The following is a 56809-nucleotide window of genomic DNA, read 5'->3' as shown; positions in this document are numbered from 1 at the left end:
TCTTTTTTAAGTTCAACTGTACCAAATTGCGTTTATTTTAATAATAATAAAAATTTCAATGGCTGTTTTTGACATTCTACATTAGAGGAGTTGGGATAAGAAATACAATAATAGTCTTATATGGCGTTTACATTGGCCGAAAATGGCTCATTTTGAATGAGCCATTTGAAAGTATTTACATTCGTTGTAATTGGTTTGTTCTCATTTAATACAGCTGATTTTGCAACTTGCCTGTTGATTTGATTTTTGGCCTGTGTACAAAAATATGTTGCATGAAGGTTAAATATACCTTCAAACCTTAAAATATATATTGAAAACATATTTTTAACTTTGATTAAATACTTTTTGGGAAGTAGAAGTTCTAAAAAGAGGTTCATCGTTTTCAAGAAAATGCAACCACCAAACATTTGTTTACCTTTTTTTGTAAATATGTCAAATAAAGCTTTCTCAAACTGTCAAAATGTCATGAAGAGCTTTTATTTAGGGTATGTTCAATGTATTCCTTTTTATTTGGAACATATGTGGAATTCATACAGAATGTGATGAAATGGATTGCATTCGTGCTTTAAATTTTGTATGTAAGAATAAGCTATGCGCTCTCATTTTTGATTTTTGACCAAATGAGCTATTTTCGGCCAGTGTAAATGCCGTATTATAGTATACGCACACTATCTCATTTAGACGATTTTTGCATATTAAGGAAGACTCGTCATACAAAGAGCTTTTATATAAATGAGCTCATTTACAATAAATCAGCTCATTTTAGACCAAAAATGTCAAATGCAACCCTTGAAAATAAATTTCCCAAAAGGAAAATAACCGAAATTTAAAGTATGTGTCATATGTTTTATTTGTAAATAAAAATTTGAGCTGTAAACAAACGCACTGAGAAAGTAAGTATGTAAAGTATGCAATTGATATAAAAAATATATATAAATGATTTAAAATATCAGTTATATATATAATTCTTGAGTGTGATGTATTATTAAGTGAAATTTGTTTATTTCAGATGGATTCAAGTCAATGCCAAAAAAAAATAAATACTATGTACTCGTAAAATATTTAATAAAGTTTTTTGTTTTCACAAATTAAACATACAGTAGTTATTTAATTAATTGATTTTGGATTTAATTAAGTCAAATATTATTTTCAAGCACAAAAAAAAATGAAAAGAAGGAGAAATACGTGGTCAGAAAGTCTACAGCTTCACACAAAGGTTTAGATAAGTATTTCATAAGTGAAATTAGAAATTACAATAATAATTTGTGCATTGAAACTGTTTTGTTTTTTGACGTAACTTTCATAATAAAAAAAGATTTGAATATAATTATCAAAGGCTTTTTTAAAGTTTGAAATCTTCAAAGTCTGCACAAACAGAAGACCTAAATTCGTTGCATTGTTTAAACACGATGCGGACAGTATTGATCAGGTTGATACAAGATCGATTTCGCTAAAACCATATTGTTTCTCACGTAGAAATTCTTCTGTGGTTGTCAAGGTACGAGATAGTAAAACCGAAGTGAGCATTTTGTTGAGCACGGAAGCAGCGTGATATCTTGGTAGTTGTTACAATCGGAGCCATCATCCTTCTTCGAAATCTTAAGGACATTAAGACATGTGTAGCAACAATAATGCTCTTAAAATCTTCAAAGTTAGGTTTCACCCGTAAAAATTTCTATGTCTTAAGTTTTAGTGCAGTCAAATTTAAAAATAAGTCTATTGTGATTGTTCACTGGAAATATGTTGCAAAATTCCATTCATTCGTTAAAATTATACGACCATTCTATTTACTAAATAAATAATTAAAATAAATAGATAAAATAGTTAATTTAAATATTTAGGATAAAAATGCTTACCATTGTGTTTTAATATTCATTTTGTTTTCTTTTATTTAAATTAAATTAATTTAAAGAGTTTAAAATTTTTATATTTTATATTGTACACAACACAACAAAAAACATATGTCAGAAAAAGCATTGAACATATTTTAAAAGTGATGCCAATTTGTTTCATCCAGACTTCATGATGTTTTTTTATAACTCTGAAAGAAATAATTACGATTATTCTTATAAATTTAATTTTATATATTAAATATAATAAAAATTCAGATACCCTTGAAAAGGTTGGCAGAAACCAACGATGCGTTGATAAAATAAATAAAAAAAAATTTTGTATCCAATGAAAAAAACCGGAGTAGTGTCATATAAAAATATTAACTAAATTTTTTATGTTAATTTTAATAATTAATGCATCATAGAAAGATACTATGATGCCCGAAAGTTAAAACAATGTCCGAAACAAAACAAATTCTTTTTATTACTCATTTTGGGTGTTGAAAAATAAATAAGTAAAATAGTATTGTTTACTCGATTTTAATTATGGATATTACTGATACGCAAATATTTTGCAATGAACTGAAGCAACACAGGTTTCGTGCTTTTAAGTGTAAATAGGGTATGATTTGATTGTAATGCAACGAATGCAAAAGTATTTGTTCCATTATTTCAAAGTTGTTAGTAACAATGTTATTCATATAAAAATTCTCAATACCGGAGTTCAATCAGACTAATATGACGTTAATAATTAGAATGATAAGGAAAAAATATATGTATTCGTAAAAGGCCAAAACATTTATGTTTTAATATTTATTATAAATTTAAATTTATATTTTTTACAACTTCTGGAATGGAGCAATCCGGCATATCAATACATAACCCATTGGAGGACTATAAGGCGTTAGTGGAACGGCATATGCTCAGTATAAACGGATTAAATATAGACTATTGCATTAATATATTCAAATCTATTGGCAAAGAAATTCAATGTGCAATATGGAGAATATTGTTTGATACTGGGAAATTCGAAAACAAAGATGTGCTCATGGCCTGTGAACTCATAGAAGCGTATCGATGTGACGCGGCTACATATGGACTCCAGGAATATAACAAATGGTTAGAAAATTTGCGTAATGAATTGGTGAACAGACAAATGATTACAATATGGGAAGAACATATAGTAAGAAAATCTTTAGGTCCAATTGAGTTTGGAACTGGTATACATAATTTTCACAATTCTGAACAAGACTGTGTGGAAAAATTTGAATCGGTTATGTCTGAGGAGGTAAGTTTGTAAATGTACTAAATATTAAAAGTGATGAATATTAAAATGTCTACTTATAGGAAATTACTGATTTTGAAGCTATTATTGGAACTAGGACCCCTTTACTAGATTACCAAAAGCTGATGGAGGAGAGGGTAAATGTTGATTTCATCATTTCGGAGGATATCGCACTAGCTAATTACAAAAAAATTTCGACTGCTGTTCGCAATACCGTGTGGACACTACTATTTTTAGAAAAGACTGATAGACTTAATAACGAAATTAAGGCAGCTGATTTGATGGCAGCTAATAAATTGGATGCGGCACTTTTTGAGCCATGGGAGTATAATGAGTGGGTTTTTCGTTTACGAAATAAATTATTAGATGAGCGGAAACTGCGCTTTTGGCGTACGCAAATGGTTAGACGGCAACTGGGCCCATGCTCTGGCAAAGATTGCACGCTTTTCCTAAACAAGGAATATCCTCCTGTGAAAGAATTCTACAATGTTTTGTTGGTTGATGAAAGTAATGAGGAGCCAATAGTCATAGATTAGGAAACTTAAAACTATTTATTACGTACCTTACGCACTTACAAAGTGCAATTTTAGATTTTTAAAATTTTTTTTGTGGATTAAAGTGTACATTTACGCATTAGTTTAAAATTTATTTACTTTAAACTATGCAACTGATATCTTTTATAATTTTCTTGAATGTTGTGTATGTAGTCCCTGGAAACGCTTAAATATTTAAAATAAAACATTAATTTTAAAAAATGTAAATTAAGTTACTATTGTTATCGAATGAATTGAAATATGTTGAATACGTAAAGTTTTTGGGAATACAATATTAAATGTGTATGATGCAATTGAATTAAGAAGACTCTTTTATTTAATTATATATATTTGAAATTTTGATTAGTCAATATTGTTACTCAGTTAAGTAGTAATGAATATAATTATCATACTATAATGTATAAATAATACTTATGAATTTGGGTTATTTGCATATAGTATCCAATGAAGTGTTAAGAATTACTTCATTATTCTGCGGTGCTTTTAGAAATGCGATTTTAAGTTATTTCTGTGACGAAGAATCAACAATTAAAGCTATACTACTGTAACAGTGAATAATAAGTATTTTTTTATTATCAATTCTGTTTGCGCAGTCCCCGCCCCATTTGATGCCACTAAAGATATTGCTGAACTTTAAAAAATTTGGTTGATTTAAATATCTATTGTATATTTAAACTGCGATGGTATGCATAATTAAGTTTCAATTGATGTAGTAGCCAAACTATTATAGTTAATTGAATTTGTTATATGCATATTTTTTTTTTTTTGTTATGAGACTTCTCAAAGACATGCGATTTTCATGAGTGCTATAATCTTATGAACGTCTTGCTTGTTAGACTATGAAGGACTTCCTAGTGGGTGATATGGCATTACAGTAAGCAGAGAGTGAAATATAAGAAGCTTAGTATTTACATTTCCAAATTTCACAGTGATATAATCGTAGTGTTGGTATTAAATATAATTAAAACTTAATATTTAATTTTTTTATTAATGTTGATTTAGCAGTTAACTATTATGTACCAATAAAGAATATAATAAGCAATTACTTCTTACATGACACACAGATAGACATCCTAATGGCATCAAGATCAGTAGAGACCATAATAATCCACATAGCATACATTAATCCCGTTCTTCTTATATGCATACATCGACACCTGTTGTGGCGTAGTCAACGTGAGTGACTAAAGGCTCTGTAACTAATGCTGGTAAACTTACGGCTTTCAAAGCAATTGTGTGTTTGACTTTAATTTCATATCTATAAAATCCACCATTAAGTATTCCTTATCAATAAGGATTTTTTCACGAGCCTAACAAGCGAGTGTTCTGCCTTCTATATAGATGTGGTTTACGTATTCGCATGTCGTTAAGAGAAAAATTTACCACTAAGGATAACTTCTCTTATGTGTTCACAAATCAATCTCTCCAGTGTTATTTGGAACAAAAATGTGAGTATAATTGGTCGTAACTTTTTGAGAACGGTTTATGTGAACTTACCAACCTTACGATGAAAGAGACTTTCGTTTTCCTCCATTTTTGCGGTATTTAACTCAGATTTAACACGCTTCAAATGGAATTCACAATACAAAGTGCTATAACATCTCGACTTTGCTAATTTTTCCACATGATTGAGCAAGTTTTGTCATTATGTGTGTTTAATTTTTTGGATAATAAATGTTTAACTACTATTTTAACAACTTTATATTAAACATATCATTCATCTAACTAGTCACTGTGATTACAAAATTTAACATCCATTCCTTATCCTGTTTAACTCTTATACGTTAAGGGAGGTTAATCCTTTTTATTCTTTTTGTATACATGTCATTCTTTTATGAACTTGCTTTCTTAGGACTCAACAGGCTATAGCAATAAGATTATAAACATTTTGTGCTATTTTAAATACTACAATAAAGAAAAATAATTTTTTGGAAAATAATGTTTTCGTAAATAAACAAAAGACGTGGAAGACTAGTCTACATAATAAATACATAAACGCATACATTTATATTGCCATCTTGATTTATTTTATTTCCACTAATTCAAAATAAATTTTTTAAAACATTAAACTAATAAGTTTAAAAATAATTATAACTAAGATATATTAATAATTTATTGCTGAATTATAAACATCATTAATATGTGCAAATCTTTAATAACATGTAATTTATAATTGTATATATTGTTTGTACTTTTGTGCGAAGATTAAAATATTCCAATTTCAAGCAACAAACCGCTCTTAAATCAAATAAATGGGATATTAGAAATACGATATAACACTATCGAAAAATTTCTGTGGATTAAATGTAATAAAATAATTTGTATTGCATGCGTTTTAGAATCAGTCGGCTTTCGGAAATAAGAAATTATTTTCTCCACATGTTCATACCGTGCACAGTTTTATCTTTCAAACCACGCACTATCACTTCAGATTCATACCATTCAAGTTGATCTTGTTTTTGCTCTAAACTTGTGTCATTGCTTGTATTTGCACAATCTTCTGTAACTTCTAAAATTTCGGAGTCCTCAAATATTTTTAGCTCCTTACAGCACTTTAGAGAATTGTTTTCAAAATTGGCAGAGGAAACATGCAATAAGTGGAAATGTATGTCTTTGCAGCTTTGAGGCAATTGACTTATTGTTTTACGGAACATGCGGGAGCTGTTAATTGCGTTAATATCATCTACCATTTCTAATTCTAAGTAAACATTTGTAGTGTTTAAGTCGTGTGTAAATATATCATACAATTCCTGCGTTGTTACCAAATTACTGTAAATTAAGATTATTTTAATTTTGTACTAAGTATTTATTATGGGCACATACACTAAAGCCTTGTTAAGCGCTGCTGGCGACATTTGGTGATGCTCATAATAGTGTTTAATTGCTATTGACTCTGTGGGTATGTGTATTGTATAGGCTTCTCTCGGTGTTAAAGTCGTTGTACCAAATAGGAAACGCAACCTTTTTATAATGTTGTTTTGAAATGACGTATGTATTAGCTAATAAGGAAAGAAAATGGTTAATTAATTTTTCCTTTGAAATTTTTGTGACTAACCTGACGCATTTCACTTATTGAATCCTTCGTCGTTTTAACTAAATCCCTTTGTCTATTTATATTAAACTGCCTTACAGTCGTAACTTCATCGTCTTGACTTTGGTCCTCCCACAACTGAGTGTAATGTTTTAATGTTTTATACACGAAAGGAATCTGATTTCGTTGATACAAAAGGAATTCAAGAATTGAGTTTACAACGTTTGCAACAGTTGCGGATGTCAAGACATCAACTTCCATATTAAAATCTATATTTTTTGTTATATTCGGCATTGCAACCAGCACCGCTTCCAATGCGCAAGCAAATCAAAATAATCCTGGTTTGTTTAAAAATGTTATCGATAATTATAAATTGCGGTATGCCAATAATTTAAAACGCACTACACACTGTCAATTTCCGTAATGAAGAGTCCTGAATGTATAAGTGAAGCATAACTGCATGCATGCTCACAACTTGTACATGAAGTGCTTAACAAAGTTTTTTTTTCTTTAATTAATTTTTTTATTGAATCTTTTCAAATAGAAATTGACAATAATTTTGGGAATCTGAAAAAACTAACCTGTGTGCTATTGAGTTGGAGTATTCGAATTTATCAATGATTTTCTTTTAACAAAGTATCAAAACAGTTTCTTCACACTTTTTATTTAGCATGCTAAATTCATTAAATTGCATTTTAACGTCGCTTATGACGGAAGTGACTATTTTACTCAATGAAACTATTGTATTTAAGAGAAAGGTTTCGAACGGTAAGGAATTAATTTCTGTTATTGTAGTTCACTGCCGCTTAAAACCTCTATGCTAAACTCATGTCAGTGCTGAAATGTTAAAGTATCAAATGTGTGCTAAATAATTTGTGTAACATGTGCATATTTAACATATTACGAACTGCCCAAACTGGCATTGATTGATTGCAATAAATATAAATAATGCAATTTACCAAACTAGTTACCCAAGCTGACTTTTTTGATGAACTGCAATTAATGAAAAGTCGAATACTATTGTTTATTTACATTCTGCAAATTCAACATATTTATTGTTAAAAAATAATTAAATATTTACAGGATAATTAGATATTTTAGAACGTGGAGAATTAAGATAAATGCTGAAAAAACGAAAACTATTTATATTACAAAACAAAAATATTAAGATCCAAGAAAAATAGAAGTCAAAATTATGGAAATATAATGAGAAGATAATGTGAAAAAGTTAGGTCTAAATTTTGACAGTTAATACATTTGGTTAATGGCATGTTATAATTGCGGACATGTGACCCAATTGTTTTTGCTTTTCAATGCAAAATGAAAATTTGACACTGACAGCTCACTTCAGTTTGCATTGAAAGCAACAACATTTGGTGAATTTAGCTGCAATCATAACATAAGTCTTACTGTTCTAAAACCATTAATACAATGAAATTTGAACTTGAAAAATTAAACTCTTGCTTTATAAGTAACGAATTAGACCTAAACTAATTTATGGTTGTGTATCTTATGACAATACTGCTTTATCACCACTAGAAACTTTCAAATTGATCGGGATATTGTAATGAAACGTAGTTTATCATATATTAATTAAATAAAAAGGCATATAGAGTTAATAAAGTAAAATCAATCGGGTGACGAAAATATAAACTTTTATTTGGGTTAATTTAAATTATATTCTTAATATATGACAGAGTAATGTAATATGTATTGTGGACAAGTTAATGTTTCTTAGTAAAATAAATTGTATTAAATCATAATTGTTCAAATATAAATTAAATAAAAGCATATCAACAATTTTGAAAGCAGTTTTATAACAATGTGAACTATAAAGTAATACATCGATGTATTTTCACTTACAAGAATAAAAAGCAAATTGTATTATTTTTTGATCATCAGCTTTGATTTAAGTAACAGCATATGATTACTGTTTGAATTGAAAAGTTACTTTATAACTTTAGTTGGTTTAACTATTCTTAATGCAATGGACGTGGTATGTACGTTGCGTTGAAATATTTTTATTATAATAGTACGTTTACACTGCTTACTTAGTAAGCTTAACTTACTGAGTAAATTTCATTAACCATACAAAGAGCTTTCGTGCTTTTTCACTTACTATAGAATATAGCAAAACAAAATTTGTCCAAAATTATTCCAAAAATGACGAATGCAACAGGGAAATGATCGAAATTTGACATATTTGACACATGAAACAAAATGTAAACATAAACAAATAATCAAAATTCAAAACAAACAACAGATAAGAACTTTTTAAACATTTTCTATAAATAAAATATATAATTAATACATAAAAATATAGAAATAAGTTTATTTATTAAATATATATTTAATATAATTATAAAATATCATATACTATTTAACAAAAAATATTATTAATATTAATATTATTATTAAAAAATATTATTTCAGATTAATATCAGGAAACTGATGCAAAGGAGTCGGTATCTGCATTTATTAATTTTGATTATTTTATACATGAAATTAATATAATAGTTGCCTAAAATCTAGCAGAGCAGACAGAACGGTCGAATACCACGCTTTGTAGTTGTAGTAATCAATAGCATTTTTGGACTTTAGTTTTATTTCAATGTGACACCCATCTTAAATATTGACCATAATTAATATGTGTCCTTAGGGGCTTCCTTGTCGGATTGGTTATTGCGAGGCAAAATTCTGATTAACGGCCTTCATGGCCACTATGGTTTCAACGGCAACCTTGGCTATATTTTGACACTGCTTGTATAATGACTATGGATTGTCTGAACTCTGGGCTGACTATACGTCGGGTGGAGATAGCGCAACTGAGTTGGGACCCATCAACATGGAAAGTTTAAACAAAAAACCTACAAAACTTTCTGCTACCGGAAAGTGCGTTACCCCTTCTGTCACGGCCAAGAACATTGACAATTCAGGACCCAGATCCTCGAAGAGAATTCCCCCTTTCAAAAAGGCCCATATTGACCTTCGTATGGCTTCAAGAATCCTGCAGCGCGTAGGCGAGATTCCAGCCGACAAAGTCACCCAACAGTAGGCTTCATCCCTTGAAGGGGGTAAAAGTGTCTTGGCAAAATCAAGCAATAAAGAAGCTTCCAAACCGAATTTAGTCTCTGAAAGGCAAAGATCTCAGGAGAAAAAACCCCCTCTTACGAAGAAACCAAGAGTTCACACTGTACCGGCACGACTGTACAGCGAGGTTGCGAAAGACAATCTCATTCTAGGTATCCTGGATCGGAGTGGCGAGGAGGGGAGCATCCCCAAGGATAAATGGAAATGGGTGTCGGTCGTGTTGGCAGACATTTTCCTTCAAGTGTTGGAAGAAATCCCAGGACCTACTTCCTCCTATGAAGATGTCGGTTGGCTTGGATGCGAGCCGTCCTAGGGCCAGGGTTTGGGTCCCAATCAAACAAACCGACCCTGAGCAGATTTTAAAACTCAACAGAATCTGCAACCCTAACCTTCCAACTGGAAATTGGAAGGTAGTTAAGTTAGAAGAACCGCTGGACCGACAAAACAAGCTGTCCTTGTATTGAATGCGGAGTCGTTGAAACCGCTAACGGAGGTTAGGTATGTAATCTCCTACAGCTTCGAGAAGGTAAACCTTTAAGTTTATGGTACCGATTCTACGGAAGAATCGGAGAAGATTACGTCTGACCAGCCCATGCTTAAAAAAACCGGCTGAGGGATCAATGTCAAGGCAGCAGATTATTGAGGAAAATCAGAGCGAAGACCTGCTAGGTCAGATAGAGGTGGATACACTCTCTCCTATGCATGAAGACAAGCCAGATGCGGGGTCGGTGACCACTCTAGGCAACCTATTTGATGAGAGTGGGCTCCCAGACGAGGCTAACAAAATGGTGGTGGAGGTTAAAGTACCTGATGAAGTTGCTGCAGATTAACCTCTATCACTCAAAAGCTGCATCAGCTATCGATATTGTTCTGATGCAGGAATCATAGATACTGGAAAACTGGATCTGTGGAATCAGAACAAATGACTATAAACTCATCAGCGACACAGATTCAGGTAGACCAGTATCATGTGTGCTAGTTAAAAAGAACATTAAATGTTTCTGTTCGAATAATTTTAGTGATGACGACCAGACAGCAGTGAGTCTGGAAATCGACGGCAAAACTATATGGATGGTGTCATCATACTGCAGCAGAAAGGATGACTGGTGTACTGATTGGAACCGATGCAAATGCTCATCATACGATCTGGGGACGCTCGGACACTAATGAAAGTGGTTAGTCATTATTTGATTTCATTGTAGATTAAAATCTTCATATATGCAATACAGGAGTAGAAGCTACATTTATTACTACAGGCAGAAATGAAGTTTTAGACATTACCTTATCCACAGATCTTGAGGTTAAGGATTGGAGAGTTCTAGATGAACACTCATTCTCTGACCAATCGTTACATATATGGATCTGCAATATTCAGTTGAGAAACCTTATTGGAACTACCGTAATGCCAAGTGGAGTAGATATCGAACCAATCTATTAAATCTACTTCCACTATGTCCTGATGAAGAAGTAGAGACTTCCTAATCACTAGATAGCCTTGTGGAAACCTTTGCAAAAGCCTGCAATATATCCTTGGACCGTTTTTGATCGACAAAGGTCGCTTTCATTCCTAAAGCTGGCAAAAGGTCTCACATTACACCCAAAGACTTTAGACTGATCAGTCTGTCCTCATTCCTCTTAAAAACTTTAGAAAGGCTTCTGAAACATTTTATTAGGAAAGAGATACCAGATACCAAAAAGGTCTGTAGAGACTGCATTATCAACTTTAATTGGGACGATTACAACACAAAGATGTGGTAGCGGCTTTCAATATCGTTAGGAGGCTCAAATAATCGTTAATTCATCAAGAAGACTGGGAATTGACAATGGAGTAACTGAAGTCATTACTCAACTGCTGGTTGACAGGACAATCGTAGTGCAGTGGGGGAAACACTAGTAACTAAAAAGGTTAATAGGGAGACTCCACAAGGAGGAGTACTCTCCCACCACTTATGGCTTACTGCAGTTAACGGTCTTCTTATTGATCTAGATAGCGCAGGTTGTCAGGTGGTGGGAAAGTGTGGATATACCACTTTAGGTACACCGGATGTTTAGAAGAAGATGTGACCAACAGTTGGTCACTGTTGACCATGTTGACCATGACCATTTAATTTTGGCCAGAAATTAGTAAGAAAAGATCATCTCCCATCTCGAGAAAATTTATCTAAGATATTGGGAATTATTGCGGGACACTGCCCGTTGGGAGAATATGCCTTGAGGCTCAATATCAGGACCTCCTTGCACTGTAGACACTGTATTGAGGATGACGAAGAGGAATCATCAATACACCTTCTGTTACAGTGTCCTGCTTTCGTAACACATAGACTCTTCTACTTACGATCGCACTTTTTCAATTCATTAAAAGAGCCTTGTGTACTAAATAGTTATAGTACTAAATGGTTATAGTGACAGGTGTCAAATTCTTAAGGGTAACACAATGGACCTCACGGTCTAAGTGCGTCTTCGGATGGCTCCAGTAACCTAACCTAACCTAATATGTGTCACTAATAGTAAATTAAGAACTTAGCCATTGTGGAAAACCCAAGACTTCGAATCCGCTAATGCACTCTTTTACCTTTTCGCTGCTTAATGACAAAGCATTCATATATAAAGGCAAAAATGTTTTCCATTCTTCTGCACAAAATTTTCTCAAACACTTACAAACACTTTTTTGCAACTCTAAAAGAAAAAATTACGGCTAATATATGGACATCAATAAATTTGTTGCAATTAAATTTAGTTGTCATTAATTGATCAATGTCACTGGTTGTCTTAGTTTTTATTATCTTATAGTTTTAGAAAAATGTGAAAATGTTAACAATCACAACATCCAAATGTCAAACACATTTGCAAGTGTAAACAGTTTATGCTGAAAACCGGCATTAATACAGCTGTTGTGTGACTGCTTATGTCCAACTGTCACTTCATATATAATTTCACAACAACAGAAATTGCCGCTTATTATTTCAAACAATTTGGTTAATATAGGAAGTAGTTCTTGATTCAAATAAATATGGCATGGAATAAGGTGATATATATTTATAAATTTAAAATCGTTAAATATATACAATAATTCCTTTCAGGAGTGTGTGGTACTTGTGCTTGATGTGCGCGAAAACTCTGACATGATATTTAAACAAAACGCAGTCAAATGTGCTGCGGAATTTTTAAAGGATAAGGTAAACACTAAAGTTTAGGATGATATTTTTTTGCTAATGATTTTTAAATGATCGAAAAAGATGTGTGCAGCAAAAACAGATCTTGTGTCTTTCGTCCTTGTTGGAACTTCACGAACTTTTAACGACGCTAACAACAGCGTCGACAATGACGGCTATCAGAATATTGTTCAGTATCCAGAGGTTCAAGTTAGCACTTGGCAATTGTTGATGAACCTCTTCAAATATGTAAATGAAGAAGTTTGTGATGAAGGAAATTGGCTTGATGCTTTAGTTGTAGCCGCTGAGTTAATAAAAAATCAGTAAATTAAATATTATTTCATTTACTTTGCACCTTTCATTTAATTATGTTTTTTCCAGAGGAAAGTTAAGTAATTCTCGCATAATTCTTTTCTACGATTTCAATGGGCAAAGTAATGAATATGATAAGTTTGATATTATATCAAAATACATATTAACGAATGAAATTGGCTTAACAGTCATGTAAGTAATTTATTTATTAAATTATTAATCTAAAATATGATACCACAAGCGATGTGTGTTAAACCAAAAAACACTTGGACAAGTTTCAAACTTATTTGGTTATAAAGAATTTTTAATGATGCGACATTTAAAATTAAAAGTGTTTCTCGAATCGAAAAATATTTTAATATGATATAAAGTGGTAATATATAAAATAAAGAAAGTAGCAGATAGATACGAGATACAGACATTTAGCCTTCCGTCAGCGTAATTAAACAATAATTTATTATTGTTTAATTTTTGATGACCACTCCTAGACGTAATTATTCGTTGAATTTCGATATTATATTTAGAAAATGTACGGAATCTGATTATTAACTTATACAAGTTAAAGGAATCTGATTATTTAATGCTAATTTTTTTTTTTTTTGCCGAAAGTAACTCTTCTTATGAAATGAAAAAAGTATTTAAAAATTAGAAGAGTTCGAATAGAAATGAAAAGATAACAACAAAAATTTTAGTTAATTTATTTGGGTTTCGCTAACCATACAACGCTGGTTCGAGTATTGCTAAGTACTCATTATCATTATCAGGAAATATTCGAGTTTTTTATTTAGTTTATAGTCCGTATATAATTTGTTTGGATGGCAAGTACCAGGCTTAGAACTCGCGCCGGTCAAATTAGAAGCGATGACTTATCGTGTTTTTCTGATTAGGTTTTTTCAGTTATCAGAATTTAATAAAAGTTTTTAGGCTTCACCTAAAACTATAGGTTTCAGTTTTGTTTGAAGTACGCATAATACATTTTTTTGACTTTTTTAAACAGGCACTAAGAAAAAAAACAGCTTATTACTTACATTATAGAGAAGAACAAAGTTTGTCGAGTCAGCTATACTTTAATTATATAAATTTAATTTAATTGGAATTTAATTTACACATAAATTTTTATTTGCAAAATATTAATTATTTTTGTTAACAAAATGTCCTAAAAATATTAGTTTACTTCATAAAATATATTGTATATTTCTAAAAAATTATATTTATTTTTTTAATTCATCATGTCTGTCCTTATCTTGGCTGGTAGAGTGTTATTTAGAGTTTTTTTATTGTAGGTTACACTTTAAAGTTCGCATTAAGACCAGTTTTTATTTATTTAATTATAATTTATAGACTTCTAAACTAACTTAATTATTACTCAAATAAAAGTCTCTTATATTCGACTCTTATATAAAGCTTCTTCTATTTATATAAAAGCTTAAACTCCACATTTATACAAAAATAATAAATTCTATTCTATTCTAGAATTTATTATTTTCGATTTATATTATCGGCGTTGCTGGAAGAGGTTCGGTTTGTGTCCTTCTCAAAAGTATTCGAATCGAAAATGTCCTGTGTTTTATTATGACGACTCGAGATCTTATACAATGTTGACGAGTCATCAAAAATCATTCTATATTGTCATACCTCTCGATTTTACATCATCAAATTTCTACTTCTTTTTATTTTTTTAAATTCTCGTTTTAAATGACGCTGTATAACGGTACCTGAATCAGTCTTTTGCTTATAAAAACTGAAAAATGGCAAAAGTTTATCGAGAAATATGGAAAATTAAGTCATGGCTTTTTTTGACAACCCAATAGTTTCTGCGTTAATTTATTTACTCTTTAGAGTAATTTTGTGGTACATGTAATTATATTCTTTGTCTAAGATCATTGGGATCATTGGTCATTGGTTTTTTGTTCTTAATTTTTAAACCCATTCATTCGATCATTCAATTTATGTTGAAAGCTTTATAGACCTAAATAATAATCTTTTTACATATATATATATATATATATTCTCGTTTTTTTAGTTTTAAAATTTCATAATGTTTAAACTAATAATTATGTATTTCTTTAGCTCACATAACATTAAATACATAGATAATGAAATAAGTGGAGCTCCACAAGCAGTTTTCACAGATGATCAAAAAAAAAATAAACATCAATTGCAAAATGAAGAGTATGCTTTACGCTTAGTATCGCACTGTAATGCCAAGCTCTGCAATTTCACAGAAGCATTGAGTACAATATTAAAAACGGAAACCAAACGGCCATGGTCATGGAACTGTAACTTGTCTATTGGTTCTAAAATTTCAATAGCTGTACAAGGTGTTATCGCAGTTAAGGAAGAAAATAAAATAACGCTAAAAAAATGTTATAGTGATTCAGTAGACGCAGTATCTAGAGCCCCAACTTATTTTCTTAAAGACACTAAGATAACACCATTAGATGAAGATTTGATTGATGGGTATATGCTTGCTGGTTCCTTCATACCTTTTGATGAACCAATAACGGAAGAAAAAGAAACATATACGCCTGGGTTAAAATTTTTGTCTTTTACCAAACAAAGCGCAATTCCAAGTGAATATTTTTGCACTGAATCACTTTACTGGATTGTACATAAAAAAAATGCACATAGTTCAGCAAAAATGTTGGATGCATTAGTGAAGGCCTTATTGAAAACGGATATGGCTTTATTGTGTTGGAAAATATATAGCGTGAAATTCAACAATCCAAAGCTTGTTGTACTATTGCCGAATAAGGTAATTCACTGTTCTCCTTACGTATTTTATTATTCATTTTTTATTTTATTTACTTAGCTTGAGGATAATAAGCCGGCCTCTCTTTCAATGGTAGAATTGGCTTTCCACACTCAGTATAACTATTGGGAATTTCCTCCACTATGCTCAAAGAAAACAGAATGCACTAAAGAACAAATTGAAGCGATTGATAAATTAATTGATTCAATGGATCTTACTTTCGATGAAGATAATTCGGATATACCAAGGGAAACCTTTCAAAAGGATTTATTACCCTTTGACACACTTCCCCATATATTTGAAAAAACAATGATGGACATACTAGAACGCAAAGTTTTATCAAATGCAGGTGATGAAATTTTTCAAGAAATTCTAAATGATAAGAATTTTGTCGATGTTTATTGGAAGGTACCAGACGCAAATGAAGTAAAGGCTAAGAAAGCCGCAAAGTTAGTAAAAGAACTATTTCCATTAGAGACAGCAACAATACCAGATAAAAAATCAAATCAAAGCGAAGCGAAAGATATAAATACAAATAAAGAACCAGTAACGGTACTGGACTTCGATCAAGTTGGTATAAAAACACCTGCTGCAGATTTTATGAAGCTATTGAAACATAATGTGCTAACATTGGATCATCAAACTTTGCGTGATACAAAATATAATTTTTATGTTGAACAAATACAAAAAATTATCTGGGATTTAGTTTTTAGTTCACCAAATATTATGATGGATAAAGTGATTGAGGCTTTAAAAACGTATCGGACGTCTAGTAAAGACTTTTTAGCTACTGATAATTATAATAATTGGATACGTAGTGTAAGAGATAATGTAAAAAAAATGGGACTATTTGAATTTTGGGAAGATGTTATAGTCAAATATGAATTAGGTCTTTGTATTTATGGTGAACCATCTTTAGAAGAACAACTTAAAATACAAAAATTTTATGCCATAAAAGATGAGGGAAATGCCTGTGAAATAGTTGAAGACATTGAAACAGATGAAGATACATAAAAATTATTATTAGTATTTTGATTTATGGTATTATAGATAATTTACATAATTTGTGAAATTTTAATCGTTACAATAAAATTGTATGCTTAAAAAATGTATAACTAAGTATATAAATGTAAAATGAGTATGAATTTGTTGACAATATTCAAATATATTATATGTTAACATTATAGCGTTATCATTAACTTAAATTGCATTAACTACGACTTTGTAGTTGATGCCTTGGTTGATTGGTTTTCATCATTAACTAAGATACAGGATATCAGGCAAAGAGGATTTCTAAAGAAATCTTTTCTTAGTCAAAAACTACTAAATATTCAAAATATTATTCTTTAAGCTGACATAACAGCACAATTTTACTGGAATATCTTAGTTTTTATAAAGAATAATTTAATTAAATATAAATTAATAGAGTGTGTTGTGGAACTAAAAATTTTTATATATGGTTTTGACACACAATAAATATGTTGTTGTCAATTTAGATTTTAAGAAAAATTCTATAACCTTTTTTTTATAAGTGCTCTATGAATTTCTTTGAATCACTAATATATAATAATAATGAATTGTTATTGATAGATATTATACAATATATATCTTAATTACAATACTTGAGTACAGTGAATCGGTCAGTAAAATTTATGTGAACTCAAACATTTATATATAAAGAAACTCGTTAACTTATATATTTTCTACAAATGTAATTAACTTGTTTTAAAAAAATTAAGAATATATTTACGTTATTATTGATGAAAGAAATGTACTAAAAATTTATTTATTACGGCCAAAAAAAATAATTATTAAGTTCTTTTGTGAGCTATTAAGTCAAGAAATGTACTAATAATTTGTTTATGGCTAAAAATTATTATTAATGTTTTTTGTGAGCTTATCAAGTCAAGAAATGAACTAATAATTTGCTTATTATGGCCAACAATATTAATATTTTTTGTAGGCCATTAAGTCAATTTTATTTTTAATTAAAATAAAAAGCTTTGGTTTTATTTAATTATATTTTTTTTAGTGATCATCTTTGGGAACCAGTGTGCATTCCATATCATTTTTAAAATTTTGTTTATATTATTAATGACCAAAGATTGTTTCAATGTCAATGTTTTTTTATTGTCAATTACGTCAATTTTTTTTTATTTAAAACAAGATTGTTGGTTCTATTTAATACTAAATATAAATAAAATGTTTCATTAAATAATCATAAATTATCACAAATTTAAATAAAATTTAGGAATTTAATCCTAAATCATGTTTGATTCTAAATAAAAATGAAATTGATCTAAAAGTCCATAAAAACATTAAAATTTAAATTAATACAGGTTTAATTTAACTTTTTAATAACAATTTTTTTTTAGTTTTTGTCAACTAATCTTAATATTAAAAATTATAATTTTTGAAAATATTTTAGTTATTTAATAATGGGTTTTTTTGACCAGTACGTGGTTGTTGTCTTATGATTGGAATGCAAATAAATTTAAATTTCTTAGCTGCATCCATAAGATAGTTACCTTAAATTATATTTTTTTCTGCATTTGTGGGTTCATTTGTATAAAAATAATTAAGTTTACTGCATCCAAGCTGCCTGTTGCACTTAAGCGCCTCGTATTGACAGAATTTAATTGCCATTTTCTATAAATATCGTCCAATTTAGCTGCGCCATCTAAGAAACGAATTCGCAAAGAAAAAATTAATGCGTTGCCAATAAAAAAGACTTTTTCTATTCGATGAATATGGCAACGAGGGAGAGTCCGTTGAGATAGAACACGGACAACGTATTAGGTCTGTTCCACAAACTACTCATAGTAACTTTGAGTAACACTGTGTATCCATTAGCAAATTTTCGTTTAAATTATACTTCGGTTTTACTTGAGTTTTACTACGAGTAGCTCGTGGAACAGACCTATTGATTGGGGTGAATATGTAGCAATAGATAAAAATATAGCTTCTAATGGTAAGTTAACGGATGAGGAAATTGTGCGATCACTGGTTCTCAATAATAGCCCAATAATAACGAAAACGGCAGCAATGGAAAGTTTGACAGTGATGACGATGCCGACGTTGAACAGTATCCGTGAAAGTGCCACCATTTTGGCATGAACCGTCTGAGATTTGGTTTGCCCAAATCAAAGCGCAGTTTGCAGTTGCATTTCTAGCGATGTCACTAAATTCAACACTGTCGTGTTTCTGCAATCGAATCCAGCGTCGTTGCTGATGTGGCTGAGGCCCTTTTATACTAAAGTCTAAAAGGTTATTCTACATCTGAGATTTCTATTAAAGTCTTTAAATTTAAATTATATGGATATAACTATAATAACATATAAGTTGGGAATATATTTAAACGACTTTTTTTTGTCGCCATAAATGTTACTGGTCGTAGAACCTCTATCAATATCTTCACATACGTATACATTTGATTAATATCAATATTTTAAATCTTTTAAATGTTTCATTCAAACATAAATCTATTAAAGTTTCAAAAACTTGGGTTACGGATATTATTTAAATATATCATTGTAGCTAATTTCAAGTTTGATCTGAAAATTATATTATATATAATTTCAATTGTATTATTAATTGTTATAAAATATTGATTAAATATGTATATAAATATAAATATATATAAATATATATATATATATAAATATATATATATAGAGTATAAATATAATAACCAAAAAATAGGTGCTTATTTGTTACTGTGAGATTAGATTAGATTATGCTGGCAGGCCATAAAGGCCACGCGTAGACCACTAAGGTCCATTGCGATACCAGATCAGAGTCTTCTTTTAGCGATTGTAAGCATCACTTAAGATACGCGTTTCATTAGCAAAATTTATTAAGATTCCAACAGAAACCTCAGGTATGTACTCCAGTCCTGCAAAACTGAAAGCTCCCAAGTATTTTTGTCGAGTTCTCGAGAGAGCCGGGCAATTACACATCAGATGCTCTAGAGTTCCTGTTACTGTGAGATTATTATTCTATAAATTACAATTACAATTTAAGAACTTAGTCTATTCATATAAGCTTTTCAAATATATATATATATGTATATATATCAGTTTATATATAAATTTATAAATTATTTATTACATTTAAAACAGCATTTAACTACATTTTTTTAAATTAAAATACGATTTATATGCATTCTTTTATTTATACGTTTTTATTGAACTTTAAGGACGGAACGTCATTTTCATAGTCTTACAGTTTTCAAATATTTGAATATCATATAATATATAAATATATATAAATAAATAGTTATAGTATACTTAGTATAAAATGATGTAATTGTTGATAAGTTAACCTTTTAAATAAATTGAATTAACTAAAAGAAACTTTAGATTGTTTTCCACAAATATTTCTAAGTGTTCAATATTTATGGGGTTTGAGCTATTCGAATATACTAGAATTCGTATATTTGGATTAAACTGTTCAGATAATTTATCTGATTAATGTTGCATATTATATTTTCTTCTTTTTGTTGAAAAGAAAACGTTGGAACATAATATAGTTTTCAAAAATTTTTGAAGGGTTCGCTGTGTTCGAAGACTAGCATAATTAAACACTAAAGTGCGCGAAACTTCAATCAAAGATCTATTTCAAAAATATTCAAAGATCTATTTCCTACTAATTTTAATTTTTGATATTTTATCTTGAATTTAGTCCAAAGTAGTCATCAGTCATCGACTAAGATTTCAACATTCGTAAATAAACATTAGTGGAAATAGATTAAAGTTTGTTTTAAGTTAATTTCATTCATTCAAAAGGTTGACTTCCTCATAATTATATAAAATATTTATAAATATGAATATAAATTTAAATTGTTATTTATATTATAAAAATGGTGATTTAAATTATTATAGTGATGTTTTTAAATTGTATTTTATATGTCACTAATATGTATTGTTCTTCGTTATGCTTATGGCATTAACAGCTCGATGTTCGGATTTTGTATTATTAAGAAGATTTGATACTGTGAGAATACACAAAGCCAGCAATAAGCCTGTAACGTAATTATTTTTTATTTAGTAAATCTTCAAAGTACATATACATATATATTAACTTACATTATAAGCCATCCAACAGAAGTTAAGTAATGCTGAAAATGTTTGCTCCAACTAAGTATTTTACAAAATTATGTTTAATGTTATGTTTTAGTTTCAAAAATAAATTTTATACATAAATACTTACATATATATAATAACCTCCAATTAGCCAAAGTCCAAAAACAAATTGGAAGAGTATACCCAAACCAACAAGTATCAACCAAGGCAATAACCAACCGCGTGTACTATAATGTTCAATATTTAATTTCTTTGCGTTATAAGTATGTGAGTTAATAAATGCAACTCACCAGATTTTAATGGCATAATAAATTAAATATGATGATATTATGAGTAACAGAAAATAAAATATGAAAATACCGCCAAATATTGGCATGGTATTACGTATATCTGTTTCAAACAGAGGTGAATATAGTTGTGTCGATTCTCCACCAGCCAGCATATATGATATCTATCAATATAAATTACAAAATATACTGGTATATAGTGTTAATTTGTATAGGTAACGTAAATTAGTGCAAAAATATTTTTTTTCAAACATGTTTAATAAGTTCTATTGATTTTATTTACCAAAGTTATAAACACTACTGATAGTGCTGCAGTATAAAATGCCACCGCATAACTTCCAGTTTTCACTGAATTTGACCAAATAAATGGTGACCAACAAGATTTCAGCACCACCATTTTTCTGTAAGGAATTAAATTCAAATTAATATCCTCTCGGAGTTCAATGAACCTTATTGAATGCAGATAGTTCACTACAAATTAACATCTTAATATACGGGCTAATATGAAGCGTCATTTATGCCTACACCCAAGCTTTGAATAAAGCTACAATTTCATTCATTACATTGTTTTAATTACTTTATTTATGTAAGCGCTTCTTTACCAGTTCTTTAATAAATTATAACATTAACAATCTACTTAAAAATGAACTATACTTTAAAAAAATTCAAATAATTCTGCAATATGTTAAAAAAATTGACAATTGGAACTGTCAAATTGGATTAGCTTGCGACAGGGTTGTTGTTGTAAGTTTGGCACTCTAATTCAAAATACATAAGGTCTTTGCAACTCAAAAAATTGTAAAACCCTTATACTAAACTGAAATTAGTAATGAAAATAAAATCACAAAGAAATTCGTATGCGGGCCATTTTCCATATTAACCAAGACACAGAAATGCAACTATTTTTATATACGTTTTCATAGCACAAATTGAGCTGTCCGATTTGTGTCAAATTTAAAATAATTTTGTTTTTGTATTATCTTTGACAATTATTAAAATATCGAATTTTAAATAGTTTATTTGTAACTGGGAAAAACTAAGGGTATTAAAAAATCTCAAAAAACCTAAATTACAAATTTGAATCAAACAACCGGAGGAAAGATAATAGAGCTAATATGAGAAAAGTATGTAGATTCTCATATATTCGTTTTATTAAAATAGTCCCCTAAATATTATTAGAACTTTTTGAAACTGCGAGCAATCACATATCCGAGTTCGCTTGTGTTCTGGCACTTCGCTCGAACACAAGCACTTCGCTGTTCTTATTTTAAACAGCTGATTTTTCAACTTGCCTATCGATTTTATTTAATCGAAGTTAAGAACATGTTTTCAGTACATATTTAAAGGTTTGAAGCTATATTTAACCTTCATGCAACATTTTTTTTTGGGAGCATGATTTTTATGCTTCAAGGTATAAAAATGTAGAGTTTGTCTATTCTTCTCAAACAAAGAAGAACTGTACGTTTTCAAATTTATTTCCATTTATAAACCTTAAATGACGTGAAAACAACATACACCTGTCAATTTCACTATTTACACCTTTGAATTTGTACGAACGCATGAATTTCAAACAAAATATTTTGTTTAATCAAATATTCGCACGAGAAAGACAAGACGTCGCGCGAATAGTTCTCAGCGACTGTAACCATTCTTATATGATTACACACATTTGATTTGTTCGTACGAACGCACAAGACCAAATTCGCATGCAATGTAACCGCAGTCTGAGAATGTAAGCACGTTTAGCTTTCATATAATAAAAAATATTTTTTCGTTACGTAGGCAATGAATATTTTTTATTATTTTTTTGACATTTAAAGTCATTATGTCAAATATAATGTCAAATACAATTTTTGTTTGCGCCATAAAGAGTTTAAATTTTACTTTTCATTCTTACTTTTACAGAAGATGGACGTGCACGTTGAGCAATTGTTTAAGGAGGTATCTCATGGGTGTGATAATATTTGGTGCAAAAGGCGTTTTTTAGAATCTGGTATGATAGAGATAAGCGCTGAATTGCATTTGCGTTGTGAGGAACCTGTATTAAAAATTAAGAATCTTTTGGAAATCGAGGTAGACTTTTATTATAAGATTCTTAATAAATTCGGAGCGGATATTCATCAGTCAGAGTTATTTGCGAGTGGTTATGAATATCAAGCAGGAATTACAGCAGAAACGAAATTTGCAAACATTTATTATAAAAGATTCTTAATGAAGCCAACAGTTAGTGATAAATCGAAATTTAATTTGACTTACTATTTCCTGTTGGGGCACGTTACTGTTAGCATTACATTTTATGATAAGCTAAATAATGAATACCCAATAGTTGAATATAATATAATACATTGTGTACCAATTGATTATTCCGAAGCTCAGCCATCAAATGAAATAAATGAAAGTCCACCATTACCTAAATATGAATTGGATTATGACTCAAGTACTGAACGTTTCGTTCTATATAAACCTTCAACTAATCAAGTTTTGAGACATAGTCTGCACAATATGTTGACTGGAGAGGATTTTTTGGGTATGTTAAACAATATTTAACAAAAATGTTTAATTAAAATAATAAACTATATGTATATAAGAACAATAAATTAGCATAGGCAATGAACCGCTTAACTCATTATTAAAGTAAATATATTAATTTTTGTTGTACATTTTTATAACACCTAAACAGATGATGTCTGTTGCCTCTGAATATTTTATGTATGAATTATACACATACAATTTAGCGAGTAAACGGTTATATATAATAGGTCTATTGAGATGTCGTTAAGAGTATCGATTAATTAATTATTATCATATACTAACATTCCTAACCATATTATATTAGGTCTGTTCCACGAGCTACTCATAGTAAAACTTGAGTAAAACAGAAGTAAAATTTACACAAAAATACTTGAAAATTTGCTGGTGGAACGCGCTTGTGTATACACAGTGTTTACTCAAAGTTACTATGAGTAGCTCGTGGAACAGACCTAATATAATATGGTTAGGAATGTTAGTATATGATAATAATTAATTAATCGATACTCTTAACGACATCTCAATGGATTCAGTTCTTGGCCGGTCGTTTTAATACTACTTATACCTAGACCCGACCTACTACTTTTTAATAGTTCTTTAAATTTAAACAAAAATTATTTTTTCAAAGAAGTATAACTATTAAACTATTATATAATAATATATATTATTTTATATTGCAATATTAATACGTATTACATACACACAAAATATTGTATATATTAAAATGTATATAGGACAAGTAAAGTTAATCAAAGGTATAGTACCTAAATATGTTCATAGTGATATAAGACTTTTTTTCTTAGATGATGTACCACTAGTTCCGAAAAATATTTTTAAAAAAAATATTTTTTAATTAACAATAACTACTTTACTGTCTTCACATTTTCAAAACATATCTTCTAACTAAGCTCGTTCCTCACATCTATATTTTTATTTGTTTTTTTTTTTGTTGTGCCATAAATGACACCGGCAAATAAATATAATCATGAAATCGAATGAGAATTTTTTTTAATCTTGAATCCAATAATGTTGTTCTTAAAAATGTATTAGATTCGATTAAACTCTTTGGTAATTTTTTTCTTTAAAAATTTATAAAATTCATATACAAATAGACATAATTCTTTTATTATTTTTGTGAGTAGTAACAGCGCCCTCATTATTCTCAAATGGAATAAGTTATTTAATTGTAGATTCGTTTTCTGTACTTATTTGAATTGTTACGGTTTATAAACAAGATAACAATATAGACTGTATTATTATTTTCTAACTTTTTCTTGAATATTGTGGAGCTCATGTCTCTGACGTATAAAACGTGTTTAACATCAAAGATTTATTTTCGCATTTCCCCCTAACAAACACCGGCTAAATATTTTAGTTTCTTAGATATATTATTTCTTTTAACTGTACTCCTTCTTTTAACTTCTTTTAGTTCGTTACCTCCAGGGATATGATAATTATGTCCAAAAGTATCAACAACTACTTTAACAATATTAATAATAATTAAACGCGCCATCTCTAGTATAATACGTACACATATCAAAGTAAACATGGCTTTTTTAAAAATACTTGTAGGGAAACCATCTAGTTTCATGCGTTGGTGAGGTAGATCCTTTACTATGTCGAAGAATATATGATATATGGATAAATAGAAGTGAAGTTATTGTGTTTAAAGTAACACTTATTCTGATTTGTTGATACAACATTAGGTCTATTCCACGAGCTACTCCTAGTAAAATTCAAGTAAAATACAAGTAAAATTTACACGAAAATATAGGAAAATTTGCTGGTGGAACGCACTTGTGTATACACAGTGTTACTCAAAGTTACTACGAGTAGCTCATGGAACTGACCTATTTTAAATATGTTCTGTGTCCGTAAAACGCTTTTCTTTGATCAGAAAATGTATTGCTTTGAAAAGGTATAATGCATATGGTTCAAATCAGATCTAAATAGTGGTCAACAATTGACAGTTACGATACGATATTTCCGCAAAAATCGATCTCAATCAGCTGTGGTTACGAATTTTGTTTAGTCAAGATGTTGCCCGTTAATAATGTACTTAGCTCTGTTTTAAGCGTGTAAATCATCATCACAATTAACTTGGTCTATCAATTGAAGTTTTTGGATATATTTTTTACCAAGTTTAAAACAAACCTTAATGTTAATATTAATAATCAATATATATGTATATATATATATATTTCTGTAAACAAAAGGCACAATTACTATAACTTCACAAAATTTAAAAGTATTTAATTGAAGGATTTTTCCTACTGACGTGTGTAATTGCCAATATGTAGCCTGATTATGAAATGTGTTTCTACATAGTACTGTTTATTTCACAGATTCCTTATTATAAACTATTTAATTTTCACATTTCATATATTTTACTTTTCTCTTCAGCTCCAGGAGATTATGTTGTTCCCACTGATGATGAAGCTTTGTATGATGAAGGTACTTATTATAACTCATTATTTAATGCGATAATACTTGAAAAAATAGTTTGGTATATAATAATATTTTCCTCTTCTACATTAACAACAGATATGGAGAATCCTTCAGTAATTAATTCGTCAGATAGTGTACGCCAAGCTGGAGGTGGCCATGATGAAGATAATGGGCACGGCAAAGATGTAATCAATTTCTCAAATCCTGAGCCTGGTAATGCATTTAATGATAAAATGATTTCAACTGAAAATCATGTTGTTGCTAGTTACTATGACATCAGTATAGGAATTTATCTAAAGAATATGAAATGTATTTCTACATAGTACTGTTTATTTCAGACTCCTTATTATAAACTATTTAATTTTCACATTTCATATATTTTACTTTTCTCTTCAGCTCCAGGAGATTATGTTGTTCCCACTGATGATGAAGCTTTGTATGATGAAGGTAATTATTATAACTCATTATTTAATGCGATAATACTTGAAATAATAGTTTGGTATATAATAATATTTTTCTCTTCTACATTAACAACAGATATGGAGAATCCTTCAGTAATTAATTCGTCAGATAGTGTACGCCAAGCTGGAGGTGGCCATGAAGAAGATAATGGGCACGGCAAAGATGTAATCAATTTCTCAAATCCTGAGCCTGGTAATGCATTTAATGATAAAATGATTTCAACTGAAAATCATGTTGTTGCTAGTTACTATGACATCAGTATAGGAATTTATCTAAAGAATATGAAATGTATTTCTACATAGTACTGTTTATTTCAGACTCCTTATTATATGTAAACTATTTAATTTTCACATTTCATATATTTTACTTTTCTCTTCAGCTCCAGGAGATTATGTTGTTCCCACTGATGATGAAGCTTTGTATGATGAAGGTACTTATTATAACTCATTATTTAATGCGATAATACTTGAAAAAATAGTTTGGTATATAATAATATTTTCCTCTTCTACATTAACAACAGATATGGAGAATCCTTCAGTAATTAATTCGTCAGATAGTGTACGCCAAGCTGGAGGTGGCCATGATGAAGATAATGGGCACGGCAAAGATGTAATCAATTTCTCAAATCCTGAGCCTGGTAATGCATTTAATGATAAAATGATTTCAACTGAAAATCATGTTGTTGCTAGTTACTATGACATCAGTATAGGAATTTATCTAAAGAATATGAAATGTATTTCTACATAGTACTGTTTATTTCAGACTCCTTATTATAAACTATTTAATTTTCACATTTCATATATTTTACTTTTCTCTTCAGCTCCAGGAGATTATGTTGTTCCCACTGATGATGAAGCTTTGTATGATGAAGGTACTTATTATAACTCATTATTTAATGCGATAATACTTGAAAAAATAGTTTGGTATATAACAATATTTTCCTCTTCTACATTAACAACAGATTTGGAGAATCCTACAGTATTTGATTCGTCAGATAGTGTACGCCAAGATGGAGGTGACCATGAAGAAGATAATGGGCACGGCAAAGATGTAATCAATTTCCCAAATCCTGAGCCTGGTAATGCATTTAATGATAAAATGATTTCAACTGAAAATCATGTTGTTGCTAGTTACTATGACATCAGTATAGGAATTTATCTAAAGAATATGAAATGTATTTCTACATAGTACTGTTTATTTCAGACTCCTTATTATAAACTATTTAATTTTCACATTTCATATATTTTACTTTTCTCTTCAGCTCCAGGAGATTATGTTGTTCCCACTGATGATGAAGCTTTGTATGATGAAGGTAATTATTATAACTCATTATTTAATGCGATAATACTTGAAATAATAGTTTGGTATATAATAATATTTTTCTCTTCTACATTAACAACAGATATGGAGAATCCTTCAGTAATTAATTCGTCAGATAGTGTACGCCAAGCTGGAGGTGGCCATGAAGAAGATAATGGGCACGGCAAAGATGTAATCAATTTCCCAAATCCTGAGCCTGGTAATGCATTTAATGATAAAATGATTTCAACTGAAAATCATGTTGTTGCTAGTTACTATGACATCAGTATAGGAATTTATCTAAAGAATATGAAATGTATTTCTACATAGTACTGTTTATTTCAGACTCCTTATTATATGTAAACTATTTAATTTTCACATTTCATATATTTTACTTTTCTCTTCAGCTCCAGGAGATTATGTTGTTCCCACTGATGATGAAGCTTTGTATGATGAAGGTACTTATTATAACTCATTATTTAATGCGATAATACTTGAAAAAATAGTTTGGTATATAACAATATTTTCCTCTTCTACATTAACAACAGATTTGGAGAATCCTACAGTATTTGATTCGTCAGATAGTGTACGCCAAGATGGAGGTGACCATGAAGAAGATAATGGGCACGGCAAAGATGTAATCAATTTCCCAAATCCTGAGCCTGGTAATGCATTTAATGATAAAATGATTTCAACTGAAAATCATGTTGTTGCTAGTTACTATGACATCAGTATAGGAATTTATCTAAAGAATATGAAATGTATTTCTACATAGTACTGTTTATTTCAGACTCCTTATTATAAACTATTTAATTTTCACATTTCATATATTTTACTTTTCTCTTCAGCTCCAGGAGATTATGTTGTTCCCACTGATGATGAAGCTTTGTATGATGAAGGTAATTATTATAACTCATTATTTAATGCGATAATACTTGAAATAATAGTTTGGTATATAATAATATTTTTCTCTTCTACATTAACAACAGATATGGAGAATCCTTCAGTAATTAATTCGTCAGATAGTGTACGCCAAGCTGGAGGTGGCCATGAAGAAGATAATGGGCACGGCAAAGATGTAATCAATTTCTCAAATCCTGAGCCTGGTAATGCATTTAATGATAAAATGATTTCAACTGAAAATCATGTTGTTGCTAGTTACTATGACATCAGTATAGGAATTTATCTAAAGAATATGAAATGTATTTCTACATAGTACTGTTTATTTCAGACTCCTTATTATAAACTATTTAATTTTCACATTTCATATATTTTACTTTTCTCTTCAGCTCCAGGAGATTATGTTGTTCCCACTGATGATGAAGCTTTGTATGATGAAGGTACTTATTATAACTCATTATTTAATGCGATAATACTTGAAAAAATAGTTTGGTATATAACAATATTTTCCTCTTCTACATTAACAACAGATTTGGAGAATCCTACAGTATTTGATTCGTCAGATAGTGTACGCCAAGATGGAGGTGACCATGAAGAAGATAATGGGCACGGCAAAGATGTAATCAATTTCCCAAATCCTGAGCCTGGTAATGCATTTAATGATAAAATGATTTCAACTGAAAATCATGTTGTTGCTAGTTACTATGACATCAGTATAGGAATTTATCTAAAGAATATGAAATGTATTTCTACATAGTACTGTTTATTTCAGACTCCTTATTATAAACTATTTAATTTTCACATTTCATATATTTTACTTTTCTCTTCAGCTCCAGGAGATTATGTTGTTCCCACTGATGATGAAGCTTTGTATGATGAAGGTAATTATTATAACTCATTATTTAATGCGATAATACTTGAAATAATAGTTTGGTATATAATAATATTTTTCTCTTCTACATTAACAACAGATATGGAGAATCCTTCAGTAATTAATTCGTCAGATAGTGTACGCCAAGCTGGAGGTGGCCATGAAGAAGATAATGGGCACGGCAAAGATGTAATCAATTTCTCAAATCCTGAGCCTGGTAATGCATTTAATGATAAAATGATTTCAACTGAAAATCATGTTGTTGCTAGTTACTATGACATCAGTATAGGAATTTATCTAAAGAATATGAAATGTATTTCTACATAGTACTGTTTATTTCAGACTCCTTATTATATGTAAACTATTTAATTTTCACATTTCATATATTTTACTTTTCTCTTCAGCTCCAGGAGATTATGTTGTTCCCACTGATGATGAAGCTTTGTATGATGAAGGTACTTATTATAACTCATTATTTAATGCGATAATACTTGAAAAAATAGTTTGGTATATAATAATATTTTCCTCTTCTACATTAACAACAGATATGGAGAATCCTTCAGTAATTAATTCGTCAGATAGTGTACGCCAAGCTGGAGGTGGCCATGATGAAGATAATGGGCACGGCAAAGATGTAATCAATTTCTCAAATCCTGAGCCTGGTAATGCATTTAATGATAAAATGATTTCAACTGAAAATCATGTTGTTGCTAGTTACTATGACATCAGTATAGGAATTTATCTAAAGAATATGAAATGTATTTCTACATAGTACTGTTTATTTCAGACTCCTTATTATAAACTATTTAATTTTCACATTTCATATATTTTACTTTTCTCTTCAGCTCCAGGAGATTATGTTGTTCCCACTGATGATGAAGCTTTGTATGATGAAGGTACTTATTATAACTCATTATTTAATGCGATAATACTTGAAAAAATAGTTTGGTATATAACAATATTTTCCTCTTCTACATTAACAACAGATTTGGAGAATCCTACAGTATTTGATTCGTCAGATAGTGTACGCCAAGATGGAGGTGACCATGAAGAAGATAATGGGCACGGCAAAGATGTAATCAATTTCCCAAATCCTGAGCCTGGTAATGCATTTAATGATAAAATGATTTCAACTGAAAATCATGTTGTTGCTAGTTACTATGACATCAGTATAGGAATTTATCTAAAGAATATGAAATGTATTTCTACATAGTACTGTTTATTTCAGACTCCTTATTATAAACTATTTAATTTTCACATTTCATATATTTTACTTTTCTCTTCAGCTCCAGGAGATTATGTTGTTCCCACTGATGATGAAGCTTTGTATGATGAAGGTAATTATTATAACTCATTATTTAATGCGATAATACTTGAAATAATAGTTTGGTATATAATAATATTTTTCTCTTCTACATTAACAACAGATATGGAGAATCCTTCAGTAATTAATTCGTCAGATAGTGTACGCCAAGCTGGAGGTGGCCATGAAGAAGATAATGGGCACGGCAAAGATGTAATCAATTTCCCAAATCCTGAGCCTGGTAATGCATTTAATGATAAAATGATTTCAACTGAAAATCATGTTGTTGCTAGTTACTATGACATCAGTATAGGAATTTATCTAAAGAATATGAAATGTATTTCTACATAGTACTGTTTATTTCAGACTCCTTATTATATGTAAACTATTTAATTTTCACATTTCATATATTTTACTTTTCTCTTCAGCTCCAGGAGATTATGTTGTTCCCACTGATGATGAAGCTTTGTATGATGAAGGTACTTATTATAACTCATTATTTAATGCGATAATACTTGAAAAAATAGTTTGGTATATAATAATATTTTCCTCTTCTACATTAACAACAGATATGGAGAATCCTTCAGTAATTAATTCGTCAGATAGTGTACGCCAAGCTGGAGGTGGCCATGAAGAAGATAATGGGCACGGCAAAGATGTAATCAATTTCTCAAATCCTGAGCCTGGTAATGCATTTAATGATAAAATGATTTCAACTAAAAATCATGTTGTTGCTAGTTACTATGATATTAGTATAGGAATTTATCTAAAGAACATAAATAAATTCAATCGATTTATTTATAATTTTTTTCCCTAGATCCACCTCTACCTGTGATGAATGATACCTCTAAATGTGAAATAGAGAGCGTTTTTTATAATGAAATGAAGACTAAAGATACACCTTTGGAAGAAAATCGTGGCAACAACTATGATGCTTGCATGTCTGATGTATTATTAAGCGATGAAGTTGAGGATGATGTTAAAAGTGTGAACAACAATGCACAAAAACTACAGGATCAACAAATGCCATGTAATATTAATATCGAGGAAGACTGTGATTCTGTCTAAATTTTATTTACAACTATTTAATAATACATTTAGAATCGTTAAATTTATCATTTACATGCAAGTTACAGTTTTGTTTAAATTTAAACCTTTTTTTTTAATTAATTAATAAACAATTTGTTCTTCTGAAAGACTTCCGAAATCATTTTATTGCAGACGCACAAATTACATAAAAATTATGAAAAATAATAAAAAAGTAATAGAAGAGTAGATATATATATATATATAAAGTGCATCAAAGATTTCAGAACAGAACTTCTAGTTTTTAGAAATTAAGATAGATACTTTTGTCTTCATAATATAATCTATAGATAATACTTTGCGAACGCATTGCAAAAAAAATACTTTCGAGAATATTGTATCACGGTCTCACACTTCACACAATCCTAGCTACACCACTCCCACGATTCAAATAATTTTAAAATTGTATAGGTTTATATGAAATAGATTGAGTTAAGGTCCATACGATTTAGCGATTCCTCCCAAATGGAATGAAAACATCCTCACCAAATAAAGACGTTATGTTTATGACAAAGACTTAACGGCTATCTGTGGAAGCTCAATTCGCATTTTTGATGTTATTAAATCATAATCTGAAGATTTTTTCATTTTCATTTTAATTTCAACCGCACGCTAGAGTTCTTTAGTTTTACATTTATTTGGTTCGTTGCAGTGTATGATCGGCAGACACCAATCCCATCGCATACTCTTATTCTCGCTAAATGTCCGGATGAACACGAGGATTACTATTTATATTTTGAGCCTTATAATGAAAAGATACTGTTTTGTTAAAAATTGCTTTATTGTTTCTCGAAGTATTCTGCTTTATGATTAATACCCGTACACTTTTGCATGCATTCGAACCATTTGTCAAAGCATTTTCTCCAATCTTCTTCAGACATGCAACTAAAGGCTTCGTTATTGCTTCCGCGAGAAAAATCGTTGTTCACACAATTTATTCTTTACGTTCGGGAGTAAGAAGTCATTGGGTCATTGGCCAAATCAGGACTGTACGGCGGATGACACATCAATTCGATTTTTTGAATGTTCAAATAGTCGGTAAAAAAGTCGATAGACTTCCGGTAAACAAATGGTTATATACCATTTGGAATTGGCGTACCTGTAATGGTACGGATATATTTGCCACATGACCAGTTTTCCCGAAAAAACAAGCGCTCATTTGTTTCGAAGTGCTTCGAGCACGAACTTTTGTTGGATTTGGTTTATCTTGAAACCAAACAGACTCATACAGTCGACTGCTGTTTACGTTCTGGCTTAGACACATATATCCATGATTTGTCTCCTGTTAGAATCTTATATATGTTTTTTGATGCACCGCCATTGTAATTCTTGAGCATTTGTATGCACTAATCGACACAAGCAACTTTTTGAGATTTTGTCAAATGATGGGGGATGGGATCCAACGAGAACAAACCTTTCACCATTGCATGACTAAATGATCGTGCAATATTTTATGTATGTTAGTAGAACTAATGCTTAGCGTTAGTCTCACAGTATGTCAATATGTATGCCCTCAATCTCACAGTATGTCGCATGACGATCTTGTATTACGAATATCAGTTCTTGCATAGCATCAATATTTTCTGGTCAGTGAGCGAACTGTAGCCACGATTAAAGTCAATGTACCAGCGTTTCACAGTGGTAAAGGATGGAGATGGAGTTTCATCGCCAAATTTGGAAGTAAGTCGATCGCCGCCTGACAGTAATCAGTGTTGCCAAGGCTCAAAATATAAATAGTGACCCTCCTACGCACCGTTTTAAGGATATTTCAGGAAAACAGTCTCAATAAAAAATCTTTTAAAATAAAATCCTTCCCTTTATGACAAACGCAATAAGAATAAGATATAGCGGCTTTTGCTATGATTCAATTGTGATTACCAAAAAATAAATGACAAAACGAATAAGTTGCTAGATACAAGGTGCAGACGATGCAATGCACTTAATTGTTTTGATACACAATAAACATAATTAAATATGATTAATCGATGTATATATTTATATGTACATAATTTAATTTTTATCAAACGATCCCTTGAAAACTCTTTTAATAGTATTGGCTGTAAGACATCGAAAGTTACAGTGTGATTTTGACTTCCTAAATATACTTCTTTAACATGAATTGCGAAGAAATTCAGCCAATCACTTAAGAAGGAGTTCTGAAAACGAACAAAACTATGTGTATAAGTCACTTCAGTTAGAAGTTTCTAAAAGACTGTCAACTGCATACACATTCCAGTAATAATGGGAAGAAAAATAAAATACCTGGATGTCAAAGTTTATCTAAGTGAGGAGTGAAAAAATACCTAACACCATGAAGCGGGGGGCTTATACGCGGTTAAATGGTGGAATTGAGAATGATGAATCGATTCGAAATAGAGATTAGTAACATACAAAAAAGTTTAAATTTTAATCTTAGAATTTACAATTTTTTAACAAAAGATTTCTGTCAAAATGTTTTAAAGTTAACTTTAATAATAAATTAGTAAAAACTTCTATCACATTTTTCTTAGTTTTAGTTTTATCACATAAATTTTCTTTCTTTATGTGATAAAATTATCAGATCATTTCAGAATGGAGTTCAATATTGTGTTAAAGGACATATATCCTACACCACATCCTCTAATATCTGTAAGTAACTAGTTTACATATTAGGTGCGAACTATTACATGTTCCATCCTTCTATTTCTCTATTTAATTATAACATAACCTTAGGATTGCATTGACTTGGTGTCTCGAATGGATGAAGATTACAAGGTTTTGAAAAGTATTCAGGATCATTTAGCGTAAGAAATTGTTAGATATAACGCATTTATGGGATTAATTTTATTTATGTATGTATAGTATGACCGAAGCGCAGCAGATGAGTCTTTATACCTTGTTGATGCGGAACACTAAATGTCGGGTGGCAATTATTGACTTGATTGACTACTGTAGGAAGGTAGAAGACTTTGACAAAGGATATGTTTGGGAATTTATTAATGACGTTAAACGTGGACTAAAGTGTACTGATTGCATTATTCGGTTGTTGTTCCCTGACAATTATTAAAAGTGTTAACTATTTATGTTATTGATAATGTCTACGGATCTCTGAAATTCAGTATATTTATTTTTTATGTTAAGAAAAACAAAATAAATTTTACGTACAAAGCTTAAAAATAATCAAATTTTACATAGTTTTGGATTTTCGGGTTTTTTCGTCCATTTTACATTTTACCGGTTTTTGATGTACCGCTGTTTTGCGTACAGTATCTGTTTACCCGGTTTTTGATACGTTCACACACGGTTCTTATCCGAATTACAGAGTTGTCTAATGTTTAGTTTTGAATGGATTAGAAGACATGAAATTGGTTGGAAAAAACTGCTTTCAATTTTACTGCATATTAATATACATTACTTAAATTTTGAATATTCATATATAACGTTTTAAGATATTTATATGAATTTATAAAATTTAATATATTCTTATTCAACATTTATTTTTTAATAAAAAATGTATTTAAATTCATAAAAATAGTGTATTAAGTATTCGTGTCGATTATCTTTATTGCCTAAGTGGTGGTGATAAATCAAGACACTTTTCTAAAGAGTTTTAGAGTAGTGATTACCCCTAAACAAAATTTCTTTCCACATATATTCATATTATCAATACTACCGCAGTTCTTCTTTTGAAATTTTAGTGTTTTCTTACACTTAATTGATTTGCCCACTTTTTACTTGCTTACTTTGTTCACCCATTGCGCCTTTGCTTAGAATCGTCTTTATTCTTTGAAAGAATGGTGTCATGGTTTAAAATCTATCATTCAATCGACTAAGAGTTAAAAAAATTGAATTTTTTTTTCTTTTCAACTATAGTTCGTGATAGTTTAATAAGTGCCATAGTATTCCTTTTAACAGATTTCATACAGTTCAAGTCTCCACCGATATGGTTAACAATATAAGAAATAAGTCTTCTTAATTCCTAGTCTCTTCATATTCGTGGTCATAGAAAACACTTGCATAGGGTTTAGTCATAAATTGACTTATTCGTAACAACCTTTCTTCTCATTTATATTTCAACTATAATTTTAGCTCGAATAAATTTATTATATATATGTCAACTATTTTGATTTGTTTTGATTACTGGTATGGTATATCGGAATTAAGGCCTTTATAGTTTAGAAAGTGAAAGTTGGGTTCTTTTAGATGCTTTTCAACTATCGAAAAGTTATATATAGTATTAAATAATATATATCATCTATATATATTCATATATATTATTATTTCATGTCATTTTACATTGACTAGGGACTAAAAGTCTTTAAACTTGTTTTTAAACATATAATTTTACTTTTAATTTTTATATTACAAGTGGGCCTTTAAATTAAACACTGTTACAATAATGGATGTAAACAGAAACCGTTTCTAAATATAATTGTTATATAAATATACACAAATGAAATTTGATTTCAACATTACATTTAACGTTCACAATATTTTTACATGTTTTTTATATATAACTGCTCAAGATTATTATTATTTATTATATTTTTACATATATATGTTTTACAAAGTGTATTATTTTAAATATGGAACTAATTAATTTAATTTTCACATTAAAAGATATGAGATAATAAATTATTTTTTACGTTATTGTTGTTTTTCTTCACTTTAATAGTTTAGTGAGCAAAATAGTTATTTTATATATCATTGGGTTCTTTGATTACGTTTAACAAATGTATATGTTATTCTTAAGTATTTTTGTATGTATGTATAATGTATATCTAGCTGTATGTCATTAAATGTAATGCTAAGAGCACAGATGCCGTTAAGAGATTATATAAATTGTTAATACAATATATAGTATTCAATTATAGCGCGTCTGCATTGGCTAAATTTTGGCAAATATGTATTATGTATTAGTAAAAAAATGCGTGTATATGATAAAATTTTGCCAAAGTCAAGCCAATTTAGACACTGGGTTATATAAGTTTAAAAAAATTTGTAAAATTATCAATTTAAATCAATAAAGTAAATAATAATTTAAATAATTTAAATTCACAAATATGGCTGTTCTTTTCAATAATTTAAAAAATATTGTAATCGTTTTGAACTGAATTCTGTATTTCTTCCTTAAATGGTGCTTCACAACCGGCATGGTTATAAAACTCTAGAGATTCTAAATCGTCCATATCATCAAACCAATCACAGTCTCGAGCCCAGCAAAGACCCAATTCAAATTTTACAATTTGATCACGCCAAAACTCTATCATGTTTTGTCTTAGCAACTCATCGCGTACAGTTATAATCCAATTATTATATTCTGCTGGACCATAAAAACAAGCGTCACTTTTAACTTCTTTAAGCAGCTCAGCTGCTTTTAACTGATTTTCATTGGTTAAAGGTGTTTGAATGAATAGTAGCTCCCAAATAATTTCACGTGCCTTTTCTGCTATTTTTTTATAATTTACTTCTAACTCGTCTTCAGATAAAGTAATATTTAATTGAAGTTTATTCAATATAAGTGACCTGTAATCTTCCACAGGAGATTCTAATGAGATTACTGGTTCAAAATCGTCGTTGTGCTGTGAAAATAATTTCATTTCATTAACATTTTTAAAACATATATTATTTTTTGCTTACATTAGAATTAGCAGCGTCAGTTGGAGCCAAACCTTCACTTGCTTCAACACTTGAAGTGCTGGAGCCTACATAAGCTTCAGAGGATGAATCATTTCTACCAGCTCCAGTTGTCTGCGTTTCAACAGTTTTTGTGTCCAAAAAGGTTTGTGTGCTTTTTGTATTATTTATACTTGTTTCTTTACAAAATGGTGCTATGCAACCAGCACGTTTATAAAACTCCTCAGGTTCCTTATCATCCATATCATCAAAATAGTCTGAGTCTCTTGCCCAGCAAGGCCCAAGTTCATTCTTAACTATTACATTACGCCAAAACTCAAGCATTTCTCTTTTTAATAATTCCTCACGCAGGGTCAAAATCCATTTATTGTAGTCCCATGGACAGTAAAAAGCGGAGTCAGTTTTATGTATTTTTAATAACTCCGCAGCCTTTGTGTTATTATCACTAGATGAATTGTTTTCTGCAAATAACAGTTCCCAAATACATTTCTGTGTAGCCTCAGCAATTTTCGTATAATTTTCATTTATTATTTCATCAGCAACATATTCATCCATTGTCACATTCTCGCTCATTAACCTTTTGTAATCAGTTAAAGGGTTTCCCAGAGAGATGACTGGCTGAAACTCTGCAATATTTAACTGCAAAATAATCCATATATTACTTTTAATCAATACATACAAAATATGTTATTTTAAAATTACAAGATTAGAATCTTCGTCGTCTGTATGTGGGCGCTTAGCCATAACGTAATTGCCGCAATATGCAATTAATTGTTAAGAATCGGCTACAATTATTTACTATGAAAACGTTTGCAAACGTGTGCACAACAGCAGGCACCTTAAGGTACAATTTATCGCGTATATATTAAAATAGCAAATAATAACGCTTAAATCAATATATATAACTTAATTTGTTTACTTTTCAAGCAAAACACTTTTACAACAATTTTTTCACCCATAACTAGAACAAATAACACAGAACAATATTTTGACGTTTGTGAAGGGCTTACAAGCTACAAAACATTAAAGAAATTCAAACTCTTGCATTATATATGTGGCAACTCTTCTTCGTACGAACACGTCTGTTCCTCTAAAATTGTACAATTACGTTTTTGAAAGATTTTCATGAATTTGTAAATCGTATGAATTTTGCGAATTGATTCACTTACCTTTAAATGAATTTTTCCACTTTAACAAATGTTAACAATTGGAAAACAAATATTTTCAATTATTCGAAAATATTTTTTTTAATATTCTTTCACATAAAATATGAAAATGATGCAATGTATTTTGAGAAATATCAAAATATTTTAAATTCTTCTAGACAGATCTGTTATTGTATTACTGCACTTTGTTAAATTGTTATTTAAATTAAATTAAATTAAATTAAATTATTTTTTAAATTGTCGCTTATATTACATTCACACTGTGTCATTTAGGCACTTGCTCATTAATATTAATGAGTGAACGTTCACATTATAATAAGCTCATTTATGCAGGTGATAAAACTTTCATAATTTTCACTTAATATATTACACAAAAAAAAATATATATATAATTTATATATTAAATTAGTAAATTGAGGGAAATAGTAAATTATGTTGGTATGGCAGTGATTTTCAAGTAGGGTAAATTAAATAAAAATTAGGTCAATTAGGTGTTACGATGTTTAATAAACAAATAAATAAATTTGAAAACTTTTAAACAATAATAATAAATAAGTGCAATAAATAAATATTTACATAAGTGCAGTGCAATAAATCCCTAGGAAATTTTAATTTGCTTTACCTCAATTTATTCGAACTCGCACACGGCCTACATACTGAATTTATAAAAACAAAGATTTTATCAATTACTTCCTCAGTGCCTTCGTTTACAGCTCAGCTGTTGTTTGTTTACATTTTATGTATAAAACGTATGATAAATATTTTAAATTTTGGTAGTTTCTCTTGTGGGAAATTTATTTTAAGGGTTGCATTTGACATTTTTTGCCTTAAATGAGCTGATTTATTTATAATGTGCTCATTTATATGAAAGCACTTTGTATGGTAAATCTACCCTATTAGTGGCTATAATGAGCAAAATCGTCTAATTGAGACAGTGTAAATGTGGTATTACAGAAAATTATCATTCGCTTCGTTAGACCAGTTTATTTAGCTAATAGTAAGTGTCGTTATCCATACAAAGAGTTTCCCTGCTCTTTGTAAGGCTCTAAAATGTAGGATGAAACGCTTTAAAATAAATTTCCCACAAGAAAAATGATCGAAATTTAAAATATTTTATATGTTTTATATGTAAAATATAAATAAGCAACAGCTGAGCTATAAACAAACATACTGATAAAGTAAGCATTTAATAAAATCTTTGTTTTTATTAAGTAATAAAATATATATATGAATATATATATATATTTATAAATGTTTTTATATGTTAATTACGCATTTAATTTTTTTTCAAGTTCAATATTTCAATGGCGAAAAGAAGTACTTAATATTTAATAAAGTTTTTTGTTTTCATAAAGTAAATATGCAGTAGATATTTAAGAATTGGGTTCTCATTTAATTAAATTTAGAGGAAAGTAATGCTTTTTGTAGGTTTTTAATAATTATTAATTTTTTGTGATGCAGTGCATGTTAATTCGTTTGTGGGGCTTCTCGTTCGTGTTCTGAACAATTTCATGAGCATTACACTATATATTAAATTGTTTACATTTTTTGCGTTTTCCATGCTGAATTAATTAATTTCTGCTAATAATGCAAACTATATATTATCTGTTAACAGTTGAAATGTGAGCAAAGAAAAGCGCTCCCATAACGTTTGCAGGACTTTCTGACACATAATTCTCTTTCACATGCAATAATTAACTCATGTCAATGTAAACGACAAATCTTAATTTAAACAACAAAAGCTACTTTACTTGTAGTGGAGACATGGTATTAGAGGCTTCACACTCAATCTAAACGCCAATAAAGTTCGCTATTCAAGGTTCCTAAAGGTTTATTTAGCACCTTGTGGCAGTGCTTAGGATACTGTCGATCTTATTTATTTTTAGTGGGATTGGTGTCTGTGGCATTGAGGTGATGGTGTGTTACATGTAGTACCGAAAATAAACTTAAATAAAACACAATATATATATATAGATATATATAAAACTGTTCATGAAATATATTATCATTGAAATACCCCCAAGAGACATCTTGCAATTCTGAAACATTTTGAAGTAACTTTTGATAACTTTATCAAAATTAAACAGAAGTCTTTTTTAGCATTGAACTGATATATTAAAAATTAACTGCATAAGCAGGATCATGCCGTAACTACATAAATAAAGTCTAGTGGTAACAAATCGCATAGTCTTAGAGGTCAATTCAAATAATCAAAATTTGATGAAATTTGTGAAATTATTAAACCGAACGTGTTGTATGATTTATGGTTTATGACACCGCTCTATTGCATCCACATATATTTCATTTTGATATTTTCAATTTCAGTATAAATTGGTGATAATGTGAATCAAATTCGACAATTTGTGTTACATCTTCAAAAAGTTATGGAGCTATCATAGGTACTTCCAAACCAAATGCTATACAGCGGCAATCAGTGAGTTTTTCTGGATGCAATGGTCTTTCACCTGTTACTCGTTGATTTTTACTGCTCAGGACATGACAAAATTGTTGGTTTGAAGCAGCAGCATTAACGGCTTCAACGTAGCAAAAAGTAGTGATCGATTCAGTTTCAGAACTGTGTTTGATTCAAACTTTAAGGATACTAAAGGTTAAGTACTATTTCTTCTGAAAACATCTGTTAATACACTTGTTAAATGAAGTTGTTAATCAAATTTAAAGTAACTCTAAAATATGTAAGTGCATTATTAACTTTAATTTGCATGTGTACGTCCTTATATATATACTTTTTCCTAAATGGAATACATTATAGAACTTTGTAGACATACTGCAAATTCGAAAAGGACGGACAGACGGTACCTATATCATACATATATACTAGTAACACTGTATATAAGACATTCTCAAAGGTTTCTTTCAAACATCATATCTACATATATTAAGGCATTATAAAAAATTAATAAACAAATTCCATAATAAGTTTTATACAGTATAAAAATTTTTTATAATGGATCTTTTCTTTATACATCACAGACTTCTTCACAAAAATTTCAGACCATTTCAAAATAGAAATTAAATGAGTACCAATCAGGATTTAGGGAAAATACTCTATAATTAACAGTATTCTTGTATTGACTACGATTGTTAAAGATTTCCTTTAAAGAAAATTAATAGTGTATATACGCTTTGTGGGCTTCAAAGCGGCGTCTAACATCATAAACAGAAAAATCTTATTTTTAAAACTAAGCAATGTCAATATTTCAAAAATAAATATTGCAATTTCTGCAAAGTGTATATGAAAGAAATAAAACAGCAGCGTGGAATGGACATCAGTTTTCAAAGTCCAATATGAGCACTCTCAGTCCACTTTTATATTACAAATATATGTCGAAGACATACCCCAACCATATGATTCTCTATTCTCTACTTCTCTCTCTCATGGCGGGTAGCCTGATGATTCAAGGAATAAGAAAAGTTTATTAAGGTAAAAATGTACTACATCATTACACAGAGTGCTCCGGTCTTCACTAATTAAGAATATAAATTCAGACAATATAAATACATTTAGAAACATAAACATAACTACTTGTGATTATTCAAGTAATCAACAACAAATTAGACTGTGAAAAGTCATCGATACATGAAAATTTCCATCTATCATTTTAAGAAACCTACCCAATACCATTATTAAATTTGGTTATTATATAAATGATGAACAACATTATTCTTTATAATGATTCCTAAATCAGGTAAACATTCCCTTCCTTTATATAGGTAAATAAGCTAACTGCCGTATCTTTCTAAATAAATCTCTTCAATAAAGTAAAGTATTGACGTTAAATAAGCATTTGATAAAGTATGGAATAATAGTCTTCTGAACAAAATTCGCTGTCTATTGCCTACAATCATTTAATCAGTAATAGAACCATGTCAACGAAATAGATCCTTTAAAATCAAGTGTAGATCATTTGCGTTTCTGAACTTTCTCATTGCTGCTGGTGTTTCATAAATAAGAGTGTTTAGCAATTTGTTCTATGTACTTTATTTGTTTGAAATCCCAATGAGTGATATAGTTGTCATCACAACTTTTGATTATGACACAGTAATTTTGTGGGTCAGGTTTCAGCCAATTTCAATGTTACTTATTTAGGATGAAGGTATGGCTGTCAAAATGTTGGAATAGGTTAAATCGGACTATCTCTTCGGTACTTTTATTCAATGACATAAATATCTCACAAGAAGTTAGTATAAAGTACTTCGGCATTTACCTAGATAGGCGACCAATTTGGCGCAAGCACATTAAAGCGAAAAAACTACATATGAAGCTTCAAGCTTCTAAGTTACATTGGCTCATTAATAGTAGGTCCAGAATGTATAAAAAGTACAAAATACTTTTGTATAATACCATATTAAAAACAATATTGGCTTATGGTGTTTTTTTTCTTCTAATGTTTATGCTTTAAATGTGGGAATTATCGAGAGTGCTCGATTAAAAATTGTTATAACAACAATTTGCACCCTATATTAGAAATGTAGTACTAATGTAAGTACCCACCGATATGTACAAACTCCCGTCTAGTACTCTATCTAGTATTTCTTGTTTCAAGTTGATCGTCAAAAATTTATGAGAATCAAGTAATAGTACCTGCGCACAGTCTCATTTAGGTACTTGCTCATTTATAATTATGAGTAAATGTTCACTTTATAAACTTTTATAATCTTCATTTAATAATATATTACGCAAAAAAAATTAAATATATAATTGATATATTTAGTCATTTATATACATTTTATATATAATTGGGATATATAATTAATTCTTACTTTGTCAGTATATTTGTTCATGACTCAGTTGTAGTTTATTTACATATTTCAAATTTTGATAATTTCCCTTGTGGGGAAAATATTTATAAGAGTTGCATTCGAAATTTTTTTGGTTTAAATGAGCTGATTTGTTGATAATAAGGTCATTTATATGAAAGCACTTTGTATGGTAAATCATCCTCATTATTCACTATAATGAACAAAACCGCCTAAATGGCGCAGTGTGAATGTACTATAACTCAGTATTTTATAAAGTTTTTACAATGGTAACACCTAATGTACGTAATTTTTGTCTAATTCACCCTACTCGACATTCTGGTAAATACCAACATTCGTTGCCGTATTGACATACCTAATTTACTATTTCCCTCAATTTATCATCAATTTACTCGAACTCGCCACGGTCTAAGCATAGAAACCAATAATTTCCCTAACATCCTAAAAGTATACTACATATATTATTAAGTATAATATACATTATATGCTAAAGCTATAACTGCTATCAATAAACGTTCGTAAATGAGTAACTCCAATCCTCACCTAGAGAGAAGACATACGATAAGCATCCCAAATAAAGTAATGCTTATCTGGTAATAGACGCAACAAACACGTTGCCCTTAAAAACTGCACTAACTGATAAAAGCTAACTAAACACTGTATTTTCAGCAGACATCGCAAGTCCAAAAAATAAAATAAAAATTCAAACAGGCATGGAACGCCATGTCAATATTGAACGTAAACTAAGCCCTCAACAATTCAATGTAAGAGGTGCTAAGATAAATTAAACTAACAAATATAGTGTACCCATAAAATCTACTGTCTTTCTGGCAGTAGATTTGCTGAACAAGCTGAATCTATAGAGGAAGCTAATTACCCTACTACCAAAAAGTTTAAACCCAATCTCGAATCTACCAGCGTGAACGCAGTTCACATACCCTTGTTACACTCCTTGCATACTTTTCATATTGTTCGTTTAACCAGGGGCAATATACTATACACGAACCGAAACCCAAATTTTAGAGTCCTACCAAATAAAGAGTCAGATGTAAAACTACAAATGCTTTAGCGCTAGAAAAAGGTTTTAGCGCTAGAGCAGTTATAAATATTGTTAATAAAGATAAAATTCCACAACCCATGTTTGAGGTTCAACTTTACCTGGAAGCTTCTAAGCTAAAAAAATGAGAATCATCCCATTTACAACCTGTTTTGGATTAGGCTAAGGCCCCTACGCACTGCGACCAGTTTAATCTATTGTGCACTTCTGTAATACTTACTTCGCAGCAGAATTAGCGTTGAGGAGCCCCACAAACGAAATGGCACAGTACAATGCACACGTACAGTCTGTGTAGTATGTGGCGAGCTTCACCACAATTCCGAATGCAATAAAAAAGCTTCAAAGAATACCAACTCTAAAAAGTATAGCAATTGTAGTGGAAATGAAACCGTAAACTACAGAGGCTGTCCGATTTATAAAGAACTGAAGCACAGGTTAGCTATGCCGAAAGAAGTCGTGTGTAATCCTTTAAGAAGTACCCCCATCAAATAAGTTGAAGTACCGCAACCTTTTAATCTGACAAGCAACAAGCCCCACCAGTTCAAAGCAATAGTTTGGAAATTATGATCTCCACTCTCACCTAGAGCTTAATTCAGTTTATGTCAGTTATGCAAACCACTCTTAAATGCAAAGCCAATTAATGCAAATGTTTCTGTCTAATAAATGAGTGCCTTAAAAATTTGTTCATGGAAATCAAACGGCTTAAGCCAACATAAATTTGAGCTCATAAACTTCATGTCCAGAGAAAGTGTGTATGTGATTCTATGCCCAGAAACACATCTAACGAACAAAAATTACTTCTATATTCCTGGTTATTTATTCTATAAAACCAATCACCCTGGTGGGAAAGTACATGGTGGTATACGAAGGTGTCTAAAACAAAATTTTTTAGGTATATATGCCCATAATTATATGTAAGCCACATCAGTACAATGGAAAAAATTTGACTTTTTCGGCAGTATACTGTCCTCCGCGTTTCAACATTACTGATACCCAATTTACGAATTACTTCTTAACTCTAGGTGACAGATTTTTTGCAGCAGAAGACTACAACACCAAGCACATGTATTGGAGTACATGGCTCTGTATTGGCCTACAGATAACAATAAAATACCAGACCTAATAGACTTCGTCGTGACCAAAGGCATTAGCAGAAATTCTATACACAAGCTGTGATCTGTCTTCTGTTATATTTTGCTTACTTGATGATCATCAGTTATATGACTGTTTCAATAGCCTTACAAGTCCTAGTATAAACTGGCCCAAATATAAACAGTGGTTTTAAATTCAATCCTGATGTCAGCTTCAGAAAACTTCACTCCTAAAGACAATAAAATTTACACATCCAATAAAGTACTTACAAATAGTGACATAGAAAATTTAGTATTACAAAAATGTAGATTAAAGCGGGAATGACAATAATGTAGGTCCCCTTCAGCGAAAATCTTATTCAAGGATGCCCAAAGGAGACATAGAACTGCATTAAGCAGGGAAACCAAATTCAGACAATTATCAAAACCTATGTCCAAATGGCAAAAAACATTCATCCCTATAGAATGCTTTTTTTTTTGAGATAGTTCTAAAACTATATTCACTGTTTGAAACTCTTTTCAAAAGTCTGTGACAGGTGGAAGAACACAGCAGAGTAAGTGTTCAGTGCCAGGTCGACCCAGCAGGGCAACTTAGCTAGACGCGCCGTTCAGGCGGATTCAGTTGAACGTAACTATCTACTTAGGGAAGAAGTATTCCGTACCCCGGTCAAAATACATCCTTTCTGGCAAGCTAGGCTAAAGTTGTGGTTCGCACAAATTAAATAGTAGCTCGTTACCACAGGTGTTACTACTGGACAGACTAAATTCCATACAGTGGTCGATTATGCTATCTTCGCTCAAGTATATGGTGATTAATATGCCTGCTAAAAATCTAAATTTTGGGTTGTGCAAAAAATCACAAATGAGGCGTTTTGATCAGCAAGGAGATGACTAGTTCAGATCTATATGCTCACTTTTGATAAGTAATATTACTTGTAATATTAAATTCAATAACCTCTTGTTTTTTAGTCACATATAAAATTATTAAAGATATGTTAACGCCTTTCATCTAATTATTTTGTTTTATTGCATTTTGTAATTCTCATGCAGTTTAAAATTAACAAAATCATATGATAAAAATGTTTGTAATTCTCATATAGTTTTATTACTAATGTTTATATATACTCTTCGCAGATTACTGAATGTTGATTACTTTTTAATGGAATTATATTGATTATGTTTTAGATATCCTCAAAGACCTCTATAAGTTGTTCTATGCCGATAAATAATTAAATAGTTAAGTTTCGTTTTGAATGGCCGTTTTTATTGCTTTAAGTAATAGTTAATAGGAAAACAATAATACAATCTATTTTCAAACTAGCTTGCGTTCTTAGAAAACTATTTCTAAGATTACTTAGATTCCATATTAACAATAATATTATATAACATATAGAGATGGGTTAGTTCTATTTGTGTCTGAGAAATATAGTGCTATACAGTCCTGTAGTCATATACAGCTCTGACGATATGAGTAAAATGTACATTAATTTTAAAATTTCAATAGAACTTTTATTACACTATTCTTTTAAAATGATGATATTATTATTTATTTTAATAAATAGTTTATATAGTAATTCAATTCAAAAATTTAAAAAAAGAAAAAAATTCATTACGCGTAGTTTTATAAGCTTCTCAAACTCATATACAAGTAGAATATATATCAAGTTCCATAAGATTAAACATAAAATTGTTATTTATTCGTAGAACTAATATATACTTATTTTCTTATCTTCATTAATAAAAAAAAATGGAAATGCTGGAACCAATGGAACAAATTTCATCGATTAAAATACATAAAGTTCAGCAAATGTAGGATTACATATTCTAAACACACATAAATAGACCTGCATTGGAATCCTTAACAGTACCTGAATTGGATAAGAGAAGAGTTTTTCTATTTATAAAAAATATTTTGTAGAATAAAATAAGGAAATAATAATGAATGTCGAGTAGAGTGGAGTAGTTATCAACTCGAACTTTTCAACTTATGCTTTGATCGGTGAGTTGAGTGAAGGGTTTAACGGAAATGGAAAAACTATTTATTTTAAAATAATTAAAATTGTAAAAGGATATTTTTCTTTTATGCTTAATATTCTGTTAGTAACGTTAGATCGACTGTTATGAATAGATAAATATTGGCATCTCTAGTTCAGACTTACAGTAGTCAAATAGTGGCTGTATGTTTGGTTCATAACCATTCTTTGTGTTGTTTAGTTATCTATTCTGGAGACTCAATAGGTATGAACTGTTCATGAATAAAATTAAAGATGATATAATCACAAAAAAGTTCGGTGGACTTTAGTGGGCCAGATATTTAGCTAGCATGAGTGAAGTGTGGCCTGCTCGGTAAGTGTTTTTTTAGTCGATTTAATGGTAAGCATAAAATCTTACCATAAAAGTTTTGCAGATCATCCCTGCGCTAAAAGAATGACGCAGTTCAAAACTCTGCGTGACATTGGGTCGCAATTGTCTTCACTGAAGAGGATTGACAGGATTTTGACAGTTGCGATAATCTTCTTATCATCAGAAAATTGATTGCATCTATTTGTGTTTTTAGTTTTTCTTGTTATATGATATACTTATAACAAGAAAGAGTAAATATAAGGTATTTCAAGCAAATGATAGCTAGATCATAGTTAGAAAAATTTGATTTATGTAAGATATATGTCAGTAATAATAGAAAGGCAAGCAAATTTAACATCGCAATCTATCTTTGTTTTGTGAACTACACGAAAGCGTTCGATTCTGTTAAATTTAATTACTTATTGTCGATTTTATGGGAGCTAGATGGATCAAATCACCTGATCAACATGTTAAAAAGCCTTTTGATAATAATGAAGCGAAAGTGAGACTGAACCAAATAACAATTCATATGTTCAAAGCTGAAGCTGACAATAGGCAAAGCTGAATTCTTGCGCTAATATTGTTTAATTAATTAATTAGTTAATTATTAACTTGTGAGTTATGCAAACAAAACACTCATTTTGGAATCTAATTAATTAATCTAATAATAAAACAACATTTTTATAGCCTCCATTAGCTTTTCTTGCTGGTTATTTTTGGTGGCAAATTGAAAGTAGGCATATCTACATTTCCTTTCGAATTTATACACAACCAAAAAGTACAAAAAAGTAGTAAAACTTACAAAATTGACAATTTCGATGTGACATTCTACAGAATATGCATTTTCGGCATAGCCCGAAAGAGCCAATTTTGCCGTGTCCATGACGCGCTACATAAATGACCCTTAAGTGCGGAGCAGACTTGCAGTTTTGACTGTCAGTCAAGTTGCGCTCTCTCTTGCTCTAATTTATTTTAGCGACGAAACTTGAACGTGCTCACATTCAAGATGTGTCAGCCAAGCAAAATTTTTGAAGAATAAGGGTGTTTGTGCACACTATCACTACGATAGTAATCACGCAAAAATATGCTCTTAAATGCCGGAGTGCAAATTTGTAGTGGCATTGTGGTGCTCACTCAAATTTTGATGAGCATGCCAACATATTGGTTGAGTTAAAGGCACACACACACAAGTAATTTGTATTTTAAAATTAAATTACTTTATTGGTAATTTAAATTTCATAACTTATAATTAATAATATATACGAATTAAGATAGAGAAGAATCTGTATTGGTTTTGATGCTGTACCAGACCAGTCATAATTAAAATTATCGTTCCTTGCTTACCATAATTCTATGATGTTGTCCTCAGTGACCTCTACTTTATTCTCCTGTCGATGTAAGACGATACTCCTCTCGTCAATCTTCTTGTTGGGAGATGTCTTGTTGCTTTGCTATAACTTTAGAAAATCTAGGTTAGGTGCTGCCTTGATTATTGTTTTTCACAGTTAGGACGTATGTGATTGCCTTAACTGTGACATTACTTTGTACCCGTCAAGACGTATAACTACCTTGACACAATTTTAATTATAAAGGTACTGGTCAAGACGTATAACTGGTTCATTTGGTCAGTTCAAAATTTGCTTCTTTTTCGGTTATTGACATAAATCAATGAGTAAAGATAGCCCCATAAAAGGCAATTGAAAGGCATTGAATCGCACGAACGTGGGGGCCAGTTACAGTTAACAGGACCACTTTTGGAAATAAAGTTGTTACCAAATTAATTTCGCAATAAATCGATTGGTTAGCGCGCTGTATGGCAAGTTGCGTCGTCTTGTTGAAAACAAATGCCAAATGTCATCAATGTACAACTGATTAAATTTTTTAAACAAAAATTTAGTTAGCATGGCTCGATAGCGCTCGCCATTAGCCATAACGGCAACACCATCTTGATTTCGAAAGAAATAAGAAGCGAAGATGCCGCCAGCGTATAAACCGCACCGGAAATGATGTGGACTGTTAAATGGACGAATTTCGCGTACAGATTTGTTTTTTGGCAGGACCCGAGTTCGAATCCTGGTACTTGCAGTCTCAAATTGGGTTAAGCGTAGGCATATGTGTATCTCTTCAGAAGGATCATATTTTGAAGAAGATAAAATAAATTTGGAATAAAATTTAAATTGGTGTGTTTTATTTACAAAATCCGAGTACTTTTTGAGCAGAAGGTAATATATATATAGATGGAAGGGATGAATAAGTTTTAAGAGATTTCAGTATTTTATTAGAGCTAAACTTGACATTTTAAAGTGGAATGATTAGATAGGTTTAGCATTTCAATTTACTGCTCAAATTAATTCGGTATTGTTTGGAGTCTCCAACTCAGATTTATTCAAACCAATATTAAAAATATTTAGAAAGTATTTCACTGATACTGTCGGAAACTACTTCAGAGTTTTATCTATAATTACATTATAGTTAAAAGTTTATTTATTGTGTTCTTCTGTTTACTGATTTAATTGATGCGGAATGAAAGTTATATTTGGCATAATTGGGAGCTCACATTATGTTATATATTAGCAATCATAGCGCCAAAATACCCAATGTGATAGTTATGAATACATTCATAGTACTAATTAAATTTGCGCTAATCACATATTTAGGTTGGTCAAAATATTGGTCGTTATTCATGTCCTTACAAGTGACGATCATTAGTTTTTTTACCGATAATAAAGATATATTGAACACAATAACTTGGCTTTTATTTGTATATATTATTCATGAAATTTCGACTAAACGTCCATATATATATATTCTAAATCATTTAATTTGTTTCTATTTAAGTTTACTTGACGCACTATATTATTCTTCCGTAGTTTATCGATTCATATTCTTTGGTTCAGTGGCTCCCAACCTTTTTTGACCAAGGACCACTATGATACTTCAGACCACAAAGTTTAAGAATAATAAACTGTGTGTGATATATTTAATATACTTTAATATACATTTCTGGTATAATGTATAATAAATTGTGTAAGTGCATGGGTGCATTATGTAGGCTATAAAATAAGTATACAATTACTTGGAAAGTTTTTGTGCTTATTTTCTAATAAATAAGAGCTCAGTAGACAAACTACAAGCTATGAATCCATACCTGCTAGATTTAATGCACGGACCATTTTTAACCATTTTGCGGACCACCGGTTGGGAACCACTGCTCTAAATGATTTGAGTGTACCTTTTGTCATATAAAAAAATTAAAGTTAATTTATTTTCCCCAAAATTTTCACTAACATGGCTCAGCAATCAGAAAACAGAGATATCACAAAAAGCACAAATTAAATTAAAGCTTTGAGCCAATTAACTGGCAGAGACAATATAACTGGAAGACTACAAATAAGTAAAAGTAAGCTTTAATTGGCATTGAAATTTCGAAAATACACATTTAGTGTAATCTAAAAAGGACTAATATCAAACCTAAAACTTAATCGTAATAATTCTTAAAATCCGAGTCGAAGCGCTAGTAAAGAATACCAGGATCTTCCAAGTAGAAATTTACGCAATAACTAAATGAGTACTTTTAAATATTGAGCGGAAATAACAAGGAAAAGATATTGCAATGCTGACAGACAGCCAAGCAGCTATCAAGATACTAAATTCGCAACAGGTGACTTTAAGACTGTTGCAAGAATGCCTAGAAAAGCTTAAAAGCTCAGCGAATAAAATCAGGTGTCGATTCCTTGGGTACCGGGATAAAAGCTAAATTTGCTCGGCAAATCAAATCAGGTGTCGATTCTTTGGTTACCGGAACATACTAGCGTACTCGGAAACGAATACGCATACAAACAAGCCAGGAAAAGAGCAACCACACCGATAGTTTAGAAGATAGCATCCTTTATTCTCTTATAAAATAAAAGTGAATCCGAACAAAAAGTATTTTTGGGTTAATCTATTAGGATTAAAATACATTAAATAACTTATTCAAATTATCAAAAGGAAAGTTTAAAATCATCACAAGAATCTTAACAGGGCTCTGTGAACTGAAATACAACCTACCGAATTGGGCATATATACGAGTGGAAACTATAGATTCTGCAAAGAGAATGAAAATTCAGCCACACATGTGCTGCTCGGATGCCTTGCGTTGATGCACATACGGAATAGACACCGTATGGGAATGTATACCCTTACGGAAGAGGCAATGTAACTCTGAAAAATAGGTTCTATACTTCTCTTTATGGAAGCAACAGGGTTTAGAGATATACTCTAAGTTCAGAAGGGGACACAATAGACCCGACCGTTGCAGTGCCAAATCCCATATCCATTGTTATTATTATTGTTAGGGGATGTAGCATTGCGACCGTCGGGTCTATTGTGCCCCCTTCTGGGCTTAGAGAAGGCCTTTAAGTCCTGTTGCATCAATAAAAAGTAGTATAGAACCACCTTTACAGAGTTTTATTGCCTCTTCCGTAATAATATACATTCTTAGGAGCCTGTTTCGTATGTGCATTAGCGCAGGGCATTCTAACAGCATATGTGTGGCCGACTCCTTATTCTCTTCACAGAATCTACAGTTTGCATCCGTAAGTATACCCAGTTTTGTAAGGTGGTGTTTTAGTCTACAGTGCCCTGTTATGATTCCTGTGAATCCCATATCCATAATAAGAATACATTTGCTTGTCGTGTTAGTTTTTAGAAAACGATGGATTCGAGAAGATCATTTGATTTTGTTATGCATCTATTGATAAGAATGTTAGCAACACTGTTAAAAATAATGTTGCGTATTCTACCGTATACTTTCTGCACAAAAAGTATTCGGATTTTGTAAATAAAACACATAAATTTAAATTTTATTCCAAATTTATTTTATCTTCTTCAAAATATGCGATAAACATATGCTAACGCTTAACCCAATCTTCCATACACTTTTCGTAGGCTCGTGAAGGTATGGCTTTTAGTTCCTCCAGCGAATTCTTCTTTACCGATTCAATCGACTCAAAATGCTTACCACGAAGAGGCAATTTGAGTTGCGGGAACAGAAAAAGTCGCACGGATCCAGATCTGGCGAATATGATGCCTGAGCGATGACAGTGGTGCCGTTGTACGCGATTTGGTCAAAAAATCGCGTACAACAAGAATTTTCCATAGTAAAAATCGCTAAATGCACTTGAGGTAGTCTTACATTAACAGCTGCTGTAAACAAACTATTTGACAGATGGCGCTCAAATTTGTACCATATGTCAAGGCCTTTTTTTCAAAAAGGTCTATTACTTAAAGAGTAGTTAATTAACTTTTTGAGCAGAAGGTATATTTTAGGGATTAATAATTTTTACAGAAATTTTGTCGATTATTTAGATTTGACGCTCTTTATTTACCACAAGCTCTACCAATTTTAAATGGTGCTCTATAATTGATTTAAAAAATATAGCTATTAACGACTATCTCAAGACCTTTTACAAGCAATAAATATTCTAATAGACATGTTATACAAATTCGCTGTATTGATTTTTTGTACCAAGAATGTTCATTCGTAAATCAAAGAGACTTGATTAATTTGTCGAAAATAAAGAATGGAATATAAATCCCATTATTGTGTGAATATTTCTTTCAACCCAAAATTATCACAAAATTATATTTTCGATAGAAATGAACACAACAATGCCAGACCAAATATCTCGCACCCTCACCCATGGTTCTTTGCCACTACAAAATAAAACGCTCTTAAAAGCGGTTGTACGGTGTGCATGCATTTTAATGTGTTGTTGAAACATTAAAGCGAAAAAAAATGAAAAAAAAAATAAAAAAAAAAAACTGAATGAAAAAAAAAAACTGCAAAAATAAATTAAATAAAATGTAGAGAAAAATTTGCGGCAAGGTAGTGCTACTATTCGCATTCGCACAAAGGTAATAAAAAATGAAATATTGCAGCTATTCGGTATGGCATGAAAATCGGATAACATATTTTATGCAAAAAATATTATTTATGGCACACAGAGGGCGTTACATTTCATTTTTTACGCGATTCCTTCCAAATACGTTCATGTACGAATTTTATGCAATATTGTTTATATAACAAAATACACTTACATAAACTTATATGCAGATACGTACATACCTATATGTATGTCTATACCGGCATAACTACTTGTACTCGCACTCGTATATATGGAGGAAGAGTAATTTTACATATTTGGAAAGATATTGTTTAAAAATAAATTTTAATTGTCACGTATGCCTCACAGTGAATTTTAAAGAGAGGAGGGCATTGCAAAGCGTTAAAAAGAATCGAAGTACTTAGTGTTGGTAATTGATTCAACTGAACTTTGTGGGGTGAAGCAGACCTCGTAATAAAATACTTATACAATATTTACTCACTATAATGATTGAATTATTATTGTGCAATCCAGAAAGGACCCATATGTTGTTCCAATAGTCTTGCGCCTAAGATATAAAGGAATATTTAAGATTTTTCTGTTATGTATTTTTTTATTTGATTCATAGGCGTAGCTACAAAACTGGCCAATACGAGAGGGAAATGAAAGCATAAGTCAAAATTTCAGAAAATTTCATTTTAGCAAATAATTTATAATGAGACTGAAGAGGAAGAAATGAGGTTATTTCAATCAATAACCAGTGAAGCTCCGTCATGTCGTTTCAATCGCTACACAGATCTACCTAAACGAGCACACTCTAATACCTTTGTTCGCGATCAATCAAATTTAGGTTAAATCACGAGCCCTTTTTTCATTAAAAAACATTAGCTCAGAAAATCCGTGAAAATGGACTTAGCAGTAAATTAGGGCAAAACGAAGTATAGCGTGAATTTATCGTGCTCTGATCCAAGCTATTAGTTTGCCGGAGTTTGCCGTCAACATCAGTAGATTTTTCTGAAAACAATGATTTGATATTATTTTTATCACATATACCAGATGACCTACTTGTTAGTGTAATAACTCGTGCCCAATTTTCGAGAGAGTTGCTTATTGGAGAATCGGATTCTATGGAGGAATTTACACCTTTGCTAACATTCCATAGGGATGAATGTTTTTTGCCATTTGAACATAGGTTTTGAATATTGTCTGAATTTGGTTTCTCTGCTTAATGCATTTCAACGTCTTCTTTAGGCATTCCTGAATTTTGTTTTCGCTGAAGGTGTACCTATATTATTGCCATTCATGTCTTAACTTACGTTTTTGTAATATTAAATTTTCTATATTACTATTTGTATGTTAAGTACTTTATTGGATTTTTTGCCACTGATTATACGATTGAGTTTATTGTTTAATACCTTCAATAAACTTGGGATAACAGGTCATAAAGCTTGGTTCTAAAAAAGCCAGAAACCAAGCGTACAGCAATGGTAAGGAGTTGAAAAGCCGCTTCATCACCCATTTGAAGAAGGCAAGGTTTGATAAACGGTAACTGCTAAATGCTTAACAAGGACCAATTTTCCACAAGTTTCACTATAACTCGCCAGCTCAAATAGCTCAAACCACAAGCATCAGGGATTAAAGCAATTCACCAATATTTTTCTCAAGCCTAGCGCATAGTGCATTCTTTTTCTTTCTAAAAAAAAAAAAATTAGGGAGTAGTCTTTAGTAGTAATGAGAAGATAATTAGTGCAGTTAATCCTAAAGTTGCAAGCCTAAAAAATTTCGGTGTTATAGGTAGGGTAGAAACTAAATTTATTGCTTTAAAAAATATATAGAAAGTATGTTAAAAACATAGACAATTGTCAAGATTACAGATAGAAAATCAAAATTACTTACGTCAATATTTCTGTAATCACCTAAACGAACCTTTGTCCACTCGTTTGCGCTAAATTTGAAGCATAACATGCTGAAACTGTATAGGAAAATTAGAATCCAAATAGTTAATTGAATACTGTATTAGTACCACTGCTTAGTTACTAATTGCATTAGTAATGGCAATGGAAAAGTTCTGTGTTATTTGCAATCACAAAGAGTATAATGAAAACGATTAATTGATCAGTTGGCCTAGAAATGTCTTAGTATGCTACAAAGGTGTTTTGCTTCTTTTGTCAGGTCTTTAAAGATGATTAAATTGTACTATTGCTCCTGATAATTAATTTCGGAACATTAAATCGTGCTATTCAGCCGTTAAAGACATTCAGCCGGAAGAATGATTTCAATTGCAATTGATGCCGGTCTTCATGGAAATCAAGATAAGCTATATCTAGGGTTTTAGGGTTTATAGGGTTTTAGTGATCACATTTTGAGGATTTTAATAGTCCTATGAGATAGATGAGGTAAATGCAAAACGTTCATACGGCATTTGAAAGAGATTTGAATGTATGAAGATCGCTTGTTGAAATCAGGTTGGAATGGTTGGTTGTCTATCTAATGGGTCTATGCAAACATTAAACGCGATTTTACAAGATAAGTAACATTTTCGAACTAAATTTCTAATTGTTGTTTTTCAGATAGTTATTACATTCCATAACGGCTTTTTAGATTTCGAATTTA

The 56809-nt window shown here is 30.4% G+C and overlaps 7 protein-coding genes across 16 annotated transcripts; 4 read left to right on the top strand and 3 right to left on the bottom strand.

The window, feature by feature from the left end:
• Window positions 1-2333: 2333 nt before the first annotated feature.
• Window positions 2334-3969, top strand: LOC119689736. Its single transcript, XM_038104632.1, has 2 exons — window positions 2334-3120; window positions 3180-3969. The coding sequence occupies exons 1-2, from the start codon at window positions 2686-2688 to the stop codon at window positions 3651-3653; spliced, it is 909 nt and encodes a 302-aa protein (XP_037960560.1). The 5' UTR covers window positions 2334-2685; the 3' UTR covers window positions 3654-3969.
• Window positions 3970-5795: 1826 nt separating this feature from the next.
• Window positions 5796-7212, bottom strand: LOC119689735. Its single transcript, XM_038104630.1, has 3 exons — window positions 6727-7212; window positions 6495-6670; window positions 5796-6440 (listed from the first exon to the last, which is right to left on the bottom strand). Exons 1-3 carry the CDS (start codon window positions 6994-6996, stop codon window positions 6038-6040), a joined length of 849 nt encoding a protein of 282 aa, XP_037960558.1. The 5' UTR covers window positions 6997-7212; the 3' UTR covers window positions 5796-6037.
• Window positions 7213-12628: 5416 nt separating this feature from the next.
• On the top strand, window positions 12629-17076 carry LOC119689734 (X-ray repair cross-complementing protein 5). The gene is made up of 6 exons (XM_038104629.1): window positions 12629-12817; window positions 12873-12968; window positions 13029-13267; window positions 13326-13448; window positions 15327-16011; window positions 16069-17076. The coding sequence occupies exons 1-6, from the start codon at window positions 12803-12805 to the stop codon at window positions 17020-17022; spliced, it is 2112 nt and encodes a 703-aa protein (XP_037960557.1). The 5' UTR covers window positions 12629-12802; the 3' UTR covers window positions 17023-17076.
• A 3099-nt stretch (window positions 17077-20175) lies between these two features.
• Window positions 20176-22080, bottom strand: LOC119689732. 3 transcript variants are annotated; one of them, XM_038104626.1, is made up of 6 exons: window positions 21957-22077; window positions 21663-21780; window positions 21383-21543; window positions 21220-21319; window positions 21096-21146; window positions 20176-21031 (listed from the first exon to the last, which is right to left on the bottom strand). In XM_038104626.1, exons 2-6 carry the CDS (start codon window positions 21774-21776, stop codon window positions 20948-20950), a joined length of 510 nt encoding a protein of 169 aa, XP_037960554.1. In that variant the 5' UTR covers window positions 21777-21780; window positions 21957-22077; the 3' UTR covers window positions 20176-20947. The 3 variants fall into 3 exon arrangements, with proteins under 3 accessions (XP_037960554.1, XP_037960555.1, XP_037960556.1); XM_038104627.1 differs by having other exon boundaries at window positions 20877-21031; window positions 21982-22080; XM_038104628.1 differs by lacking the exon at window positions 21957-22077 and having other exon boundaries at window positions 20877-21031; window positions 21663-21945.
• A 339-nt stretch (window positions 22081-22419) lies between these two features.
• LOC119690005 lies at window positions 22420-32277 on the top strand. 7 transcript variants are annotated; one of them, XM_038104971.1, is made up of 29 exons: window positions 22420-22503; window positions 23285-23906; window positions 26312-26362; window positions 26453-26569; window positions 26753-26803; window positions 26894-27010; window positions 27198-27248; window positions 27339-27455; window positions 27639-27689; window positions 27780-27896; window positions 28080-28130; window positions 28221-28337; window positions 28525-28575; window positions 28666-28782; window positions 28966-29016; window positions 29107-29223; window positions 29407-29457; window positions 29548-29664; window positions 29848-29898; window positions 29989-30105; window positions 30293-30343; window positions 30434-30550; window positions 30734-30784; window positions 30875-30991; window positions 31175-31225; window positions 31316-31432; window positions 31620-31670; window positions 31761-31877; window positions 32009-32277. In XM_038104971.1, the coding sequence occupies exons 1-29, from the start codon at window positions 22495-22497 to the stop codon at window positions 32257-32259; spliced, it is 3066 nt and encodes a 1021-aa protein (XP_037960899.1). In that variant the 5' UTR covers window positions 22420-22494; the 3' UTR covers window positions 32260-32277. The 7 variants fall into 7 exon arrangements, with proteins under 7 accessions (XP_037960899.1, XP_037960902.1, XP_037960904.1 ...); XM_038104974.1 differs by lacking the exons at window positions 27780-27896; window positions 28080-28130; XM_038104976.1 differs by lacking the exons at window positions 28221-28337; window positions 28525-28575.
• A 2496-nt stretch (window positions 32278-34773) lies between these two features.
• LOC119690061 lies at window positions 34774-35679 on the top strand. Its single transcript, XM_038105044.1, has 3 exons — window positions 34774-34905; window positions 34990-35060; window positions 35119-35679. Exons 1-3 carry the CDS (start codon window positions 34849-34851, stop codon window positions 35321-35323), a joined length of 333 nt encoding a protein of 110 aa, XP_037960972.1. The 5' UTR covers window positions 34774-34848; the 3' UTR covers window positions 35324-35679.
• A 1194-nt stretch (window positions 35680-36873) lies between these two features.
• Window positions 36874-39081, bottom strand: LOC119689758. Of its 2 annotated transcripts, XM_038104659.1 has the most exons (4): window positions 39063-39081; window positions 38596-38983; window positions 37897-38532; window positions 36874-37838 (listed from the first exon to the last, which is right to left on the bottom strand). In XM_038104659.1, exons 2-4 carry the CDS (start codon window positions 38635-38637, stop codon window positions 37341-37343), a joined length of 1176 nt encoding a protein of 391 aa, XP_037960587.1. In that variant the 5' UTR covers window positions 38638-38983; window positions 39063-39081; the 3' UTR covers window positions 36874-37340. The 2 variants fall into 2 exon arrangements, with proteins under 2 accessions (XP_037960587.1, XP_037960588.1); XM_038104660.1 differs by lacking the exon at window positions 39063-39081 and having other exon boundaries at window positions 38596-39002.
• Window positions 39082-56809: the final 17728 nt, after the last annotated feature.

Source organism: Teleopsis dalmanni, chromosome X (assembly GCF_002237135.1).
Source record: "Teleopsis dalmanni isolate 2A chromosome X, ASM223713v2, whole genome shotgun sequence".
Taxonomy (NCBI): Eukaryota; Metazoa; Arthropoda; class Insecta; order Diptera; family Diopsidae; genus Teleopsis; species Teleopsis dalmanni.
Note: the sequence above shows the minus strand (reverse complement) of the source record. Positions and strands in the feature narration are given on the sequence as shown.

Excerpts from the sequence above, each read along its gene's own strand:
- LOC119689736 (XM_038104632.1), top strand. The coding sequence starts at position 2,686 with ATGGAGCAATCCGGCATATCAATACATAACCCATTGGAGGACTATAAG. Across the intron at positions 3,121-3,179 it reads AATCGGTTATGTCTGAGGAG|GAAATTACTGATTTTGAAGC; the intron begins GTAAGTTTGTAA and ends GTCTACTTATAG.
- LOC119689735 (XM_038104630.1), bottom strand. The coding sequence starts at position 6,996 with ATGCCGAATATAACAAAAAATATAGATTTTAATATGGAAGTTGATGTC. Across the intron at positions 6,671-6,726 it reads CAATAAGTGAAATGCGTCAG|CTAATACATACGTCATTTCA; the intron begins GTTAGTCACAAA and ends TTTCCTTATTAG. Across the intron at positions 6,441-6,494 it reads GCGCTTAACAAGGCTTTAGT|TAATTTGGTAACAACGCAGG; the intron begins GTATGTGCCCAT and ends CTTAATTTACAG.
- LOC119689758 (XM_038104659.1), bottom strand. The coding sequence starts at position 38,637 with ATGGCTAAGCGCCCACATACAGACGACGAAGATTCTAATCTT. Across the intron at positions 38,533-38,595 it reads ACGACGAAGATTCTAATCTT|TTAAATATTGCAGAGTTTCA; the intron begins GTAATTTTAAAA and ends ATTATTTTGCAG. Across the intron at positions 37,839-37,896 it reads CTGACGCTGCTAATTCTAAT|CACAACGACGATTTTGAACC; the intron begins GTAAGCAAAAAA and ends TTATTTTCACAG.
- LOC119690005 (XM_038104971.1), top strand. Across the intron at positions 23,907-26,311 it reads GACTGGAGAGGATTTTTTGG|CTCCAGGAGATTATGTTGTT; the intron begins GTATGTTAAACA and ends TTTTCTCTTCAG. Across the intron at positions 29,458-29,547 it reads TGAAGCTTTGTATGATGAAG|ATTTGGAGAATCCTACAGTA; the intron begins GTACTTATTATA and ends CATTAACAACAG.
- LOC119689734 (XM_038104629.1), top strand. Across the intron at positions 12,969-13,028 it reads CGGAATTTTTAAAGGATAAG|ATGTGTGCAGCAAAAACAGA; the intron begins GTAAACACTAAA and ends TGATCGAAAAAG. Across the intron at positions 13,449-15,326 it reads GAAATTGGCTTAACAGTCAT|CTCACATAACATTAAATACA; the intron begins GTAAGTAATTTA and ends GTATTTCTTTAG.
- LOC119690061 (XM_038105044.1), top strand. The coding sequence starts at position 34,849 with ATGGAGTTCAATATTGTGTTAAAGGACATATATCCTACACCACATCCT. Across the intron at positions 34,906-34,989 it reads CACCACATCCTCTAATATCT|GATTGCATTGACTTGGTGTC; the intron begins GTAAGTAACTAG and ends ACATAACCTTAG. Across the intron at positions 35,061-35,118 it reads AGTATTCAGGATCATTTAGC|TATGACCGAAGCGCAGCAGA; the intron begins GTAAGAAATTGT and ends ATGTATGTATAG.
- LOC119689732 (XM_038104627.1), bottom strand. The coding sequence starts at position 21,776 with ATGGTGGTGCTGAAATCTTGTTGGTCACCATTTATTTGGTCAAATTCA. Across the intron at positions 21,320-21,382 it reads TATTATGCCATTAAAATCTG|TACACGCGGTTGGTTATTGC; the intron begins GTGAGTTGCATT and ends TGAACATTATAG. Across the intron at positions 21,032-21,095 it reads TCTGTTGGATGGCTTATAAT|GCTTATTGCTGGCTTTGTGT; the intron begins GTAAGTTAATAT and ends ATTACGTTACAG.